General features: G+C 37.7%; 6 protein-coding genes and 1 long non-coding RNA gene across 10 annotated transcripts; 4 read left to right on the forward strand and 3 right to left on the reverse strand.

Moving 5' to 3' along the window:
• Positions 1–61: 61 nt before the first annotated feature.
• LOC307000548 (sialoadhesin-like) lies at positions 62–10,115 on the forward strand (the record flags this gene model as incomplete). The annotated part of the gene is made up of 7 exons (XM_079616190.1): positions 62–414; positions 726–788; positions 962–1,297; positions 4,924–5,175; positions 7,970–8,026; positions 9,719–9,903; positions 10,056–10,115. Exons 2-7 carry the CDS (start codon positions 734–736, stop codon positions 10,113–10,115), a joined length of 945 nt encoding a protein of 314 aa, XP_079472316.1. The 5' UTR covers positions 62–414; positions 726–733.
• Positions 10,115–10,828, forward strand: LOC307001194. Its single transcript, XR_013798190.1, has 4 exons — positions 10,115–10,140; positions 10,292–10,340; positions 10,463–10,543; positions 10,628–10,828. It is a non-coding gene; the product is annotated as an uncharacterized lncRNA (long non-coding RNA).
• Positions 10,829–13,808: 2,980 nt separating this feature from the next.
• Positions 13,809–16,901, forward strand: LOC307000270 (uncharacterized protein). 3 transcript variants are annotated; one of them, XM_079615706.1, is made up of 4 exons: positions 13,809–13,969; positions 14,104–14,395; positions 15,849–16,099; positions 16,186–16,897. In XM_079615706.1, exons 1-4 carry the CDS (start codon positions 13,966–13,968, stop codon positions 16,224–16,226), a joined length of 588 nt encoding a protein of 195 aa, XP_079471832.1. In that variant the 5' UTR covers positions 13,809–13,965; the 3' UTR covers positions 16,227–16,897. The 3 variants fall into 3 exon arrangements, 2 of the variants coding, with proteins under 2 accessions (XP_079471832.1, XP_079471831.1); XR_013798001.1 differs by adding an exon at positions 14,754–14,940 and having other exon boundaries at positions 13,809–14,395; positions 15,849–16,901; XM_079615705.1 differs by having other exon boundaries at positions 15,849–16,897.
• A 4,836-nt stretch (positions 16,902–21,737) lies between these two features.
• Positions 21,738–28,040, forward strand: LOC307001192 (B-cell receptor CD22-like). Its single transcript, XM_079617407.1, has 8 exons — positions 21,738–21,775; positions 24,053–24,123; positions 24,543–24,875; positions 24,964–25,197; positions 25,338–25,601; positions 25,851–25,953; positions 27,463–27,538; positions 27,830–28,040. Exons 2-8 carry the CDS (start codon positions 24,069–24,071, stop codon positions 28,022–28,024), a joined length of 1,260 nt encoding a protein of 419 aa, XP_079473533.1. The 5' UTR covers positions 21,738–21,775; positions 24,053–24,068; the 3' UTR covers positions 28,025–28,040.
• A 72-nt stretch (positions 28,041–28,112) lies between these two features.
• On the reverse strand, positions 28,113–34,957 carry LOC307001193 (CMRF35-like molecule 9). 2 transcript variants are annotated; one of them, XM_079617408.1, is made up of 7 exons: positions 34,776–34,957; positions 33,720–34,025; positions 31,207–31,362; positions 30,451–30,489; positions 30,133–30,240; positions 29,989–30,035; positions 28,113–29,870 (listed from the first exon to the last, which is right to left on the reverse strand). In XM_079617408.1, exons 1-7 carry the CDS (start codon positions 34,816–34,818, stop codon positions 29,715–29,717), a joined length of 855 nt encoding a protein of 284 aa, XP_079473534.1. In that variant the 5' UTR covers positions 34,819–34,957; the 3' UTR covers positions 28,113–29,714. The 2 variants fall into 2 exon arrangements, with proteins under 2 accessions (XP_079473534.1, XP_079473535.1); XM_079617409.1 differs by lacking the exon at positions 30,451–30,489.
• A 1,142-nt stretch (positions 34,958–36,099) lies between these two features.
• Positions 36,100–44,030, reverse strand: LOC307000549 (uncharacterized protein). The gene is made up of 6 exons (XM_079616191.1): positions 43,936–44,030; positions 40,313–40,624; positions 38,813–38,962; positions 37,477–37,602; positions 37,307–37,374; positions 36,100–37,222 (listed from the first exon to the last, which is right to left on the reverse strand). Exons 1-6 carry the CDS (start codon positions 43,982–43,984, stop codon positions 37,064–37,066), a joined length of 864 nt encoding a protein of 287 aa, XP_079472317.1. The 5' UTR covers positions 43,985–44,030; the 3' UTR covers positions 36,100–37,063.
• Positions 44,031–44,267: 237 nt separating this feature from the next.
• Positions 44,268–52,784, reverse strand: LOC307000550 (uncharacterized protein; the record flags this gene model as incomplete). Its single annotated transcript, XM_079616192.1, has 8 exons — positions 44,268–44,657; positions 47,139–47,176; positions 47,262–47,366; positions 48,772–48,828; positions 48,915–49,007; positions 51,678–51,713; positions 51,839–52,150; positions 52,742–52,784. The coding sequence occupies 8 exons, from the start codon at positions 52,782–52,784 to the stop codon at positions 44,421–44,423; spliced, it is 921 nt and encodes a 306-aa protein (XP_079472318.1). The 3' UTR covers positions 44,268–44,420.
• Between the last annotated feature and the right edge of the window lie 16,923 nt (positions 52,785–69,707).

Here is a 69,707-nt window from a genome sequence, read left to right on the forward strand (position 1 = left end):
TCTCTCTCTGTGTGTGTGTGTGTGTTGCTTCATGTGTTAAACACAGAGTGTGTGTCAGAAAGAGGAAGAGAAACTAAGAGCTGTAAAGATGCTGCTCAGACGCTCTTGCAGACATGATGAGCATCTTTACTCTGTTCTTTCTCAAAGCAAACATCTTTCACATATTCTCTCACAAACATCTGACAATAGTGACTCTACAGAGATAAAGCTTATGTGTGTTTGACATCTGAGACGTTAACTTTCTTCTCCAGTTGTTCTTGTGTAGTTGAGATGATGGTCACTCGTAACCAGGAAGAGGAAGACCAACATTTAGCTGAACTTTATAAAGTGTGAAAACTGCAGCGTTTGACGTCTTAAACTGCGGATGTTTCTGTCATTTGGCCGTCGACACTGAAACATTCACACTTCAGAGCGGTAAGAGCATTTACTGTTATTTAAAATAGTTCAGTAGAGCTACGATTGATGTTTGTAAAACTGTTTTTGGTGAATGTGGATTGGATGAAGTGTTTTAAACTCCAGAAGCTCAATATCTGTTGTAGATTCATGTGTAAATATTGTGTGAAGCTCTTTAGACACACGAGGCCGACATGAGAAACATCATCAGTTCACGTCAAGCCTTCAATGAGCCGTGAATTATTAATCATCATGTGCTTTATCAATAGAGTTTGTGATGTTGTATATAGATGATGCTCATAATATCATAATTGTCAGTTTTATGATTGCAGAAGTCACTATGGTGTCGTCTCTCATAAAGTCTCTTCCTCTGATCGTAGTGATCATGACTGCGGGTGAGTCTTCAGTTTCACTCACACATATTTTAACAAAAGATGATTGAGTTCTTTACACTTATAAACAGACATGAGTGTTTAACTGTCAGCTAACATACAAATGGTCAAAAGTGAAAAGATATTTTTTGTATATACTTCTGAAAGCCTCTTCATTTCTCATTTCTGTGTTTCAGGGGCTGATGGTCAGCAGGATTGGGGAGTGAATTACAGCCCTTCATATGTTTGTGCATTAAAGGGATCAACAGTGACAATATCCTGTACTGTAAAATATCCTGATGGTCATGAGATCAGAACAGTTCTCTGGACCAAAACAAGATATCCACCTGATCTGTGTTCAGACCCAGAGAAGAGAAGTGGGATTCAGTGTGACCGTGAAGATAAAGACACTTCCAGCATCACTTTGACGGCTGTAACAGAAGCTGATACACACGTCTACTACTGCAAATTTACTACAGATAAAGATGATGGAAAATGGACGAGGATTCCTGGAGTTCAGATTGACGTCACAGGTAAAACTACTGAACTCTCAGAAATAATCACAGAAAACACACACACACACACACACACACACACACACACACACACACACACACACACACACACACACACACACACACACACACACACACACACACACACACACACACACACACACACACACTAGGGCTGGGCGATATATCGCATGACATTGTTAGGCGCATCTCGTCCAACGCTATCTCACGACCAATTCGTACGAATTTGTACGAGTGATTAAAAGGTGGCTAATTCGTACGAATTTGTACGACCTCACTCGTACGAATTTGTACGATTTGTCTAAACCCACGTGACGGTTGGGTTTAGGGGCGGGGTCAGGGGTAGGTCATTCGTATGAATTCATACGATTTTGGCAAATCGTAAAATATGTACGATTTAGCAAAAAACGTACAAATTCGTACGAGTGAGGTCGTATGAATTGGTACGAATTAGCCACCTCGTAAAATTCGTACGAATTGCCGTGAGATCGGGTTGTCTCGTCAGTAAAGCCGGTTTGATTAATGTTGGATCTAAACTCTGCAGGAAAGTGGATCTCGTGGTCCAGAGTTGAGGACTCCTGGTGTAGTAAATGCCGCTACATCTGAAAGCAGGTGATGGAGATTTACTACTAATCAAGGAACCGGCTTTACTGATGAGATGCGCCTAACAATGTCATGCGATATATCGCCCAGCCCTAAACACACACACACACACATTTAAATTCTTTATTTGGATTAAAAGATAAACATATATCATGGCATAATCCAAATTTGGCAGAAAGGTGTACAACAGCAGCCAATATCTCAGTCCATTATGCACATTAAGGGTAAAGGTGGCACCTACGCCTCCATATATAGAGGCTACCAATCACTGCTGATACAGAACAATTTATGCACATGGCCTAAACTATCAAAAATGAGGGCAATAACTTTACAGGAGTAGCCAAAGTTATTGAAAATATTATACCATGGTTGATATTTCAACAGTTTTGAAGCATAGCAGGTGTCCATGTAAGCATCAAAAAAGCAACCAATCTCTATTATTGTAACGGCTTTGGGTGTGTTCATTAATTACAACTATGTCCGGTGTATTTGGTAAGTGATTTATGGCAATTTCCAATGTAGCGCACTGTTCGTGTGGGAGGGAGAACCAGTCTGTCTTGATTTTTTCATTAAAATGGATTGTGGTAAGGTTGACATTGTCTTGAGCTCCTTCACTAAGAGTGCAACAATACGGTCGTGGCGCGCGATGTACAGTCCTTTGTAGGCAGAGCAGCCGTTAAGGATGTGCGCCATCGTCTCTCTTTGCTAGCTTTAATTGTGAATCTGTGGATGTCGTCTTGTAGGGCTGTGTTCTTCAGAACTGTGTGTGATGCGTTATGGTCGGCACAGGGCAGGCAGGCCAGTTGTCCCTGCAGGCGTAGGCCTGTCCAGTGCTGTATCATACGCAAGTGGAAGTGGTCGATTATTGTCCTTCTGATGTTTTGAGTGTCAAGGAGTTGGATGTTGTCGCCAGTTGTGATGATTGCCTCTGCCGTGATAGTTGAATCTGTGACAATGTTCTTGTTAGCTTCCGCCGACTGTCCTGCTGTGTTCCTCCAGCGCAGTTGGATATTAGCGCGGTTGCAGAGGTCATTCAGGTCCAGCCAGTCTGAGCGCACGCCAAAGCCTGGTGTGTTGGTGTCCAATTTTCCATTGGGTTTTCTTCTGAACAAGAGGAAGCTGGCATCATCTGATGTAGAAAGAGGGACCTTGCGTTTCCCCAGATGTAGTAGTAGTGAGGCTCGGGCCAGCTCCCGCACGGCTGCGTCATCATTATTTAACATCCTTAACAGGTTTCTTATTCTAGCGGCAACATACACCCACTCTATATGAGGGACGCCCAGCCCTCCCTTTCTGGACCTGTGGAACAGGAAATCTCTTGTTGAGTGTGTATTTAGTCCTATCCAGCATCTTGCCAGGCCTAGTCTTATTGTTCAGCTCATTTAAGATGCATTTAGGGAAATGTATGTTTGCAAAGAGATGCTGTATTTTAGAAAGGGCAATCTCTCTTATGGCCTGTAGTTTCATTACGACAGGAAGGGGGGATGAGTCCACCATGTCCACACACACACACACACACACACACACACACACACACACACACACACACACACACACACACACACACACACACACACACACACACACACACACACACACACACACACACACACACACACATCAAGCACTTCTTATGTTACTGAATCTGCCTGATGACCTTCTTTATTAGTTGGAACACAAAAGGAGATATTTTATTAAATGTCCTGATGGCTCTTGATCATATACTGACAGTCGGCTCCTTCTTCAAGCTTTAATTGTCTTAATATTGTGTGACTTTTGACTGATGATAAGTGTTGTGAAGCTGTGCAATAGAGTTCATCAAGAAACAAAGTAACAAAACAAACTGTAATGTCTTATTTAGCAGAAATCTCCACTGCTGTTCTCAAACACTCTCATACATGCAAGATCAAGATTTGTACTCAATAATTGTTGGATCCATTATATTGAGTTTTTCTGTTTTTGTTTGTGACACTAGAGGGCGTATGACTATTTGTAGTGCATTTCAGACCATTCATTTTTTTCTTTTACTCATTGTTTGCAATGCCAATGCACAATAAAAAGATTGGCATATCCGACTTTATCTCGAAGGTATGGACAATGTGTTTATTTTATTCAAGACAGAAGCTCGTGTCAAAACCAGACTTCTAAAAACTGATAATGATAATGTCCGTCGTCAATGGCAACACTGTAATAGACTTACGCTAATATTGTTGAAGTGATTGTCTTGTTGTTAGAATGATTGCCTTGTTCACTGTAATGTGTTATAAGATAATAATCAGGTATGATTTTAAACGGTTTCTTAAATCAATATTTCACGTCTCCATCTTTATTAATGTGGTGAAAAGCTGTGTAAAAAGTGATATGACTGATATGATACATTAGGCTACCTTTAAATGTCCACCTAAATGTTTGAACTTGTTTGTTGGTCTCGGCTCAAAGCTGATTCTAGGAACTTTTTCTTCACGGAAGCTTTGCATTTAATGAGCTTATAAAATATTTAAAATCAAATCAATATTTAATGTCTAATTATTTATTTATGTGGCAAGTATTAGTGTAATAAGTGGGATAATGTACATCACGCTGGTTGTTATCTCAGAATAAACTCTGACCGGTTCACAAATCCTGATCTCCATGTTGGGGTTTATTTTAAAACAACAACCGGCTGGATGTACATTATCTTTACATTATGTTACTGCCAGAAGAAGATATACGATTAAAATAAATGTGTTGCTTTCATGCGAGATTCCCTGTTCATCACGGCCCAGTGACATTGTATCAAAACATTAATTTGCTGTAAAGCTGCTTTGAAACATTATCAGTGAAAACATGTGATCATTATAAAACATGAATTTTACGATTGCGAACAGGATGTTTTTTTCTTTTTGTGTTCTGAAAAAGAAAGAAAGTCATGCAGCTTTAGAACAAAATAAATATTGATATAAAATTATTAAAAATATATATTTTTGGGTGAGTTGATGTTGTTGTTGTTGATGATGTTGTTGTTGTTGTTGTTGTGTCAGACCTGCAGGTGGAGAAACAGCAGAGAGTGACAGAGGGAGGTTCAGTCACTCTGACATGTAAAAGCAGCTGCTCTCTGCCTGAACACACAACATTCCTCTGGTACAGAGACACACAGATAATAACTAGAGGAATTGTGGAAGTGAATCGGCTTCATCTGTGGTCAGTCAGTCGTTCTGATGAAGGATACTATCGATGCGCTGTAAGAGGACATGAACGTCTGCGCTCTCCTGCTGTTAATCTTCATGTTGACTGTGAGTACAAACTGATTTATTAATAGTAAATAAATATTTCACACTTTTCATTTTTTTTTAAACCCAACAAGTTAAGATAACTCATTTTAATTGAGTAAGCTATTGCCTCGATCCCTTTTAAGTAACAGAAAGGTATAACTTATTTCATTTGAATTCAGTATAAAAAGTATTTTACCTAATATAAAATTAATCTCCATTCAAATACTTTCAATCACTGAAACGTCACTGTAATAATTAAAGCCAGTCAATTTAAAAGATGAACTCTGCCCTGTTAACCCTCTGGGGTCTGAGGGGTTTTCTGGGTCCTGGAGGTGCTCTGACATGCTCTAACATTTGTGCTTATTTCTGTTACTTGTGACATTTTCATGGCTAAAGTCTTATTACACAGTATTCAGCACAAACTCTGCTACAATAATATGTCAGCAGCATGTATGTAAAAGTTTGTAGTTTTGAGATAATAACATTTATGCATGGTTTGTGAAAATGACAAAAAAAAGTCACTGAAATGAGGTTATGAAACCCAAACTGATTATTTATTCATAAGACTTTTTGAAAATTGTATCACGTAGCCTAGAATATTTGCTCCAAAACTATGTGAAAATCACCTTGACTACTCATTCAGTTAAGACAATATATTGATTTAAAATTTGTAAGACATGTCTTGTGTAAGAAAGCTTTATGCGAGGAGGCGTTAACCACCATGAATATTGAGTGTTTCACACCTGAGAGAGACAAAGAGCCTCCCATAATGGCCCTATTAGGAGCTCTCAGGCCTATCATTATGAGGAACCTTGCACAAAGAATGAGGAGATTTAAAAAAGAATGGCTTTTTGATTGTTTGGATTTATTTACAACACAACATAATCCAAAGATACACAACAAATGGCAAAAAAGCACATTATTTAACACACTGAACTAAAGACAGAGACTTAACCAGTCACACACATTTGTGCCATTCCTGAAACATAGCATACCTGTCATTTCCCAGGTGTTTGATTTTTCACTTTACCTCCCCACTAAGCAAAATGATGTCCAAAAGACGTCTTTTCAACGTCTTTGTCACAAAAGTCGGACGTTGATAAGATGTCCACTGAGGAGCCAGAATGAAAGTTTTTATGATGTCTTTTTTTGACGTGTTCTGCACGTCCGATTTAGACGTTCATGGACCCTTCGTACAAGATTAAAAACTAGTTCAAATGTGGACATTGTGGACATATTTTCAACATCATGTATGGTCTCATTTAGACATAATCACTTTGACTATTGCTGTCAGATGATCTTAGTGAGAATTAACAGAGGTTTAGATGTTGATATTTGTTTCATTTGATGATCATTTGGTGATCAGTGTTTGCTTTAGTTGGGGTCTTGGTCCCCTTTCTTTTACTTTAACTTTTCTCTGGCTGCTGTACCTGTGTGTTTTGAACTCAAAGTTTTTGTTTTTCTTTAACACGAGAATTGTAAAATACGTATATTTTTTAATGCGATTTTAAACATGATGTAGTTTTAATATTATGATGTGTTTGAAACCGATTTTAAAAATATGTAAAATATAACAGTTTTACAAATACTACTTGAAAGTTAAATGTCTGAGGATCAAATGTATCTTTTTGTAATGAAAAACTCTCTTAACCTGTTTTAAAAATGTTCTTTTGTAAGGTCTTAAAATGTTAGAAAACAGGACTGTACTTGTCTGATGTCATTTTAACACTAACACATTTTTGATAGCTTTTTTCATTGTTGTTTTAACATTTTTTAACATTTTACAAATGTATGAACGCTAAAAGATGTGTATTTTATTGTTTGACTTTTATACATTGTTTTAAAAAGTGATTTTGAACTCTAAAAGACGTGTAAAAGTACAGCTCTCTTTATTTTGGGTATTTTTTATGGGGGCAATAAAACTGTCAGTTAGACGAGTGCCGCCCATATACTCTCTCTGATGTTGTCATCTTTATAGTGTGTTATGAAAAGTGCAGAAAGAAAACGAAATATTTCTGTGTTTGTTGCTGAAAGTCTTTCATTATTTTCCTAATTTCTGTGTTTCAGGGGTTGATGGTCTGTGGGATGGCGGAGTGAATTACAGCCCTTCATATGTTTGTGCATTAAAGGGATCAACAGTGAATATATCCTGTACTTTAACATATCCTCAGAGTGATAAACTCGTAAAAGGTTTCTGGACTAAACCTGATGGAGAATCACATGACCTGTGTTCAGATCCAGAGAAGAAAGAAAGAGTTCAGTGTTTGAGTGAAAATATAAACACTTACAGCATCACTTTGATGAATGTAACAGAAGCTGATAAACACGTCTACTACTGCAGAATTACATATGCACAGCAGACAAAAAGATGGACGGGGATTCCTGGATCTTGGCTTGATGTCACAGGTAAAACAACTGAACTCTCAGAAATAAAAAAAAAGAAATATTTTATTATCTTTGGAATAAACTATCATCTCTGCCACAGAAACATCATGTTTATATATAACTGCTTCAGTTTAGTGTTTTAATATTATTGTTGTATTATCACCATGATGCTGATGATGTGATGACAGTGAATCTGTTGATGTTGATAATGATGATGATGTTGATAATGATGATGTTGTTGTTGTTGTTGATGATGATGATGTTGATGTTTTTGTTGATGATGTGTTTGTTGTTGTTGTTGTTGTTGTTGATGTTGTTGTTGTTGATGATGTTGTTGTTGATGTTGTTGTTGTTGTTGTTGTTGATGATGATGTTGTTGTTGATGTTGTTGTTGTTGATGGTGTTGTTGATGATGTTGTTGTTGTGTCAGATCTGCAGGTGGAGACACAGCAGAGAGTGACAGAGGGAGATTCAGTCACTCTGAGATGTAAAAGCAGCTGCTCTCTGCCTGAACACACAACATTCCTCTGGTACAGAAACACACAGAGATTAACTGATCGAACAGTGAATCTGCTTCAGCTGCGGTCAGTCAGTCGCTCTGATGAAGGAAACTATCAATGTGAAATAAGAGGAAATAATCATCATCTGATCTCTCCTGCTGTTCATCTTTATGTTGAATGTGAGTACATATTAATAACATGAATTAATATGAGTAAAATAGTTCACAGATTATTCAGATTTGTGGGGGCAGTTGCTGTCTGTAGTGACTCTTTGAAGAGTGAATGGAGAACAGGAGAGAGCTCCAGGGCTCAGTTCTTAAGCAGCTTCCCAGTGATCCCATCAGGGCCTTGCCAGTATAGCACCTCCTGAGCTGCTGGTGGACGTCTCCCACCGTTAGAGGGACGATGTTCGGCTGTTCAGGGGTGGGTAGGCTCCTGAGCAGTCTTTCACATTCAGTGGTGCAGTTCAGTGTCAAATCTGGCATTACATTTGTTCAGGTCTTTGGTGAGCGAGCTGAAACCAGTAGATGTAGGAATGCTGGCTTTTCGAAGTGGTTCCAGTGAGCGTTTTCACTTTCTGAAAAGCCTGTCTGGTGTTCATACTGAAGTCCTTTTCTAATTTGTCCTTATATGCAAGTTTTGCCTTTTTGATTTACTTTTTCACAGGGCGGTTAATGTCTCTGAGTGAAAGCCAGTCTTTGTGATTAAATACTTGTTGTTTCTTCCTGAGATTGAGCTTTTTTTGGTGGGTCATCCATGATGGAGTTGAGATATTTTCTAACAGTTTTGGTTTTAATGGTGGTTGCCATACACAACTTGATGTAATCAGTTATTATCTCCGGTTTTATATCAAAAATACTCTCGGCTGTACATGAAAATTACCCCTGGAGTTGTGCAGTTGCGTCCTCTGACCACTGGGTGATGCTGTAGGAGGCTGGCTTTCCCCTCTTCAGCATTTGTCTATATAGGCTCTATGCACGAACGCTGCTGACGTATTTCCAGTAGAATCTCAGCCAGCGTCTTTACTTCCGCATTGCGCGTTCTATAGCGAAGTGTACTAGCGGCAAAACTTTAATAAAATTCATTTTCTCAGAAACGGAGACAACGATTTTAGAAACCGATTCGCTAGTCGGATTTCGCATGATATGAGAGAAATATAAAATTTAAAGCCCTTCTCTTTCTTACTCTTAGGAGTGACAGCTGCCTCACAATATTGTTAACATCATTCACGTTAACCGCTGGAAGTTCTTGTAAACAGCGAGTGTAATTTGTCATTATCTCCACCTAATGAAAAAACGGCTTCCGACGCAGCACCGGATGTAACTGGGCGGACTGAGACAAAACGCAGAAGCGATCGTATTAATGCCGAGAGTGACGGAGCCCTGGAGAGAGAAGAGATGTTGACGGGAATTGGTGATTTTGTTGCTGTTATACATCCGGGTGAAACGCTGCACACCTGAAATCGCGAGTGATCAGTCAAAAGATCGCCATGATCCCCAGGATTTTTCCAATGTAGATCATGTTAGCCATAGTGTTCATTTGTAGACTCACACACAGTAGACAAACTTAGACGAAAAAAAATAAAAACATTTACAGACTGTGTTGTCGCAGCAGAGCATGTGACACACTTGTGAAATAAATATAATTATTTTCATGTTTTATATTTATATTTCATGTAGATCCTCCACAGAACGTCTCAGTGTCGGTCAGTGGGTCTGGTGTAATAGTGGAGGGAGATTCAGTGACTCTGAACTGCATCAGTGACTCAAACCCTCCGGCTCTGAACTTCAGCTGGTTTAAGGAGAATGAAACCTCAGCTGTTGGATCTGGACAGAGTTTCAGCATCTCCAGCTTTAACTCCAGTGTCAGTGGACGCTTCTACTGTGAGGCTCAGAATAAACATGGATCTCGGAGATCAGCGTCTGTGTCACTCACTGTTAAAGGTATTTTCTATAAACACTCTTTCAGTTTCTTCTGTCTCACGTGTGAAATGATCTTCATGATCATCTTGTTTAGGGGTTCAGAGAGATGCTCTGCTCACAGTTTCTGGGGTCGTGGCGGGATGTGGAGGATTGATCTTCATCATCATTGTGTTCATAAAGTGAGTGAAGTTTATCTGCACACTAAATCTAAGTCTATTCACTTAAAAAAGCGACCAAAATCAATCTCACATATGAAGCAAATTATAAAGTATAATATATAAATATAAAAATAAAGCCATTTCTAGTTCATAGTTTTCTGTCTGTTTTCAGGAGGAAGAAGAGGAGAGAAGGTGGAACTGAAGACGGGAATCAAAAGCAGGCGAGTCGGCAAACACACACCTCCATCTACAACTGCAATACAGTGTGATTGTATCATTGCATTGAACTATGAATACAACAGTGTATATGAAGCAATATAAGTGTATAAATCTTTCTCTATAGGCGGCTGACGCGAGTGATGATACATACACAGCTCTGGATCCAGCGGCCAGAACATCTGCTGACGTTTACAGCACAATCACAGTCAGTAAATGTCTCAAACACACTTTTACACTCAGATTCAGCAGATCCACACATAAACAGCTGTTGTTGATCTGTCTCTCACAGTCGGTTCAGTCCAGAGCTCCTGATGACACCTACACGGCTCTTGAGCTTCAGTCCAGATCTTCTGAATATGAGACTCTAGCAGTGACTTCAGCAGATCCACATTAAACCGTATTACTGCTAATATACATCTGATGCTCCTCACAAACTGATAATCCATCATTATGAGCTCATAAACATCTTTTCATTATCAATAACATTCTGATTTCTGTATATATTGCAATTGAGCTTATAAGAGTGTTTTTGTATAGTCTTGCAAATCTATTTTTATGCCTGCATATTTATGTTTGTGCTGCAAATGCAAATTAATTTTAGCAGAAAACGTGTGCAATTCAAATATTTAAAGTAACATCGCAACAACATGTCTGCTTCACTGAAATATAAATAATTAATTTTTTTGCTTGTTTATTGCACAAACAGTATTTTAATGTTAAACTCAGTAACATCTGTATCTGAATGTATTAAAGTCTCTAGTTTCTCTGTCTGACTGCTCTGCTGACTGGATTTTGTTCTACTGAATATTTAATGGAGGAATCTAATACTTTTTGTAGTGTTTAAAAGACCAGCATCTCAAATAAACATGATCTCGTCGTCGTAGCTGATGTGTATTTTAGCATTATAACTGATATTTCATGTTTGTCCAGACTGCCATCTAGAGGATACTAGTCACACTAATAAACGTTGCCTATAGGTTTTTATTACAGTTTTTTCCAACTGCTTACACACGTTTTCAAAACTATGTCTCCTTTTTTCAAAACTCTACACACAATTCCCAGAACTGCACACACAAAATGCAAATTGCCTAACATCTCCTTCAAAATGTAACACTGCATTCAAAATGCCATAAACACAAGTCAGAATGAAGCATTTGCATCAAATGGCAAACACTTCTTTCATAATAGTACATTTTTGGGTAACACTTTACAATAAGGTTCATTTATTAAACATTAGTTAATGTATTAACTAACATGAACTAACAATGAGCGATACATTTGTTACAGTATTTATTAATCTTTGTTAATGTTAGTTAATATGAATAAAGCTGTTCATTGTTAGTTCATGTTAGTTCACAGTGCATTAACTCATGTTAACAAGATTTTAATAAAGTATTAGTAAATGTTGAAATTAACATTAACAAAGATTAATAAATGCTGTATAAGTGCAGTTCATTATTTGTTAATGTTAACTAATGTAGTTAAATAATGTTAACTAATGAACCTTATTGTAAAGTGTTACCCATTTTTGGATATATCATGCAAACACTGTTGTTCTAAATAAATCTAAAGCTCTTTAGTCTTTCATAGGCTTATATCTACATTTCAATGTAACGTTCTACAGTGAAAGTAATCTGCTGAGAGGGGTAACAAGTACACTGTAAACCTTATGAATTATCTACACTGGAAACACCAATGCTATGTAGAAACAGAAAATATTTAACATTACTGTTGTTTACAGTAGCATACAACAAAACCATAAACATATGTAAACCAAAAAAAATATTCTAGAATACAGTAAAGAACACAATTGTTGTGTGTGTGGTCCTGGGGGGTCCCGAGTCCATTGTTCAAAACAGGTAATCTTACCTGTGACCTACTGTATTCATAGGCCTAATGTATACTACAGTAAAGCAGTGATTGTGTGATCAGAAATTACTGTAGTGTTTGCACATGTGAGGAGTGTGTGTGTGGCCTGGTGAATAAGTGTAGCATTTTGATTGGTTGTGTTTGGAAAAGGAAAGCAAGTCACTTCCCATTAGATTTTTGTGTTTTAGGTCGAGAATTGTGTGTAGTGTTTTGAAAAAAGTGTTTTATGCAATTGAAAACTGAGTCAAAGGCTGAGAAATAGCTTATGGTTTTGGAGATTTGGTGTGTAGGTTTGCATTTTGAGTGAGAGCAGGTTTCAAAAATCGTGTGACATGAAAAGATTTTGTGTGTAAGCAGTTGGTAAAAACTGTAAATGAATAAATAAAAGTAGAAATAAATAAATAAATGCATAAATAATAGTGAAAATAAATACATTTTGGTAATATAAATGGCTATTTCTGTATTTTTGCATGTATTTATTCATTTATTTATGCATTTCTATATGTATTTATTTATGTATTTATACATTTATTTATATATTTATTTATTTCTACTTTTATTTATTTATTTATTTTTACTTCTGTCATTTTTAGTCCTTCATACTGATAGGGGTAACAAGTACACTGTAAACCTTGTGTATCTACACTGGAAACACCAATACAATGTAGAAACAGAAAATATTTAACATTACTGTTGTTTACAGTAGCATACAACAAAACCATAAACATATGTAAACCAAAAAAATATTATTTAGAAGGAATCTATTGTTCAAATCAGGTAATCTGACCTTTTACCTGTTTATAGGCCTATACTACAGTAAAGCAGATTGGTTAGTGATCAGCAATTACTGTAGTGTTAATCTAAAACACTGTTAGATTTTTGTGTTTTAGTAAGATAATTGTGTGTAGTGTTTTGAAAAAAGTGTTTTATGCAATTGAAAACTGAGTCAAAGGCTGTGAAATAGCTTATGGTTTTGGAGATTTGATGTGTAGTTTTGCACTTTGAGTGAGAGGTTTCAAAAATCGTGTGACATGAAAAGATTTTGAGTGTAAGCAGTTGGAAAAAACTGTAAGTATTGGCCTACTGTATAAGTAGCCTAATGAAAGGCTAGAAGTGAAGTGGTTTGAAAACTGAGATTGGACAAAATAAACACAGGCACAGCTAACCAGAATAGTTCATTTTAATAGTTAATACTATATATTTTTTAAATCATTGTGCGTAGTGGTGCAAAAAAAATCAAACAGGATTAATGAGCAGGAGTCTAAACACCAATCAGATTAACTGTGACATGTCGCCGTTGCTCCGCCCACAGCGCGGGAATATTTGAGTCCTCATGAATGTCCAGAGCAAACGCAATTTACACACGGTGAGTGTATTTCTCTGCTGTCAACTTTAAATGACCGTGTCATCTTTGGACCCTGCACATTTCCTAACACATTTTGTACCTATGAAACTTATTTAAACACAACATGATAAAATGTGTGAAATATATTACGAACATAACACATACTTGCCAACCTTGAGACCTCAGAATTATGCTGCGTTCACACCGGACGCGAATAGCGCGTCAGGCGCGAGCGATTTCAATGTTAACGCCGGTTTCACACTGCATGCGCTAGAAGAGCGTCAGCAGCGCATGAGCAGTGCGTACAGTGAGCGGAAGCAGGACACGCGCGTTTTGCTTCCACACTGGCAGCGTTTGACACGCGAAACTGAACCGCGGCGTGTGTAGCTACAGACAGAGTGACCTACTCTATAATGGGTAAGTTGGCATTGCTTTATTTTGTTTTCAAATATATTTAAGAGAAAAGACTTGTCAAGAAGCTTATTTTATTAATATATTATAGCTTAACTTTTGGTTCATCTTTGTTTTTGTTGACTTTCTTTACCGTGTAGTGCGAGTTGTTGATAGAAGGAAGGCCATTGCGCTGTATTTGCTATTAAGAAGACTACGGAAAAGACGCAGACTTTGGGTTCACTCCATGAACCGACGAAGGAGAGAATATGGTGCATATTACCATCTTGTCGCTGAACTCCGCCTTGACCGTGACCGCCACCTAAACTACTTCAGGATGAATGCAGAGCAAATTGATCACATTCTTTCCCTGATTGGAGGCCAACTAACAAGGCAAACAACAAACTACAGGCAGTCTATTGAACCCAAGCAGCGACTTGCAGTTACACTGAGGTAAATATTAGGCCATTGTATGTATTTTTAAATATTCATGAATAAATGTATTTTGCTTCAATTAAGTTAAAATATGTATTGCACTAGTTTCATGCTTCAAATAAATATATTTGACTTGGGTAAATCAACTAAAAAAGGTTTATGAAGTATATTGAACCAATATCTCAACAAAGTCATGCATAAAATTATTATGAACATAGGCTACATGCTTAACAACATGAACAATACAAAAAATAATAATTGAAACCGCTAAACTATTTACAACAAATGGTTGGATTAAGTAAAAAAAAAAAAAAAAACCTTTTGGAATGCTAAACAATCTACTACAGTCGATGGTAAGTGCTGGAATGTTTTTCAGGCATGGTGGACATTGGCAGAGGAGTGACTTGGTGGGGGTGATGGTGGGTTAGTTCCTCATGGTAGGGTGTGGGGTGAATAGGCTGAAATCCAGATTGTGGGTGCTGGCTTCCTCTGCTAGGGAACACTGTGTGTGATGCTGTCGCTTGTTGCCTCTGAACCTCATCTTCTAACTCCAGGTCAGCCAGGTAGGTCATTATGTGTATTTGTGCCCTGGAACGGTTTCTGGGAAGCAACCGATTCAGTTTCGGAATTAAACTGAGGGCAAAATAATACATTTCATCCTCCTGTGTGGGGACATTTGGTGGTACAGGTGTAGTGGGTTGTGTTATTATGTCCAATAACTGTTGCTCTGTTGTATTTGGGGAAACCGTTCTTCTCCGCTTCTGTCTGTATTGTTGAAGGGTGGGGGTAGGGGTGTCAGCTCTGTGAGTTGTTATTTGTGGTGTGGAGGTGCTAGGCAGTGGTGTGGGGGTAACCGATCTTTCGTCTTCCAGTAAGGGTGCTGCAGGCCTCTGTATGGCAGGAAGGGGACTGAAAGGTGTAGTGAGTTGGGAAAATTCTGCCTCCACTTCCTCCTCTGCAACGGTCATGTCCAGAGGTTCCAGCTCACTCTGCAAAGTGTGTCTGGAACTGCAATTCAATTAACTAATATATTATATAAATATATGTCCCCAACACACAAGTATTGTTGTACATTACACACAATTAAAAATATTCTTATATTATACTCATGCTCAGTGAAATACTATTTAGTACTAATTGTCTATAAAAGAAAATAAGACACTAAATAGCAAGGTAAAACATAAGGTCAACAACAATGGCATAGTAACCTTCTAGGCTGCATGTGTGGCAACAGAAATGACATTACTCTGTCGTACTTCCATTCCCTGACTGTGCCACCTGCAGAACCACTGGGCAGAACTTTTTTTTGCTTCTTGTTTCTGACAAAAGCATCTCTTAACAACTTCCATCTTCGCCTGCATCCACTCACTGTAAAATACATTAAAATATGTATTATTATGTAAATGTAGCCATATATATATATATAATGCAGAAACAATAAAACAATGTTATATTTCTTTGGTTTTAACAGATTTCTGGGAACTGGAGAGAGCTTCACCAGCCTGGCCTTCCAGTACCGTCTAGGCATAAGCACTGTTGCTGAGTCTGTCCACATGACCTGTCGAGCAATTGAGCAGCAGATGATGGGATCACAGTTCCCTAGACCAACAGAGGACATGTGGAGAGCCATAGCGTCCACATTTTGGGCAAAATGGAACTTCCCAAACTGCCTGGGTGCTATTGATGGGAAACATGTTACCATTGTGTCACCTGCACATTCTGGTAGCTTGTTTTTTAATTACAAGAAGACTTTTTCTATAGTTCTTCTAGCACTAGCAGATGCAGACTACAGATTTACGTTTGTCCAGGTCGGAGACTTCGGCAGAACAAGCGATGGTGGAGTGTTTAGTAGTTCTGCTCTTGGAAGAGCCATGGAGGCCAAAGGTTTGTCTGTCCCTGCAGACTTCCCTTTACCAGGATCTGGTGTACAGGGCCCAATGCCATACACCATGGTGGGTGATTCTGCATTCCCACTAAAAACATATTTGATGAGACCTTTTCCAGGGAACAGAATCCCACGATGGAGACAAATGTTCAATTACAGACTGTCCCGGGCAAGGATGGTGGTGGAATGTGCTTTTGGCATTCTGTCATCCAGGTGGAGGGTACTCCATACAAGGATTAATGTGAAGCCAGAGAATGCAGACTCTATAGTCACGGCAGCCTGCATCCTTCACAACTACCTGACAAACCCATCAGAAAATCAGAGGTGGGTGGAAGAGGCAGAAGAAAGGGGGGAAGTCCTACCACCTGTTAGAAACATGGGTGGAAATAGGGGATGCAGAGAAGCTTATGATGTGCGTGAAAAGCTTTGCACATTTTTCTGCTCAATTGAGGGTAGAGTGTCCTGGCAAGACAACATGGTCTAGGGTTTAAGACAAAAAATTCATCACTGTAAAAATTCTAGATATTGAAAAAGTTAATAGCCTAACTTACTGCTCAACTTGAAAACTGCAGTTACTTGCATTAACATCTGCTTCTCTTGCTTATGTGTGCTTACTGTGTGCAAATTGTAAATAAATGCTTCATTGAATAAATGTGTTGTTTCTTGGAGAAAGGTTTTCTTCATTTAAACTTGTCAAAAAAACTTCAAAACTTACCATCTGCACCAAGAGCCACTGCAACTTCCTCCCATGCCTTTTCCTTTGCCTGTGAGTCTTTATAAAGTGTGTTTCTTGGATCATAAATAATTGAATGTTTCTCAACCTCCACAATGAGAAGAGTGTCGTCCATAGTTATATTTTCAGGTGCACTCGACCACACCTGTGACACCATGTGCTTTTATTTGATTGTCAGCATGACATCAGCATGACATCCCTATGGTTATATATATATATATATAATATGTGTGTGTGTGTGTATACATAAATATATTAAATTAATCTGTAAACTGGCAGTATACATCGATTAAACTTGTTTTTGTAGTTTGGCCAACAATTTTGTTTTGGACATTTAATTTTAAATTGATGAAGGTAATTTGATTGACTGTTTAAAACACAAGAGATCTCATCAATGTGCTTTTGGGGTGAAACTGCTGTGTGTTTTGGCCATGAAAAATGCATGGTCACTTTAATTCAGCGTAAGCGGCGCGTTAAAAATAGACTGGGCGCCGAAACTATCGCGGCACTGCTGTTCCTGCTCTGCTCCTGCTACGCGCTGCCGCGCCGCTTCTGCGTGCGGTGTGAAATAGGGCTGGGCGATATATCGCATGACATTGTTAGGCGCATCTCATCAGTAAAGCCGGTTCCTTGATTAGTAGTAAATCGCCATCACCTGCTTTCAGATGTAGCGGCATTTACTACACCAGGGGTCCTCAACTCTGGAGCACGAGATCCACTTTCCTGCAGAGTTTAGCTCCAACCCTAATCAAACACACCTGAACAAGCTAATCAAGCTCTTAATGATTAATACAACTTACAGGTACACAACAAAATCCCGAGTGTTAAATCAACATTGCTCAAGAACATATTGTCCCAATCTATAGAGTGTTAAAAGTGTTAAAGTTATGGAGATAATTATATGATTAATTAAGAGATGATTGAGCATTAGTGATGAACACCTAATGTTAACAACTCCACAAACAGCATTACCAGCTTCACTTATTACTAACCAGATTGACTTTATTTCTGTCAGAAGTCTACGGAATTGATTGTTGAGAGTTGATATTTAAGTGATCAAAAAAGTATGCTACCATTATGGTGGTCAATGTTTGCTTTAGTTGGTCTCGTGACCCATTTAATTTCTAAAGTATCCAAATATGCTTTTATGCTTGCAAGACTTTTAAAAGAAACTCATAAAGAGTTATTTGTTACAAGTCAATTGTCACATATTTATTATTTTTTTTAGTTATTGATTCAGGTACAGTAAATGTGTAAAAAAACGTTATATTAAACTATAAAAGTCAGTGCTAAAATTTCTTCTGAAAATATACACTTAGACATCAACTCTTACCATACAATCCTCAACAGTGGTGACAATAATTATCCATACTGCAGTGCATGCTGGGATTTTTGTCAAATTGTGATACCCAACATGCATTGCAGCATGAAACTTTTTGTTTATTGTCACCATTGTTGAGATTCATATGCTGATTTTTGCTGTATGTGAGTTTGGTAAATACTGCAGAATAATATATTGTATGCACTTATCAGTTTTAAAATTCCACACGATAAATGATGCCAAACTTATTTCCTATGCTGTAGTTTCACAGGGTAGACAATGCAAACTCTTCAAATGTATTAATAACAATATTAATTGATATTAATTAGTGACTTTACATTCAATAAGTTCAGATTCCAATGTAATACTATCATAGTCTGATTTTACTGCTTTTAAAACATTACATTCGTTATTGCAGAATAAAATCTATCAAAAAAAGTGACGGGTCAAAAGCCCAACTAAATCAAACACTGATCTCTATAATGGTGGCATTATATTTTTACTAAAAAAACATCAACATTTAAACCTCTGTTAATTCTCAAAAATAACTTCTGTAGAAGCATGGCAGAAATCAAATCAATCTGGTTAGTAATAAGTGAAGCTGGTAATGCTGTTTGTGGAGTTGTTAACATCAGGTGTTCATCACTAATGCTCAATCATCTCTTAATTCATCACTTAATTATCTCATTAACTTTAACACTTTTAACACTCTGTAGAATGGGACAATATCTACTTGAGCAATGTTGATTTAACACTGGGGATTTTGTTGTGTACCTGTAATGTTGTAGTAATCATGAAGAGCTTGATTAGCTTGTTCAGGTGTGTTTGATTAGGGTTGGAGCTAAACTCTGCAGGAAAGTGGATCTCGCGGTCTAGAGTTGAGGACCCCTGTACAACACAGAGCCGTAGTTAACTGACAAGCTGAGCCATATCGCATTAATTATCGCAGGCGATACGTCCACGATAATTATGCGATGTTGCTCAGCTTGTCAGTTAACTACGGCTCTGTGTAGTAAATGGCGCTACATCTGAAAGCAGGTGATGGTGATTTACTACTAATCAAGGAACCGGCTTTACCTACGAGATGCGCCTAACAATCTCATGCAATATATCGCCCAGCCCTACTGCTAATATACATCTGATGCTCCTCACAAACTGATAATCCATCATTATGAGCTCATAAACATCATTTCATCAGCAATAACATTCTGAATAATTGAGTTTATAAGAGTGTTTTTGTTGTATTAGTCTTGCAAATCTGTATTTAGCCTTTATTTAAAAAATTTTTTTGTTTGTGCTGCATATGCAAATGCATTTGAGGATACAACGTGTGCAATTTAAATATTTAAAGTAACATCGCAATAGCATAGTCGATACTTTATGAAGCACCTTCCAGTGTATGAGTGACGTGCAGGAAGAGACGAGGAGTAAACACTGTTCAAAACTGCTTTCCATGTCTCCTCATTAAAGTCATTACCAATGTCTGGACCAGACGATGCATAGATCGTGTTACATACGGTGTATTTTATATTTTTGAACATCATGTGTGTCCGGCCACTAGGTGGCAGTAGTGGTCGTTTCTCTGCCTTCTTCTTCTGTGCGGGTAAAGTCAGGTGAGGGCGCTCACCTCTGCTGATGGTCTTCAAGGGAAAAGATCTCCTCTGCTTGTTTTCTGCTGGTTTGGTTTGTTGTTGTTGATGTGCATTGCTGCGGCTGATTGGTTGTGGATCATTACAAAGCTGATTTTACTAATCCCGTCAGTTGCTAAACTGTTGTGAGTTATTACAAAACTTGCCCATTTTATTTATTTTGTTGTTAAAACCTTGTGTAAATAGTGTTACATTGATGTAGACACTTTTTATTTGCTGAACCCAACTGTTAAACTGTTGATCTGATGTTTCTCTTGTAAATATTGTATAAAGACCAAACTTGGATGTTCTGGGGAGTGGGTGCCATTTTTATTTTTGTAATACTAAGCTTTTCTCCTGTTTAAAGTAGAGAGGGAAAGAAACAACAAAATAGTTCCCTGACTCCCTTTCTTTCCTTAGGTAAGTGTAGATTGGGTCTTTTTCTTTTTGAGTTTTTTCTTTTTGGCTTTTCCCACTCCTGAAGTTATTTAACACTTCCTATACTTGAGTGACTCAAATAAACCTTGTTCTAACACATTTCTGTTGTTTTTGGTATTTAACTTTTGGAGCCAAACCTTTGTTTTATGTTAATACTTTAGTTATCATTAACTGTAATGTTGCTTAACAATTGTCAGAAGATGAAACAAGCAAGTTAACAATTATATTCACTAATTCAGAAATTGACCCTTTAACACAAAGATCCACACACACACACACACAAAATTGAGTCCAGATCCGAAGGGAGGCGCACATTTGGAAAGTTGATAGGCTAAATGCTTTAATGGACAACATCTCTAATTTGTGAATATCTGAAAAAAACATTTGCTGTCCAATAATATATTTGTAAATTAGGAAAAGCCAGACGACTTATTCAGAATACCTTATTATTCCAAAGAAGATTAGAACTCCGCTCCGCGTCACAACGCCCCTTAGCTGTTCTAAATCCACTGTAAAACACGGCTCTGCGGGGCTTACTGCTTTATTCTTGGACGCCTTATCCAAGTTGATCATTTCACACAATCATTATCATTTCAGTGTTTTTGATGTTTATCTTCATGTCCAATCTGATTTAATTCCTGAATGAGCAGGATCTTTATTTTGTGTACTTGGTGACGTTACAAAAGCTGAAACTGCAACTGAAGATTTCTATTCAAAACTCGATGTAAATCCGATCCTTCGGTTTAGACCTTCATGACACTTCAATGAGGAAAAGGATGGAGACAGTTTCTTCTTCTGTGGTGTCGTCTTTATTGTCACTGATTAGTTGAACAATGTTTCTTTCTATTTTGCATGTAGTGAGTCTTGACATAAAATTAAGAAAATCAGGTCATATTTCTATCAGTGAAACTCTTATCCTCTCCTTTTGGCCTCTGAGTAAATGTCGCCGCTATCTTACGACCTCACTCGTATTCGTACTATTTGTCCAAACCCATGTGATGTGTAGGTTTAGGGGCGGGGTCAGGGGTAGGTCACTCGTACAAATTCATTCGAATTAGGCAACTGGTAAAATATGTACGATTTAGCAAAAACCGTACGAGTGAGGTCGTATGAATTTGTACGAATTAGCCACCTTGCAAAGTTCGTACGATTGCCGTGAGATCTGGTTGCTATGAGTTCAGAAATAATTGGTGCAATTTTTATATTCAAAGGCAGTAAAGGTCATTTTCTGAAGATAATTTTTTTTGCTCTTTTAAGTTGAGAGTCATTTGCATAGGAACAGGAAGTGTTGTTGTAACCATTGCCAGTTCAGCTTAACACTTCGGTTTAGTCTTCAAACTCACCACTTGCTCGTTGAGTACCAGTGAAGAAAGCTGCGGCCAGCAAGAACAAGGTAAGGGAGTGTTATATGTTATTTGATAAATATTTTGTAAAATGTACAGGTGTCAAATAGAGGAAATTAATATTAACTTTTGAATTTGTTTTTGGGTAGGTTATACAGGACCTTAGTGAACACCCATTTAACATCTTTACTGTTTGTCATGACAAACAAACAAACAAAAAACTACAGAGCCCCTAAAGGAACATTTGCAAAACTAAAATAATACAGACTTTCGCATGTTTGCAAGAAACTTTTCAAGTGCACACAGATTTTTTTTTAACGCTCACCCGTTAAAATATCCTATTTACGTATACTTTAACCTACAGGTGAAACTCGAAAAATGAGAATATCGTGCACAATAATTAAATATGAAAACCCCAAATTAAAAATCTCAGAAATGTTTTAGGTTTTTATAAGCTGTTAGCCATTATCATTAAAATTATAACAAATAAAGGCTTGAAATATCTCACTTTGCATGTAATGAGTCTATATTTCACCTTTTAAGTTGAATTACTGAAATAAATTAACTTTTGCACGATATTCTAATTTATGTATTTCATTATATTTCATTTGTGCGTCACTGCCATTTTACTATGAAGAAAAACCAGAGTATGCACATGAATTAATAAAGCTGCTTTCTGAATAAATAAGGCGTTCATTAGGGCTGTATAATATGTCTGCTTTAACGCATTTATTAGTTTGTCATTTTTGAAGCGTGAGCCTCCCCTTTATATCTAAAGCCATTTATGCCTATGGCTCTGCTCACAATAAGCACTATAAGAATTGAATTAGGAAAATCAGCATATTTCCGTAAGGATGCCTGAAATCCGACAAAGTGGTAAAATAAAGGAGGTTTTGATCATGTGAAATTTGAAATCTTAGTACATTTTACTGTTCCAATCATTTTTATTTGGGATAATGTAAATATACAGCCCAAAAGAAATTCAAATTGTATAATTTTTTACAACATTTAAACTTGTCACATGACAATGCACACTGAAGCTATTTCACAGCGCTGTTTCTCAGCCGCCACAGAGCTAAATTCATTAAATTGGACATAAGGCCTTGAAATATGACGTACTGTGCTAACAAAAGACACATTTGAGCACCTTTACTGTATCAGCCTTTTTATGGACCCTGAACTTGGCAATAGGAAAATGCAATAAACCTCTAACATCACAGCCGTATGTCCGCTTTAAAGCGTTCTCTGTGGCGGCCGAGAAACCGTGCCGTGAAATGGACTGACGGCTCAATACGGCTGTGATGTTAGAGGTGTACTGCCCTAATGAAAGCTATAGAGCAAATAGGTTTTTATTAAGTCATGTGCATCCACACTCTCATTTTCTTCATGGTAGGCAGTGAGGCACAAAGGAAATATGTTATAGACATACATAAAACAGAACTTGTGAACACGCAAAAAAAAAAAAAAAAAGTTGTGCACGCAATAGTTTCTTGAGCGCATGCAAAAGTCTGTATATATATATTTTTGCAAATGTCCCTTTAGTGGCTCCGTACCGACTATCAAATCAGTAAAATGATATGATACAATCATATTTTTTCCTTATAAATGCCATGATGAAAAGAATGATCCAGAACGTAAAACCTCTGATCACGTGATGGTCAGAACAAATTTACAGTAAAGTTTAGGACTAACTTTTAGGATCATGTTCATTTACTCTGAGTGGTTTGAGAAGGTTTGTAACAGTGGCATCTGTGTACAAATGATGATGCTGTCACTTTAAGTCCAGGAGACACAGAACCGTTTAATTATGCAAACATGTCGAGATTTAATATGAGGATGAATATGGTTTGGTGGCAGGTCAGCTGGACATGGTAAGAAACTGAAAAGCTCTCATTATTTGAGTCCTGTTGACTTTTACCATTAGAACGTTACAATGAAAAAAGAGAAATGGAGGGAAATGTAAAGTCCAGAGGAAAAGGCTTAAGCTTGCATGAGACGGACTCGCCACAGTCTAGCAGTTTAACTAGTAGAAACCACTCTTCATCTCCTCAGGCGTTCGGGTGTTAGTGAGTCAGCAAGACAGTTTCTGAGCAGCGTTTGTAAAGAATTATTCCTTTCTAACAACCAAAGACAATAACAAACCTTTTTAGTAGCTTTATTGCTCTTCTACAACACCAGCAAGAGTCACAGGGTTAATATGATCTGATCTCTTGATCACGAAGAGATGTGCATTTTTATGTTTTCTGACACATGGTCTAATATGGTATAATGTTATACTATCAGTGATTGTTACACACACTGATCTGAACTGTAATGTTCTCTGTTAGGTTTGTGATTGTTATAATGGCGATGAAGTTCAGAATGACTCTTCCTCTCATCTTTCTGCTCATGACTTCTGGTGAGTCACTGTCATTACTGTCATTTTAAGAGTGCTATAAGTGACGCTTTTTGTGTCTTTAAATCATGAATTAATTTAATAAAATATATTTTGAATAAAGTATCCACGGTCCACCAATCAGAAACACTTTCAGCCTGTCAGTTATTTTGCATGTTAACTAAATGACTGAAATCGCTTACAGCCGTTAAATGGTTGATCTGGGTTTTTCTTCTTCACAGTTCTGTGTCAGCGTGATCTTTTCTGCTTACTACAAAAGCAACACCTTCAGTGTGTGTGTGTGTGCGTGTGTCTGTGTGTGTGTGTGTGTGTGTGTGTGTGTCATCTCTCCAGCAGCAAATTGTTCATGTCATTAAGTTTCATTTACAAATAACTCAAGCTTTGCTACTTATAGGTTTGCTATATTTTATTTTGTGTTGCAGGAGTTTTTGGACAAGGCTGGAATGTGATTTATGAAACTAAATCAATATGTGCTCTCAAAGGATCCTCAGTAAACATGTCATGCACATATACATTCCCCCAGTACCATACACTCAACGATACATTTTGGATCAAGAAACTAGATGTAAATAAAAGTTTAATAGATTATCACGAGTATAAAGACAGGGTTGAATACATTGAAGACAGACAAAACAAAACTGCCGTCCTCAGACTGAACAACGTCTCTGAGAACGATGAGATAGTGTATCATTTCAGATTAATAACTGATGAAAACAGATGGTTTGGTGACCCAGGAATTCAACTTAATGTTTCTGGTAATCCACTTCCGTCCTTCATTTCCATTATTTATTCAACACAAAGCTGTTAGTTTCAGGAGATGTTATAAAGATGTGTTTCCTCCAGATCTTCAGGTTCAGGCTCCTCAGCTGGTGCTGGAGAAAGAAACGTTCAATCTGACGTGCAGAACCTCCTGCAATCTGACAGACAGATTCATCTGGTACAAAAATGGACAGGCTTTAAACTTCACCAGAGACATCCTTCAGTTTCAGTCAGTCCGCAGTGACTCTGGCAGATACAGCTGTGCCGTCAGAGGACACGAACATCTGCCTTCTCCTGCGGTCAGCATCAGTGTCGAGTGTGAGTAGATGTTCATCAGACAACAGATTACAAATATCATAGATGAAGTACTTATCACAAATACATTCATTATATATCAAGCAGTAGCCGGTCTCCACAAAATGACATGTATAAAGAGAACATGTGTTTTTCCCCTTCAGATCCTCCACAGAACGTCTCAGTGTCGGTCAGTGTGTCTGGTGTAATAGTGGAGGGAGATTCAGTGACTCTGAACTGCATCAGTGACTCAAACCCTCCGGCTCTGAACTTCAGCTGGTTTAAGGAGAATGAAACCTCAGCTGTTGGATCTGGACAGAGTTTCAGCATCTCCAGCTTTATCTTCAGTGTCAGTGAACGCTTCTACTGTGAGGCTCAGAATAAACATGGATCTCGGAGATCAGCGTCTGTGTCACTCACTGTTAAAGGTAGTGCAGCTCATACTTGCTCTTTCTAAAATGATGCAGATATTTTGCCTTACCTGGGCCAACACCATGTTGCTGTCTGGAAATTTAATATTTGGTGATAATATAGCAAGTGATTTACATGCAATTTTTAAACGGCCGGTCATTTTTGACCGGGAACACAAAAGGTATGTCAGGGCTTTCAACACAGCACAAAGGTTAAAGACTTTAATGGAAATAAATGATGCAAAAATTCCCTTTTTCTTACGTTAGATGTCTGGAGAATCTGGTATTTTATTGTTTTGTGTGTCAGTACTGCAACTGTGGCTTTATTTGGCTTCTTCCTCCTCCTCATCATCATCATTGTATGCAGAAGGTAAGTGAGCACTGTAAAAAATAAAACATAGATTTTATTTATATTTAATTAATAAAAATGAGGCAACAGATTACAAGCAATATTATTAATTAAATTTAACAAATTAGAATTGAGTAATAATGAATCAAATTAATTCCTTAAATGTTAACCATTTAAAATGAGTAAAATTTACAAAATATATGTTATTGCCAACATTGAAGACACCTGATGTTAACAAGCAGAATCACAGAAGGAGAAAACCATAATTAAAGTCTCCATTATGGAGATGAGTGTGTGTTTTAGTTGGGCTCTTCACCCTTAAATTATTAACTTTAAGTTTTGTTTGGCTGCTGTACATAAGTTATAACAGCCAGATGAACAAAGAGAAAAGGTGATCTGATGGTGTTGGTTTTGTTTTAACATAATCATTATTTCACAATCATTTGACCTGAATCACTGAACCCAAATGGAGTCCAGTTTATGAGTTAAGTTAACTTTATTAACTACAGAAGTACTGGCCTTTTACACCGTAATATTTTTAACTTTTACAATGTAATCAAAATAATTTCTAAAAATATTTTCTTATACATAAAAAATAAAAAAAGACACAGACATCATGTATCAGCCTGTGCACCTCAACAATGGTGACATTTATAAAGCATGTTGCAGTGCATTCTGGGTTGAACCAATCAAAACTCATTCATGGCTCCCATCATGCATTGCTGCATGAATAAATAATGAGCTTATGATCAGAGGTTGTCACCATTGCTGAGATTCATACGCGGAATCTTGATGTATGTGTGCGCCTAAAAAAAACACAGATATATTTTTTATTATTATTGATTTGATCATTTGGATTTAATTGAAAAGGCTAATCATATTATGCAGCTAGAATTAATAACATAAATCTAACTCATAAATTGGACTCTGCATGAGATCAGTGATTCAAGTCAATGATTGTGAAATTGTTAAACACAACCAACACCATCAGATCAACGTTTCTATTTGTTCATCTGGCTGTTATAACTTATGTACAGCAGTCAAACAAAACTTAAACTTATTAATTTAAGGGTCAAGAGCCCAACTAAAACACACACTTATCTCCATAATGGTGACTTTAATTATGGTTTTCTCCTTCAGTGATTCTGCTTGTTAACATCAGGTGTCTTCAATGTTGGCAATAACATATATTTTGTAAATTTTACTCATTTTAAATGGTTAACATTTAAGGAATTAATTTGATTAATTATTACTCAATTCTAATTTGTTAAATTTAATTAATAATATTGCTTGTAATCTGTTGCCTCATTTTAATTAATTAAATATAAATAAAATCTATGTTTTATTTTTTACAGTGTAGTATACTGTATATAATTCATAATCTGACTTTTGATCAATTCAAATTCTACCTGATTTTTTAAATGTTTTTAGTTCTGAGAATTTTGTTTATGTAACATTGGGTTAACCAATTGCAGAGACACTTTTTTTGCAGTTTAAACTTTTATATATGCATTTATACTTTAATAAAAGGAAGAAGATGAGAAAAAATGACCATCAGGACAGTGACAACCATTCAAATGACACTCAGGAAATTGAGCAAAAAAAGGTAGTTCAAAGTTATAATTCACGTCATATTTCATAGATATGCATCTAAATAGCAGAACACAAAGATATATTTTTTGGGAAAAAAGTTCTAAGATATTTAAGCTTTAAACAGAGTTAAAACATTGATAACTGCATGAATGGCAGACATCGTGAAATGTCATGAATCATGATGAGGTTTTGTTGTTAATCTTTACTCATTTCATGCATCTTCGTATGAAAAACATTTGATGTATTGCTGTAAATTCACAAAATATATTAATATAAAGGTTATGCTTCATTGATTCTGTTGCAGACATCTGTAGTAGAGGCCTCTGAATCTGGAGGTGAAGAGATGGTCCTCTATGCTTCTGTCAAACCTCACAGAAATAAAGCTGCAAAGAATCCTGAAGAGGATGAGATCCAGTACGCCAGCATTACAGTTCACCGTCCTGCTGCTGAGACCAGGTCAGACATTATTACTTCTACTTTTACATTTACCACCTTATGACATTTATATCAAATACGTTTCTGGTTCTTCATAAAAGCCAATCCTTGTGTAGCAGTACGAGTAACTGTCAGCATATGTCTTTTTTTTACAGATCTACTGCGGATCAAGAGCAGGATTTGTCTGTGATTTACAGCGGCATCAAATGATCTAGATTTTCATTTTGACCTCCTGAAAGTCTAAACATTAAAACGAGCAGATTTTTTCCATTTCAGTTCATTTGTATTATGTTTACTTTTTGAGTGTGCATTCCAAGTATCTTCACTTGTGTTTAATCCCAAAAGTGTGAAAACTCTGATGGATGTTTCTTAAGCTTTGCAATGCTGAGTAATTTGAATGTTATATTGAGTGTTAAATGTTGCTGTAAGCTGATCATCTGTCAGGACAAATCAACATGCCGCTTTTTTGTATTTTAATTCAGTCATAAAAATTAATAAATTGAAAAATATATATTTTAAGTGAACTCCTTTTTGTCATAGAAGATTTTTTCAAGACAGACTTTTTTAAAATGAAATTTAGAGGCCTCAATTATGGGAGTAAAAGTTTAGAGACACGACATACATTAATAAAACATCTACAGTTGCGGTAACAATTAGAGATTTATATTGGGAATTATTTCAGTAATCTCTATTTGAGGTGGTCAAGGACTTTCATTCATTATCAAGGAGAACCGTGACGAGATAGACGACAACCATATGCAAAAATCACAAGCTTTTATTGAAAATTCATGAAATGTTGTTTGATTGCTGCCAATCTCCATTAGTGTGAACGCCTTAGGTAATTCTTAAAACTCTTATGCCTTAAAACCATTTCTCATGGCTGTAAAGAGGAAAAAGTTTTTATAAAAAGTATATACATTTCTCTGGTTTGCCATGACATGTAAAAAAATACAAATATATAGTCACATAGTTGAAATGTGTCACATAATGTGTCATTGTTTTCTTGAAATTCTCAGAATTGCTGATAAGTTGAGTAAGCATGTTTTTATTGTATGTATTTGTGATTTCATGTCCTACATCTCAGTTTATATTTGAAATTGACTGTTTTTTTCATATGTTTCTATCAGAGGTTGTGAATTTAACTTGCTCAAAATTGGGATATCACATAATTTGTGAATAAAGCAGCTTTTATCTCATGTGTTCAAGAGAACAGAATCATCACTTCCTGGGAAACTGGCACAAAATATCTGTAATAAAATTGGAAGTTGCTGCAATCATTAAAGAAACTGTGGCTCTTTTTTCCTCCAACATAAATGAGTTCAGAGTAACCGACACAACACAATAAACTCTGTCATGGTCTCTTGCGTTCAGATGCTGGTGTTTGTGAACAATCATGTGAGACGCTTCTGGAGGAAATTTAACCAAATCATCCTGATCACAGACTTTGACTCGGGCGTTTAAAAAGCATCAAACCAACATCAGAGATGCTGTGATGCGATTGGTCCGCTAGTTAGTCCAGTCATCCAATCACATCCTCTTTTGAGGCAAAGTCAGATGGATTTTGTTGCTCCTCAAGGGATTTATTCAACAAACGTGTTTAGTTTAAAAGTAGGTTATGCATATGTCTTACTATCAGATAAAACTGTTCAGAAATGGTGTTAATGTCCATAAAAATTGTCCTGCCACACTTCTTTCAGGCTTGTAATGTAGAACATGTTGAGTGTTCGAGGTTGAGGATAGGGGAGTGCATTTTTTTATATATTGGCATAAATAGCATCTCCTTGGCTAGTGTTGAAGTGTATGTTCTGATAGATTGGATCTGATTGGCTCTTGTCATTTGACTTGATACTGGATTTCTTAATAGCGGTGTAGGGTCTGTCATCAGGAGCGTTCGCATGAACACCGATGGCCTGCATCACAAACACAAACTGTTATTCAATTGCTAATCTTCCGTTGAAATGGTTTATAAAGTAAGCAGAAGTTGTGTGTTTGTGTTCGGATCTTATGATGTTCCCGTGTGCCACTCACCTCCTCGCTGTGACGCTCATTGTATGTAGATCTAGCTGTAAAAAATCCTGAAATAAAGCAAATAATATGGATTTTTTTTTTGTGAAATTAACTTCCAAAATATATTTAGTTTTTTTTGTATGTCATATTTAAATATTAACACACTTGATTGCTTGACTCTCTTTCTCCACTGACAAGTGACCAGCCCGACTGAAGATATGATCAACATAACAAGCAGTCCAGCAGCAGCATAGAGGATAAGATACACAGGCACTGGGGATATATGGACAGAGGTGCAATTAAATGTAAAAGTTACATTTTCATGACATGACATGACAATCACAGTTTTCAGCACCTGTATATCAGGACTTTTTGGTCATAACATTTGTATTTACATATAGAGTGACGAAAGAAAATAGGAACAGTTTGCATAACCTATAGACATGTAAAATGTCAATGTATCTATAAAGGGGCTGCAACTACCTGCGTTTTTGCCAGCTGGACCAGATGATTTGTCAAAACCTTTAAAAGGAGGAGACGGCAAAATCTGTTAAGCCTTAAAGTGGACCTATTATGCAAAATTCACCTTTATATGGTGTTTGAACATATAAACAACCACCCTATAATAGTACAAAATCCACCCGCTCCTTTCCTTTAAATCCCCATAAATCAGTGTCTCAAAAGCTGTTCCAGTTTTCTGGCTACTGTGATGTCGCAGTAGGACAAGCTTCACCCATGATTGGTGACGGTCTCTTCCCTATTAGCATAGATCCCGCCCTGAGTGAGCCCCACACAGTCCGCCATGTTTATATCAAAGTCAATAACATTGCAAGATTTGGTTAGATTCAAAAGACACTGGAAAATTAGGTCAGTTCATGAAGATTATAAAACCATCAATAGGTAACCATCGTCACCTGATCTCCTGTCACTTTAGCTTTAACTACAAACGTGTTTGACACACACACACTGTCACAGAAACCTAAATCAGTGGATTTAATATAAGACTGTGACTGAAGTCAGTTGTCAGTATTTTGTTCCAATCACCTGGATTTGCTAATTATCAGGTTTTCAGTAGAAGATAGAAATCAGCTGACTGAGTTTATGGGTGGAATAAACATATGGCAGGACTTTTACTTTCTGACCCCTGGACTACACACCTCTGATTTTGAGCTGACACTTCACAGACACATTCTGTGGACAAATGAGAGATTGAGGTAAGGCATTGAAATGTTTGTCTACCTGTTGATGTCAGTGAGCGTGCGCTGTCCTTAGTGGTTGAAGATATGGAAACTGAGTGTCTCGGTGTAGTCGGTTTTATTTCAGAACTTATCCATGGATTTGTTTGTGTTTCCGTCGTCTTAAGATGAGTCACTTCTTCCAAGTTCTTTGTGTTGTCTGTTTTAGAGAAATGTCAAAGACACATCTGCATTTCTGGGATCATCCTAAAGAACTGTTATGTTGCCTAAATAGCTTCAGCCATTTAATATGAAACAAACAGTAGTACTGCTAACCTTCATTGCTGCACTGTTAGACCTTACCGGGTTTTTTTACAGTAAAATACTGGCAACACTGTTGCCAGTAATTTACTGTTATTTGTACAGTTATTTACTGTATTATACAGTTTCTTACTGTAAAATGCACTAAATTAAAATTTGACTTAAAACTAATTTCTCTTGCAGAAACCGACTGCCTTAAATTGACCAACTGTAATTTAAATGTGTAAAACTAAAATGAGTAATGCATTAATAATGTGAGAAAAGAGTTAAGAACTTCCATTAGAAACCATTAAAAAACTTAAGTACATAAAAAGATTTCCACTGAACCAGCAATTACACTCTGTTAAATAAAGCAACATGCAGCATATCATCGATGTGTCTAGATCTTCTCCTGGACTGAAGCACAGGCTCTACTCTTCAGCACAATGGTGACCCAAAAAACAAAATGTTACAGTAAACTACTGGCAACAGTGTTGCCAGTATAAACCTGTTTTATAACTTACAGTTTATTACTGTTAAAATACATTTTGTGGGTGTGTCTTTTTATCTTACACTGTTAACCCTTTCAACCCCACAGGAACATCCACACTACAAAGAGTAAAAGTAACATTGACGCAGTGTTGCAGTGAGATAATTAAGTGAATATGTAAGTGATTGTTGAGCATTAGTGATGAACACCTGCTGTTAACAAGCAGAATCACTGAAGGAAAGAGGAACACAAGAACAGAAAATAGAGAAACACAAGAACTACAACTGACTTCCAGCCATAACACATTATTACACGTATTATTAACCAGTTTGACTTTATTTCTGTCATATATCTACTGAAGTTGTTATTGAGATGTTTAATTGAAAATGTTTGATTTGAAGTTACCATTATAGAGATCAGTGTTTGCTTTAGTTGGGTCGCTGATGCCAACACATTATTTTTTCTCTTACTGCTTGAGCTGTGTTTTTGCAAGTCACACTTGTGCACACACACAGTTCGTGAATGATTGTGGTTATATTCACTATCATGACAAAATCATTATGTGGCCTGTCCATTCACTTAGAAATTAGTTCTCACTCATTCAGAGTTTAATTCTCAATCAAAAGTGTTACATTACCACCACTGTGTAACAACAGCAACAATGACTAATTTATTTAACACATGCATAACCAAAAATAAAAGAGCTACACTGTCTTGTAGAAACACAGAAATATCACATATTAGAACATGCATCTCAACAATGGTAGGACTATATATATTTTTAATTATTATTCATGCAGCAGAGCATGCTGGGAGTTTTATACTATCCTGGTACCCAGCATGCATTGCGACATGAAACTTCTGATCATCACCATTGTTGAGATTCATATGATGATTGTTGATGTCTGTGTGTGTCAGAGTCAAACAGGAGTTAATTCAATTTTAATGCACTATATGATTTCAAAAATTTTCAGTTGACCTGATTTCAGAAATATTGCTGTATTTCATGTTGTAGATTATCAGATATATGGTATTAAACCAGAAATTCACAGCTCACATAAATTAAAAAGTAATAAATCATGTATAATTTTGAAATCACAAAACCAAAAACTCCTGATCAACTTCCCCTTGACTTTTTCTTGCTGTAACAAATGTGCTTTATAAACTCAATGTTACAACAGCCAGAGAGAGAAGAATGTAAGAAGTTTTGAAGTCAAGGTACAAGAGACCAACTAAAGCAAATACGGATCTCCATCATGGTGACAACAAACTTTATTATTAACTAAATCCCTGTTCATTCTCAACAAGAACTTGAAATAAATAATGTTAAACTGGTTTCACACTCAGTGTGGCTGGAAGTCAGTTGAAGTTCTTGTGTTTCTCTTTTTTCTGTTATTTCTCTGTCCTTCAGTGATTCTGCTTATCAGGAGTTCATCAGTGTCTCAATTCACTCACTTATTTTCATTCACTCAGTCAAGTGGACTATATTAGTGAACTAGTGTAGGGAATAGTGAATGAGGGTATAGGGTGTGATTGGGAACACAGCCTCTGAGTGTCGACTTTGAGCGCTGTTAATTCACAGTATATTCCTGTAGGTATATTCCTGTATATTACTGTTTTAATGGAAAATGGTATGATATTGTAAGAATGTGGGCTTTTTCTACAGTAAGGGCTAACAGTGTGTCTCACAAAGGCAAAATTAGGATTAAGGATAAGATGTGAGTATGTGGCAGCCATTGATAGCTTGGTAATGTAATATAATGCATAATGTTGCCTGTCATTATTACCTTTAGATACTGTTAGATGGACTTTCTGATACGTGTCTAGAATAGTTCTCTCCACTCCACACCAGTAAATCCCAGAGTCGGACTCCTGTAGATCAGTGATGTTCACTGTGAACGTTCCTGTCCCAGAATCCTCTAGTGTGTATCTCCCTTCAGGTGACCGGTCAGATTTAACTAAAATATCTCTGTCTTTACATGGATCTCTGCAGAAATACTTTATGTTGTTTGAAGCCCATTTATGAGAACAAGAAATGATGACGTGTCCTCCGATATATCCAGAAATTTCACCAGTATTTGAAGTCTTAAATTCTGTTTAAGGAAAAAAGGGTTTTGATCAGTTCCTCTTCGAGACTCTTCGGTTTCAGTTGTTCAATTGCAAATGTAACTTACGGTTCCACTTATTGTCTATTACTGTACTTATCGTTAACATTAATAGGAAGTGTGATTGCTTAACAAACACTGCATTTATTTACTGTAAATGTATTACATTTACAGCACAAATGCAAACATTTATCATAATAGATGGAGAAATGATTTGTTCAGAGAGATCTGACTAAACACATACTTATATTTATGACTCTTCATTTTTTAACATTAGGTATTGTTTGGGCTGCTGTAACTGAGTTGCAACAACCAACCAAACAAGCAAAGAGAACAGTTGATCAGGTGTTGGATGTGTTTTAACATTATCATCCTTTGACCTGAATCACGAGCTCATTTATTGCCTAATCTCTGAGTTACCTTATTGATTACAGCAGCCTTGTGATTCTATAGCATTAGATCCAGCATTTTCAATATAATCCAAGGGATTTCTTAAAAGTTGTTTAAAAAAACTCCCAGGAGAATGAATTTAACACTGGATTTTTTTGCTGAGTTAAGCGATATTAGCTGCGCATACAAACAATGTCTGGCGAGTTTGCGTCATCTGACCGGCCTTTAGCCTGTATTGGCTGACACCAATCGGCGCCTGATCAATCGAAACACCCTTACTCTTATTCTCAGCAAACTGAAGGATTCCCACAGACAGCAGTTTCTATCTCACATCTATTGAGAACTTACCTGACAGAAACATCCAGAGCCAGAGAACACCGAAGACCTTCATTGTGAGTATCCTATTATGGATGGTTTAGTCCAGTTTTAGCTTTCTAAGCATTAATATTGGCGTTAGGAGCTCTTTTAGCATCAAGAGCAGTAAATATGTATCTCTGTGTCCTCCTGTGGACTCACATTCTCACATGTACAATGGTTTCAAGACACCCACACACTCCTACCCAGAACCTGACCACTTCCTCTTGATTACCTTTTGGTTTGAATGGACATTCCCCTTGTACGCAGGACAGGGTCAGGTCTCAGAAAGCAAGAAACTATCAAAACAATGTTAAATCAATGTTAATTTATTTAGGTAAACACTGTTACAAAGACCACAAACTCACAAAAAAAAGTCAAGAGTCAAACTGCACAACTAAAGCAAACATGTTCAATAAATCATCAACATCTAAACCTCTGTTAATTCTCCATAAAACTTCTGTAGACGTCTGTCAGAAATAAAGTCAACCTGGTTAGTAATAAGTGAAGCTGGTAATGCTGTTGTTTAATCCTCATTTTAGGACATTTAGATGTCAAACATGCAGCATATTTTGCATATGACATATTTTTTTTTGCATCAAATAAATCACGGAAACATTGATATGTTTTGATACGTTTTACTTAAGTCCAGATGATATAAAAAGTGACATATAATGATTTTTTGATGATCATTTTCCACACTTGCAAAGTGACAGAATTGACACAAGATTAATGGACACACATTTTTGTTAAGATAAAAGTTATTTTAAACTATTCAATGTTGTAGAATTAAGAAAATGACTATTTAGGGCTTTTATAAATAAAATAAATGAAATATTACCAAAAGAAAACAAAAATAAAATATTTAGATTATACAATGATACCATATGGAAGAAAAAAAAAAACACATACTAATTCAACACTTTTTACAGAAAATATTATATGATATAAGTGTAAGAAATGCATAGCATAGCCTGACAGTGGAGACACACACAGTGGTGACAGCACTGTCTGGGTTTACTGGTTACAGAATCCCCAAGGATCATTCTGCCAGTTTCCCTTAAATACCCAGACCAGAACGAGAGAGTTGTAAATATTTACTTACTACACACATATTTTTTAGATTTGCTGGGCCTACTCTTGTGCCCCAAAGGGTCACTCCTGGTCTTACCTGATATTGACCTCACAAGAAGATGTTGCTTTATTGCTAAGACCTGAGAAAGAGCTCTGGAAGAAGAGATAAGAATGGGCCAGAGGGATTCGATTCAAATTAGCAAGCTTTACTGTTTTATTACAGGTTAGAAACACATCCTTACAATTTCATTGGCATATTGGCAATGTTTGCATATTGACAGAAGTTGAACTGATGTCTAAGAGTGGTGACGTTGTCCAAGATACAAGAAAAAATATTTTAGAATAGCGCAAAATATGATTATACAAACTATAAACAAAAAGCTAAAGCAAAATGAATATAAAAGGAGATAAACAAAATCCAACCTGGCACCCCTTGTGGTCATATGAGGAAGTTACAAATAGTTGTCACCTACATGCATGTATTCATACATATTTTTTTAATGAACATCTTATTTTTTATCTTCCTGAATTCCTTGGGCCTTTGATTTTGATCTTATATATATCAGGTTTTCACTGTTTGTCTGAATATCCTTGCTTAAAGAAATCTCATGAATTGAGAAATCAAAATTTCCCTGATCTTTTGACATATAAGAGGTCATTTAAAACATCCTATACATTTTTATTGAAACTAAGCTCAGAAAACGACTCGTTTTGGAATTTGTGACATGATGATGTAATAGTGCGACGAAAGACCGCCTCTGCGGGAGAAAATCAACTCCTACTTCTACATCATCGCCTCTTTAGCTCCGCCCACCGATTCACACACGTCATGTAGTAAATTCGAGAGATGTTAACACCGGATTACTCGCCTCTGAGGAGTATACAAGACAGTCTGCATTGCCAAGTTGTGGAAAAACAGTCTTTGCATTGCCATCCTTGTGATCCTAAACTTAAGTAAGTGTAGGTTAACTTTATTTGTAACTAAATATTTGTAGTATTTACAAATTTAGCGGGGATGTTGAAAGATATTTTACCCAATTGACTCTAACATATCAACTGAGAGTTTCAAAGAGAAGGTCAAAATCAGTATAGAAAATAGATTATACTTCTACATTAGGATGTTTTGTGATGTAAAAGTCTTGATAACATTATAAGGGGACTTCAGAGAACATTAAAAAATGCAGTTCATGAGCCCTTTAATACTAGGATCAGATATTCCCATAGAGTTCCTGTGACTGGTCCACACTGAGCTGTACATTCCCATAGACTGCATGTACTTGTCTCTTTGGGACTTCAGGTCTGTTGATGGGTTTCATCGGAGTGCTCTTGTCTGTGTTAGGAATGTCATTCCCATACACACTCTCTTCCTGCATCAAGAAACAAAAGTGCACTAGTAAAATGTCTGCTGGGTCATTGCAAACGTAATTTTTTAAGGTCAGTGAGCGACTTACACAATCTTTGGCATCACTCTTCTGTTCATCTCTGCTTTCATTAAGCTTGTTGACAGGCGTCACACTGCCTATGGAAATAACAAAAAAAAAAAAGGTTTAAAAAATATATTGGTCAAATCTTTCTATTGTTTTAATTATGCTGATAGTAGACGTGGCTTGTTTATTTGTACCTGTACTTGCTGACGTCTTGACTTTTTTCCTGTACTGATGAACAGCGATCAATCCAGCTACAAGTATGATCCCTGCTATGACCACACCACCAACAGCATATAGTGTGTATCCTGTGTTCCAGGATGCTGAGGAAGAGATAGAATTATATTTTTGTATCATTAAAGTCATAGATAGTCGTCATCTGCATAATTTCCCTATAATTAAAGGAGCATTGCCTTTTACTTATGTACTGTAAAAGATTGCCAGGATTTTACAGTATTAAAGAGTATTATTTTACAAAAAAATAATGTAGTCAGAAATGTATTGTGAAATTGAAGCATGCTGCGTCATTTTCTTACGAACTACTGTTAATCAACAGCGCAATGATGCTGACATCACAGTAATTTACTGCTCTTGTTTTACTGGGAATTCACATTATAATAATATCTTTAACCAAGAAACTGTACGAAATTATATTGTTTAGTGCTGTTATTGTTTTGAAGTCACCATAATGGTGATTCATGTTCCTTCTGCTTTGGATCTTGAACCTTGTATGTACATATTCACATTTGTGATGTAGCCAAGTCATAATTGTGACAAATGTAACACTTAGAAAAAAAAATGACAAGTTAAAATATGAAATAAGCTAATTGGATTATTATAAGTTTGCCAAGCTATACTGTCATTATCATTATTGCAGCATTTAGATTCACCAATATTTTATTTCAGTCTAATAACTATGGATTCATATTTCACAGTAGTAAAGCAGTTACATTAAAAAATATGTACCTAATGATGCTCAGACGCCAATACTCAACATACAAAACACAATAATGGTGACACTCAGCAAAAAAATAATAATAAAAAAGATAAATTCTCAGATTACATTACAATAATAAACAAACAACACAAACTGCTAAAAATAAAACAACAATAAGTTCCGCAGCACAGATAAAACCAACAAGTATAACAAAATCTCCACAGCATAATCTATTCATGCCGCACTGCATGCTGGGTAACTTCATAGTATGCACTGTAGAAATACGGTGTGATATTGTTTACAGTACTTTTTGTTTTACAATACTGTACACTCATAGTAAAGCCTTTTTTTTACAGTAAAATTTTACAAACTTGCAAAAGTGGCATAGTAGTAAAGTACTGTAGATTTTACAAGAAATTTCCAAGAGTGCAGATAGATAGAAGAGAAGTCCTGTGGAATTACTGTGAAAGTAATGCTATTATTAACCTGGAATAATTTCACACCAACATTTTTGAACAAGTAAAGTAGATCTGTGAATGTGTCTTATTTCAGGCTGACGTTTGTGAATAGAAATAAACCTCTAATGAGGTTATTACCTGTTGCTGAGGGCGAGAGTGTGAGGGCATCAGGGCTTGCTGTGGTGGATGGACTTTCTGAAAGTGCTGTTGGTGTAGTTGTGTGTAAATCTGTGGAAGTATGTATGTCTTTGTGTGGTTGTGTGGATGTGGTGATGCTTTCGTTTGGATCTGTGTGTGAAAAAAACACACATTAACATTGGGAAAAAGAGAGATACTGCAAAAAAACATAATTTTGACATCCCATATCCAGCCCACATGTGGAAAGAGGATCCGACCCACATCTGGCACATGTGGAAAGATCTGCACTCCACATCTAGCACATGTGGAAAGATGATCTGGCCCACATCTGGCACATGTAGAACGACGACTGCTCTCATGTCTTACCGCAGGACAGCAAATGTGAGTAAATTCTGTCATCTTTGCAGGATGGTGATATGAAGAGTGTGTAAAGTCACATATTTTAGCTACTGTGTTAAAATGAACAGCACATAACAGGCACAATACCGTAATAAACATGAATATATTTTGCCACAATATGCGTCACATGACTAAACTTACGTCATCGTTTTCAATTACCTCCGGTTTCACAGTCCACAATGCAAAGACGGCATTTTCAAAAACCTTTTTTTATGTATTTATAAAAATGCTGTCTCAGAAATAAAAGTTCACACGTGGCCGGCTATTTTCATAAACGGACATTTCACCCTCTTCGTTTTCAAAAATAACATTGTGCACACCTGTCAGTTTTCAGAAAAGTGTTTGTTTACACGAACCCGTGTATATGTCGTCAAGAGCATGCCAAACCTGTAGGTGGCAGTGTAACGAGAAGCTCAAGCCCACGTTAGCCAATCAGAATCCTGAAAATAACAACAACAGCAACTAATCACTTCCTCTTACTGTGACGTCGGCTGCCTAATAGGGCGCTCATGACGTCAAGCATTTTCTGGCCCATAATGAGACGTTTGATAATCTAAAACGCCACTTCTCCCGGTTGAAACGGCAACACATAACCAGCGTTATCAGAAATCTCCACTTATGTTTTTAGAAATAAGAGTTTTCTGGGATAAAAACTGGGTTTTCGTGTAAATGAGAGGCCAAACCGCAGGGAAATATCTGCGTCTTCCCTATCTTGAAAGATGCGTTTTCAAACGAGAACGTATTATTGTGCAGAAGGCCAAAGACTGCATTTGGATCCTCAACCTTCGTGTCTCGGAGCGGAATATAATACCCCCTCATTACTGTGTGAATTTTCTATTTTTTAGGACCACACTACCTTTTTGAATCATGCAAATCTTTTTTGTGTGTGTTCATATATAGCAAGTGCCATAAAAGTCACCAAGTGTTATACCATTCTGATGAAGTAAAAACATTTTAAAGATCAAAATGTAACATGATTGGTTAAAAGTGCCCAAAAAGCACCAGGGGGTTAAGATCGTGTCTGTTTGCTTTGTTGCGTGTTTGAGTATAATATTAACATGTCGATGAGGATTTTTCAACTTCATTCAAATGAAACCATACCTTTAGATACTGTTAGATGGACTTTCTGAAATGTGTCTGGTCCAGTTCTCTGCACTCCACACCAGTAAATCCCAGAGTCGGACTCCTGTAGATCAGTGATGTTCACGGTGAAGGTTCCTGTCCCAGAATCCTCTAGTGTGTATCTCCCTTCAGGTGATCGGTCAGATTTAACTAAAATATCTCTGTCTTCACATGGATCTCTGCAGAAATACTTTATGTTGTTTGAAGCCCATTTATGAGAACAAGAAATGATGATGTGTTTCCCACTGTGTCCATGTAACTCAGTTCCATCCGTTGCTGAATCCCTAAATCCTGATAAATGAAATAAAATGTCATTAGGTCTCTAAAAAAATCTAACATATTGTGTGATTTAAGAGTCTACCTGGAAAACATGGGTTTTAAATATCTGTTGTCTAATATCTATGTAAATATCAAATTTTTAAGATCTAAAACAAGGAAATGTTATGTTGTAAAAATAATCAAAAATATATCAGATTTTGCACTATTTCTTGGTGACTAATCGAATGTTGGTACATGAGTGCCATTTATGTGAATCTTTGTACAAATGGTAAAATTGTCTTCCACTGAAGCTTTTTGGCACATCTAAGATCATGCTCGAGAACATCAGGAGGTTTTGTTCATGTAATCTCCAGTGCTGTTGCCATCAAAGTAAAAAGAGAATTCATACGGGAATTCATACGAGAGTCCCTGGAGACGAAAAAGGTGATTGTCGCGTTTGCAAGGCGCCCTTATACTTCCGGGTTGCACGTTAATGAAGTCATGGGCTGTCGCCGGTCAACAGGATTGCTGTGATTGATGATTTCAGACTCCTGTCATGCCTGAGGTGTTCCCCAAATCCGTAAGTCGACGCAGTGCGAGTTCCCTTTCGAAAGGGAACACTATTGTGCCTCAAATAACGTATTATCTTCATCTGTCGTCTCTGTTACCCCTTTTCAACCAAGGCAGTGCTGGTTCAGATGGACCCAGAGCCTAGTTTCAAATCACTTCTTTGGCTTTCGACACCCAAAGCACCAGCTCCGAACCAGAAAAGTGGTAGGGATCCCCCGGTATGAAGACATGTATAGCTTCATATAACGTAAATTATGTCTCTTATTTAAATATGTAGTAGAAAACCCATGAAAATGTATGTTAATTTAAAAAATCAACATAGTTTTTGGACTATGGGGGGTGCCATTTGTTATGTACACACAGTACATTCTGCGTCGATGACGACAAATGGTTGCACTCGGTGAGCTACTGGCGCTTATTTCTATAGTATTTGGCTTTTTACTGCAACAAAATACACAACTCAGAAAATAAAATACTGATACGATACCACATTGTGTGGCTTTTGGTTGTCATTTTCAGTCAAAAGGCAATAGAAGCAATGTAAGAGTACTTTCCTAGCAATAATAGGATGAGAAAAGCATGAAGATACCTGTGGACGATTTTTTTTTAAATAAAAACCCGCTTCTTTTTTCTCTCCACTTTTGCCTTGATGTCTTTGAGTCTTTTAGTAGACCACAGCTACTCGAATAGCTTACAAACGGCTGAAACAAGAAACGTTAGATGCCATCAGTTAGGATGTCGACATGCCGACGCTAATCATGACTCGCGGCCGCTAGAGAAGTTCCTTAGCGCGGATTTCCCTCGATATCTGGGGCGTTTACACTCCTTGTGTGGAAAAAGTCATGGTACAGCATTTGGTTTAAACCTATCCATCGCCACCTGTAAGCTCTTTCAGTAGCTGTGGTCTCATGTCAGTATTTTATTTTCAGAGTTGTCTAATTCGAGATGTATTGTGGTAAAAATAGCAACAGATAGCGCTAGTAGCTCACGGTGTGCAACCATTTTACGTCATCAGAATAATGGCGCCTCTTATAGTTCAAAATAAAACGATGTGATTTTTTTCTACTACATATTTCAGTAAGAGGCATAATTTTTGTTATTTTAAGCCATGCATGACTTAATACCCAGGGATCCCTTTAAGTAGCACCAAAACATTGCTAGGCTAGAAGTAAGAACCGCTTGCGTCTGGGGTTACCACCAACAAGAGGAACAGAAACTTGTGGCCGACATTTTTTAAATAGCAGTTAATCGAGTTAATAGCAGCTCGATTGAAATATCTGTCTATGCAAGTTACGGCGAGCTGCACGAACATGTTGGATTCGTCGTGTTTGGATGCCGATGTAGGTTCGCGAAGCCATGAGCATCAATAGTAACGCAACGACCGCCATTGTTGATGGAAGGCTTGTTCGAGATGCACCGGAGCAGCGGGGACCGACCGGAGCTGCGGGAGTGTTTGGAGAACATACGACTGCTTGTGCTTTTGGATCGCTTTCGCAGTGTCATTTTGAAGTCATGCGGCGAGAAGCCGAACCATTTTGAACAAACCTGGTGTGTTTGGCACTGCCACGCTAGCGTTGCTCGGCAACATGAGATACAGTGACGTAGTACCTGGCTCGGTTGTGGCTCTCTACTCTAGCCTGTGGAAAGGCAAACCGATTCTTAGAAAGCTCGTCAGTTGAACCAACTCTGAACCGGTAATAGCTCTATCTCTGAACAAACACCTGGTTCCTGCTGGTGGAAAAGGGGTATGTGTGTGGAGGAGCTATCTGAGTCCTTTTGCCTCTGACAGAGAGCAGACGAGATGACAAGAGATTATTATGTAAATCGTGTGTCAAAAATAAGCGAAGTTCTGCCCATATATCGTGATAAGTCGATATAGCATTTATCACGACAGGCCTACATGTAATGAGAAGCATTGACACTGGCTGCATTGAAGTCCAATTTTGTATGCCCTGGATCTGCAAAATTCCCTTTCACTTGGAAATACGTCACAACACTGGAGAAAAGTCGTTTGTAACTTAGGGCAGTTTCCCACATAGCAACATTTTGACATCCCAGATCCGGCCCACATCTGCAGCGTGGAATGGCGGCACTCGGGCGGCTCACTCACAGTGTCTTGCTGTGTAGCCCCGCCAGTGACTTCCGTGACTTCGCACTAGTCCTGATTCACAGCTATATATTAAATCGCAAATATGTTCTGATTTGTTGGGGTTTACTTTATTGCATTATGCAATGTGGATAGACAAAATAAGTGAAGTACTTACTAATGTTCTAGTCAAATTTATGCTCTTTTAATCTTTTATGCACTTTAGACACTGAGAGAATGATCGCTGCTTCCTCTGTTTTTCACACTTGCCACGTGTGTATTCATTACCCTTGAACATAGAGATCGGTTTTGTGTTTGCTGTTAGTGAGAATGTTCAGAATTTGTGCTGAAAAGCTGAATCCAGATCAGTATTTTAAACTGGACCATTCGTGTTGATATAATACACGGTTTGCATGCACTTTAAAAGTTTGATTTCAGTCAAACAAAAACTAAATTTTTTTTTTTTTTTTTTTTTTTTATAAAATAAAATGCGATGGCAGTTCAATTTTTGGATTACAGACCTAATTGATGTGATCTGTTCAGCATGTATAGTACTAAATATGTGCACTTACTTGCTCTGAAATACAGGTGATTTGCAATGAGTTTAAACTTAGAACTGTGCATTTCCTTATTGTGCAACTTTGACCGAACTCTAGAACGAAAGTCAAAATATGAAACAAAAACTGACCTGACAGAAAGATCCAGATCCACAGCACATGAAAGGTCTTCATTGTCATCAGTGCTCTCGAGTCTCCAGGCTATACTGTGAAGTGCAGCTGATTCTTTATTCGTCATGACTCAAATACTGCATCCTAAAATGTCAGAGATGCTTTAAATAGAGACATGTCTTCCTCTTGTTTTCACACTTCATGTGTGCATGTTAACCATTTTGCACACAGGTTCATTATGTCTTGGTGCTTGCTTTGTAATTTAAAAAAGTTTTTTTGGATATTGGGAACGCCTGAAGAGCGTACACGAGTACATACTAATCCTTATTGTTTGAATAAGACATTCAGCAGTCCAACAACCCAAAGGTATATTTTATTACACAATGACAAAACCATGTTAAGACATGAAACTTCAACTTTTTACAGCAAACACACATTTAACAGTCTATGATGCTGATATGAGCATGTTGAAGAGTAGGTTTTGGAAAATTCACCGTGTCATAGGTTACTTTGTTTCTGGCCCAATAGTTGTGCGTGATCCGCAATCTTTAGCATGTATGCTAATGGCTGCATATGAAACTGACTCTACCCAATCAGAACTGGGCTTTGGGGTTTGTTTGCAGCTGGTCTCTGTGGTGATGGTGGAGTATAGGGGAGGATCTTGGATTTGATTGGCTGCAGGAATTTGATTGACAGTAGAAGAAATGGTGATGTTTGTGATCTCCTCATAATCACCAGCAGTCTGTGGATTCAGTGATGATTTATTATAATGTGAATAAAGAAACAAACATATTACTTTTTTTGTATTACAGATATGAGAATATCGGGACATTTCATTGTACATTAATTTAATACATTAATTTAAACACTGTACAGTCAAATGACACAACGAGTGATATTTTTTTAACTATTTAAATATATTAAGTCAGTACACCACAGTATATATCAGTAAATAAATATGATACACAAATGTCCACTAGAGGGCAGTATCTGTATATTCCCTCATTACATTGAGATCATGTGTTCCTTTCAATTTGGAGTTGCTTGTACACTGGAAAAAGTGCACATGCGTGTCATTAGTAGGGTGACCACCATCAAACAAACCAAATGTGGGACGATTACTAAGTTTGTGTGGGACAATGTGGGACATGTTACCAACACTAAAAAATAACCTGAAACTGTTATATAATGTCTATCTAACTTAATAAAAAACATTTTTATTCTGCCTTTCAGCTGATTAAAATACTTTGTTCTTTAGTCCCTTCCAGAAAACACCATTACATTACAATGTAGCCTAACATAACACTTTATTTTACATGTCATTTAAGTTCAACATCACTGAGCCCAAAGGCAGCAGGCATCATGCAGATAATTATTTTTGAAACAGTTCTGACCAAGTCCAACTAAAATCCAACAAAATAAATAAAGATCAAATAAAATAAAAAACAACATAAAATTTGTTAATTGACAGTCTTATATATTAAGAATCTATTAAACCAAAAACTTTTATATTTTTAGAAAGGATGTGAATTAGAACAACCACAACAGGCAATAAGTTCTAGTTCTAAATGTTAAATTCACATTTTAATTTACCGAATTATCCATTTGTTTTCTGACAAGGGAACACATGGAACGAATCACCGCTCCACATTTTGATTGACAGCCGACACAACCTACTAGTGACCATGTTTACTCCTTTCATTTCAACCATTGGATAGGATTTTAAAAACGGCTGTTGTATAGAGAGCCTAAGTCCCTCCCCTTCCGGTCGACCACCATGGGACCTTATTTCGGAAAAATATTGTATGGTAGTCAATGGCGAGAGACAACAAATATTTTGATCTCGTTTGAATTGTGCCCTGAATTACACATATGATGTTTGTCAATTTAAAAGATACATTTTAAAGTCAAGAAAGTCGCAGTTTGATGTAAAACTGTTGAGGTATAAGACTGTGAAAATACGTAATTACAAAGACTACAAACCCAGAAGGCGCACATGCGACGTCATACCTTTTCTCTCAATGAATGAAGCTAACTTTACTGAAGCTAACGTCTGTCATTTTTTCTATAGTCTTACATTATAATCCTAACGTTACGCCGTCATGCCTGACTCGTGTTTTGAGCCAGAATACACACATACGAGCAACGGATCTTGTGACGTAGGCTACATAGTGCGAGACGAGAGATGTAGTTCATCGAGCGATTTTCACATACAACTAAACGTTACTCTTCTGTTTTATGACAAACTGCGACTTTCTTGACTTTCATATTTACCTTTTAAATTGACAAACATCATATGTGTAGTTCAGGGGACAGTTCAGACGGAATAAAAAGATAAGTTATCTCTCGCCATTGACTTCCATACATATTTTTTCCGAAATAAGGTCCCATGAGCCGGAAGCGGAGGGGCGGGACTTAGGCTCTCTATTTGCACTTCTGACGAAGCGCTGTTAAATATAGGTGAAAAACTACGGCACAAAAAGAATAAATAAAATGCTTTCTTAAAAAGGCAAAAGATCGCATGCACGTTTTCTTAATATGATCATTAAAAACCAACAGACTGATGGAAATGCGGGACATTTTCTCAATATGCGACGTGCGGGACAAGGGGTGAAAATGCTGTGCGGTACAACGCAAAGCGGGACGGGTGGTCACCCTAGTCATTAGTTTAAATAACTTTTTATACTTGATCTGACTTAATAAATTCAATTTTCTGGCTTGTCGCTGGTCTAAATTGTGCAATAGAATTGAACGATACTTCAAGTTGGATTTCCAACTTGGAAACTAGTGAAAATCCAACTCTTTTTGCCCAAATGTGTGAATCACATGAACATGACAGAACTCATGCAAGGAGTTAATTTGTAACACTGTTGGTAAACATTCACTTTTATTCAAATAAAATGCAACAATGAATCAACACTTCCACATTGCATGATGAAAAACTTGTTTGCAAGGATGGGTTTGCTAGCATTACATAGAATTGTTGACAGCCAATTAAAAAGCTGATGGTTGCACTGCTATTTTGATTTCTCGTGCTATATTTAATTTTCTGAGCTTTGTGCAATGGAATGCCTTTACGGTGTTTGGATGAAGCACATCATTTCAAAATGAGAGAATTTCTAAGTGCGTGTGCTTTTCAAAGAATCATATAAGAAAAGAAAAGAAAAAAACACCCAAACTATTGTAAATGCACATAAAAGCTATAAACATGTTTCTGCCTTACCTCTGTGGGACATGGGGTGCCTTGGATTTTAGCATCAACTTAAATTGGAAACAGGGAAACACTTTAGTAGATAGATAATAGGCTAGATTGTGTTTAAGAAAAATTCAGTTTATTTGTACTTACCATTGGAACTGTGTGACTTTCTTATGTGCTTTTTCCATATACAGAGAACCACCCCAGATATAATCACCATCACAGACAGAGTGACGGCTGTGAACATCAGAGAACCTAAAACACAGAGACAGTGTGTGTAAACTGAGCCAGACGTGTCCAATACTGCTCCTTGAGGGTCACTATCCTGCAGAGTTTCCAATTAAACACACCTGAACCAGCTAGCAGGTTCTTAGCAGAGCCCGTCTACGGAGAGCCTGGCCACTCCCTATTAAGTCCTATTGTACCGAATTTTGGTTGTAGTTCCACCAGAGTGCAAAATTAATGGGAGTCTATGGAGCTAAACGACTAAATTTGTCTCTTTCACCCGATTGCCATTGAGAAATCTCAGATTTGATTGTAGGTTTTGCAAGTTCAACATGGGTTATAGGTTCGAAAGTTGCATGAACAATGTCCTTTCGATTTCTTACAGGTTGAGTTGTTGTTGCCCATAACACGCTAGCTTTCTGCTAATGAACGCTGATTGGTCAGTGAACGACTGATTACGACCAGAGATACCGCTTGATGGCATCGTGGCATCCGAAGCGGGACCAGAATGTCTCAAGCAAAAACTCTTCTAGCACGTGTGTTTACCTGTGTCAGTGTGTTGTGTGTTTACCTGTGTCCGCTGTGTTGTGTTTAGCTGTGTCAGCGGTGTTGTCGATGCCTCGAGAGAAAAGAAAGCGCAGAGTGCAGATACCAAATTAAGTGACTGAAGGATTGCCGTAAAGCAGTATCTCTGGTCGTACGATGTGTATGACGTCATTGACATTTTAAAGCAAATAGGTGACTCTAAAAAAATCTAACACCCATCAATGTGTAATTTCTTTGCATCTCCTTTCAAATACAACATTCAAATTACTAGGCAAAAAAATTATATCCTGAGAAAAGTGGATTTTGAGGGGTATAGCTCCATAGACCTCCATTCATTCTGCACTTGTCCTGTGAGCGCCCTCATATGGAACCAGAGTGGAACTGCAACCAGTTCAGAAGCCGGAAGTTTACTGAGAGTGGCAGTTCTCCCCATATTAGACATTCTCTGGTCTCATGCTACGGTTCCAGACAACTTGCATTTCTGATTTTTCCCATCTCCTACTTCGATATAACGCCCGAAATGCCACTTGAAGTCAGACATTCGACCTGTGAACTCAGGGCAAATCGATCAACTCCAATCTCAGCGACCTCGTTCCTTTTATGTGTCATTGCATTGATTGAATCATTACAGATTAACATTGTTTATGCCACTAGCCGTGTTTCCACTGTCGTGATCGGAAGGTGTGTTGAGGAAAGTTGCCGCTGAACTCTGCAGGACAGTGGCCAATCAGGAGCAGGAATGAACACGCCTGCTTTAACGTCACGTGATTGTCGAAACAAAACCTGTGTATATGGTTTTGTGTGTTAAATGCTGGGTTTTGTGTGTATTCTGGGGTAGACATGATTGTCTTGTCAAGCACATTGTATAGTAAATAAGAGAGTGACTCACCAGATTGTGTGCTTGCATAAACTGCTGGTGTAGATGAAACAACAGGACTTTGAAATTCTTTAAATGTAAAAAGAGGAACAACATCATACCCCGATATGTTCAGATAAATCGATAAATACACATCGTGATTATCTCAGTGTTACCTGTTGAAGATGTGTTGGTCATGATGTCATCAGGGGATTGAGATGTCAGGAATGAACTCATTGTTACGGTGGATTGAGAATCCAAACTTGCCTCTGGTTTAGGAGATACAGTGCTATGCATAAGTTTAGACACCAATGCTAAAGTTGACTAAAAAGAGGAATAAAAAATCATATTTTGGAAATTGAACTTAATGCCTTAATTTAAAAAAATAGGAAAAATTCAACCTTTAAGGACACCAATTTTCTTTGTGAATGAATAATGTATCGTAAATAAATAAATGTTCTTCCTTAAAATACAGGGTGCATAAGTTTGGACACCCCTATGTTAAATTCCCATAGAGGCAGGCAGATTTATATTTTTAAAGGCCAGTTACTTCATGGATCCAGGATACTCTGCATCCTGATAAAGTTCCCTTGGCCTTTGGGATTAAAATGGCCCCACATCATCACATAGCCTTCACCATATCTAGAGATTGGCATGGAGTACTTTCCATAAGATCATCTCTCAATGCAAATCAAACCAGCTATTAGGCTAACTGAAATAAAACCATGCAAATCTCTAGGTATGGTGAAGGCTATGTGATGATGTGGGGATATTTTAATCCCAAAGGCCAAGGGAACTTTATCAGGATGCAGAGTATCCTGGATCCATGAAGTAACTGGCCTTTAAAAATATAAATCTGCCTGCCTCTATGGCAGTGGTTCTCAATTCCAGTCCTCGCGCCCCACTGCTCTGAACATTTTGTATGTCTCCCTTATTTAACACACCTGAATCAGATCATCAGCTCGTTGGAGAGACTCCACGCAGCAAAATCCCCAGAGTTAAATTAACTCTGCTCAGATAACATTTGGTCCCTCTCTACAGAGAGTTAAAATAACTCTGAATCAGAGTTAAAGTTAATGAGATACTTAAGTGATTAATTAAGTGATGATTGGGCATTAATGATGAACACCTGCTGTCAACAAGCAGAATCACTGAAGGAAAGAGACACTCAAGAACTACAACTGACTTCCAGCCACAGCAAGATCTCAGGAGAGGAGGATTAAATAACTCCACAAACAGCATTACCAACCTCACTTATTACTAACCAGACTGACTTTATTTCTGTCATACGTCTACAGAAGGAATTAACAGAGGTGTAGATGTTGAGGATTTATTGAATTTTTTTGGTTACCATTCTGGAGACCAGTGTTTCCTTTAGTTGGGCAGTTTTACTCTTTATTTTTTTTGTGTGAGTTTGTGGTTTTTGTAACTGGTTTTACCAAAACATGTAAATTGTTACAAAGAAAGCCAGAAACAAAGATGATCAGGTGATATAGTTTTCAATTGTAAAAAGTAGAGTTATGCACTTCTCTCATCACTGTCCAAAAGTGTTTTTCGGATATTAGTAGATTATTTTCAGAATGAAACTCGCTGCAGATTAGATGATCTGAATTTAGAATTTTTAAAACACTTCTTAGGGATTTTTTTTTCTTGTAAGACACAGATGTCAAGAATCAGCATATGAATCTCAACAATGGTGACATGTTTCATGCTGCAATGCATCCTGGGAGCCGTGAGTTTTATACTATTGTGGCTCCCAGCATGCACTGCGGAATGAAACATGCCACCATTGCTGAGATTCATATGCTGATTCTTGATGTCTGTCTAAAAAAAAAAAATAATCCCTTAATGCATTTTAAAACTCTAAATTCAGATTGTCCGAGCTGTGGTAAGGGAGTATTGTTAGTGAATATAATCTATTAACATCAAATAACCACTGTTGGACAGTGATGAGATAAACACATTCTACTTTTTGTTGTTGAAAACTTTTTGCCTTTGTTCCTGGCATTCTTTGTAACAATTTACATGTTTTGGTAAAACCAGTTACAAAAACCACAAACTCACACAAAATAAATAAAGAGTAAAACTGCCCAACTAAAGGAAACACTGGTCTCCAGAATGGTAACCAAAAAAATTCAATAAATCCTCAACATCTACACCTCTGTTAATTCTCACTAAGACCTTCTGTAGACGTCTGACAGAAATAAAGTCAGTCTGGTTAGTAATAAGTGAGGTTGGTAATGCTGTTTGTGGAGTTGTTTAATCCTCCTCTCCTGAGATCTTGCTGTGGCTGGAAGTCAGTTGTAGTTCTTGAGTTTCTCTTTCCTTCAGTGATTCTGCTTGTTGACAGCAGGTGTTCATCATTAATGCCCAATCATCACTTAATTAATCACTTAAGTATCTCATTAACTTTAACTCTGATTCAGAGTTATTTTAACTCTGTAAAGAGGGACCAAATGTTATCTGAGCAGAGTTAATTTAACTCTGGGGATTTTGCTGCGTGGAGTCTCTCCAACGAGCTGATGATCTGATTCAGGTGTGTTAAATAAGGGAGACATACAAAATGTTCAGAGCAGTGGGGCGCGAGGACTGGAATTGAGAACCACTGCTCTATGGGAATTTAACATAGCGGTGTCCAAACTTATGCACCCTGTATTTTAAGGAAGAACATTTATTTATTTAGGATACATTATTCATTCACAAAGAAAATTGGTGTCCTTAAAGGTTGGATTTTTCCTATTTTTTTAAATTAAGGCATTAAGTTCAATTTCCAAAATATGATTTTTTATTCCTCTTTTTAGTCAACTTTAGCATGGGTGTCTAAACTTATGCATAGCACTGTATTATGTTAGTTTGCTTATGTTTGTGTATGTGTACAAGTTATTTACGTGTAGATGAGTATTTTTCACTTCAGTAAATTTACACCACATCATTCTAACCTGTAGGTATGGTGGTTTCAGAATCCAAACTTGCCCCTGGTTTAGGAGACATGTTTCAGTTTTTCCGGGTTTTTTTTGTGAAAGTGTGTGATAGTTATTAGTTATTAATAGTTATTTTACACTTCAGTAAATCTACACAAAATACAATACATAATTTTAACCTTTAGATACTGTTAGATGGACTTTCTGAAATGTGTCTGGTCCAGTTCTCTGCACTCCACACCAGTAAATCCCAGAGTCGGACTCCTGTAGATCAGTGATGGTCACGGTGAACGTTCCTGTCCCAGAATCCTCTAGTGTGTATCTCCCTTTAGGTGATCGGTCAGATTTAACTAAAATATCTCTGTCTTTACATGGATCTCTGCAGAAATACTTTTTGTTGTTTGAAGCCCATGTATGAGAACAAGAAATGATGATGTGTTTCCCACTGTGTCCATGTAACTCAGTTCCATCTGTTGGTGAAATCCCAATTCCTGCTGAATGCAATAAACCACATAACATGCCATACACCAGGGAGATGTCATTCTCAGTTTTATGCCTGATATTTTAATACTGAATTATTTTGATGAAGATCAGTGCATATAACATGTGGCATATGTGTGCTGTTGTAGGGACACAATATAGAGATAAAAAATAATTATTCTGATCTTTGATAAAACTGTCACATTTGATAGTTATTTGTACAAATACTTTATTTTGTCGACTCATTGACTTTCTAGCATTGCACTAGCGCCTATCATTAAACAAAATAATGTGTATTCATTTTTTTTTTACAAGCAATTGCATTTGCAGTGGAATCAATGAAATATGACAAAAATGACCAAATCACATTATCTATCAGAACAGCTTATAAGAAATCCTTTAGATTACACTGAAAATGTTGATAATCGTACACTATAAAAAATTGCGCTGTAAAATAACAGTAATCTACTGGCAGCTGTGGCAACTACCGTTATTATACAGCTCTCCTTTTTTACAGTTTGTTACTATAAAAATACAATGGAAGGTAACTCGTTTTTTTTGGGAAACCGATTGCTTCAAACAGTTCATAATATCAGTGTTACTCTGCTCATCTTTGACTGAATCACAGGCTTTACTCTCCAGCATAATGGTGACCCACAAAACTCATTAATTAAACTAAAAGATCTCTCCTGTATCATCTTGTGCAAAACACATAAACACTTCAGTTTAATATTTACTCTCTTTATCAGTTATTGACTTCGCATAACTTTTTTCTGTGAACTTGTACTAGTATTTCAGTGAAATTAACTTCTTTTGTATTGTAAATCTGACATAATATTGCTGTTTTTCCTTGATTTTACGGTAATCTACTGGCAGCTGGGATGCCAGTAAAATGCTGTTTTTCTACAGTTTTATGCCGTAAATTAATTTACAATTGATTACCGTTAAATTACACTTCACTCTGTTTTTTTTTAATTGACACATTTAAACCTTTAAACCCCACTGCAAGATCTTCAGTTTTAAATGAAAACTTGTGTGTCCACACTACAAGGTGTTGGAGTAACACTGAAGCAGTGTTGAAGTTAATTATATAATTCAGTGATTAATTAACTGATGATTGAGCATTAGTGATGAACACCTGACAAGGACAGAGGAACAACAAGAAGATAAAAAAAGTGAAACACAAGAACTACAACTTACTTCAGACACAGAAGACATTAAATCTCTGAAGATCTCAGCAGAGAAGGATTAAACAACTCTAAAAAATAGCATTACCAGCTTCACTTATTATTAACCAGATTGACTTAATTTATTTTTTCATACGTCTACTGAAATTCCTATTGAGAATTAACAGATGTTTAGATGTTGTTTTGTTTCATTACCATTATGGAGTTCAGTGTTTGCTTTAGTTGGGCTCCTGACCCTTGACTTTAACATTAGTTTTTATGTGGCTGCTTTAACTGTATAGAAGACACCATTGTTGTGACAGAAGCAAAGCCAACAAAAAAGAGATCAGGTGTTGCTGGTTGAATATTATGTCATCACTTAATGTTTGTGTCACTGATCTCAATCAGTTGATAATCACATATCAAAAATGTGTCTTTTTTTAATAAGCTGTAATTTTAGATTACTACACTGTGAAACTACAGAAGACCAAGCAGTGCTACGCTATCGGTTATGAAAGATTTTTAAACTCATCATTCATTAAAAAAGGTTTAACTATGGTTTCAGTTAGACACACACAGACATCAAGAATCAGCCAATGAATCTCAACAATGGTGACAATCAACAAAAAAGATAACATAAAATCTGAACATCACAGAATACGCTACTAAAAGTCAACACAAAACCAACAGCAAAAATAAAAGCAAAAATTACAAATTAAAGAAAATAACCAGACAATTCAGCTGGATAATTTATTCATGCTGCAATGCATGCTGGGAGTCATGGCTGATTTTTTTTGTACTATACTGGTACCCAACATGCATTGCAGCATAAAACGTATGATTGTCACCATTGTTGAGATTCATACTCCGATTTTTGATGTCTGTGTGTGTGTCAAGCTGATCTGGAAATTCAAAATGTTCTTAGTATAAACTCTTTTAAAATACTTCATATTTTGTAAACAGTAAATATCTGAAAAATCTCATTCTGTAAAATTACAATAACACCAAAATCAAAAATACAAAACATCAATAATAACATTTGACAACAAATTAAATCAGTTAATTGGGCCACTATTTGATGATTGAGACCATTAACAAACAGCCATAGTCATCTGATCCTGTATTCTTTCAGCTTTTTTGCCATAGCAAAAGTATTTTTACTACACAGCTACCGCAGCCAAAGAAAAACTAATGTTTAAAGGTCAATGGTCAAGAGCCCAACTAAAGCAAACACTAATCACCATCATGGTAACATCAAATGAAAATAAAATTACATCTAAACCTCTGCCAATCCTTCTCTGCTGAGATCTTCAGAGATTTCATGTCTTCTGTGGCTGAAGTAAGTTGTAGTTCTTGTGTTTCGCTTTTTTATCTTCTTGTTGTTCCTCTGTCCTTGTCAGGTGTTCATCACTAATGCTCAATCATCAGTTAATTAATCACTGAATTATATAATTAGCTTCAACACTGCTTTAGTGTTACTCCAACACCCTGTAGTGTGGACACACAAGTGTTCATTTAAAACTGAAGATTTTGCAGTGGGGTTTAAAGGGAAAAAAGTGTCAAAAAAGTGTCAAAAAAAAAAAACAGAGTGAAGTGTAATTTAACGGTAATCACCTGTAAATTAATTTACGACATAAAACTGTAGAAAAACAGCATTTTACTGGCAACTCAGCTGCCAGTAGATTACCGTAAAATCAAAGAAAAACAGCAATATTCTGTAAAATTTAACAGTCAGATTTACTATACAAAAGAAGTTAATTTCACTGAAATATTAGAAAAAGTTCATAGAAAAAAGTTATGCGAAGTCAATAACTGATTAAGAGAGTAAATATTAAACTGAAGTGTTTTATGTGTTTTGCACAAGATGATACAGGAGAGATGTTAGTTGAATTAATTAGTTTTGTGGGTCACCATTGTGCTGGAGAGTAGAGCCTGTGCTTCAGTCAAAGATGAGCAGAGTCAGTGTTGCAAGATTGGAAATGTCCAAGTATCGTACCAGAAGCTCAAAATTATCGTATTTTGAAGAAAATGAATGTACACAAGGAAAACATGAGCAGAACTCTGAATAATTTGCTTGGTTGGGTCCTTACCATAGACTGTAAAAAAAATAGGTCCTTACATGCGCTTCGTGAGGCACACACGCACACTAGCACACACGCAAGGTCTCTCGCTCTCGCTCCCTTTCTCTGCTGTGCGCGCGCTACACATGCGCGCTCTTGCTTGCTCGATCTAGATTTCGGGAGATTTTAACTAATTTGCGGGCAATTCTGAAATTATCGTACATTATGGGATTTTTTAAATTATTGATCGTACATCGTACAGAGGTCAAAATTATCGTACAAATACGATAATTATCGTACGTCTGGCAACACTGAGCAGAGTTAAACTGATGTTATGCTGCCGGTTGCTTTATTTAAAAGCAGTAACTGTAATTGCTGATGCAGTGACAATCTCCTTGCTAAGTACTTTAGCACATACATGTGTGCTACTGTTCGCTAACTGCGAACTACAAAGATTCTATTTAATGTCATGTTTTTAATTCCTTCACGATTACACATTAGGTGTTTGCAGTTTTACATTAAGAGAAATTAATTTTCAGTGGACTCAAAGTAAGTTCACTATACTATCAGTATAAATACTTGTTTTTAAACTTGAACCGTTTGAAGCAATTGGTTTCCCAGATGATATGAGTTACCTTCCATTGTATTTTTACAGTAACATACTGTAAAAAGGAGAGCTGTATATTAACAGTACTTTGCTGGCAACCACAGCTGCCAGTAGATTACTGTTATTTTACAGCGCAATTTTTTACAGTGATCAATAATGTTTCACTTTGTTCTCCTCTTTGTCCACTTAAAGGAGTCTTGAGTTCAGTTCTTTTAAAGAGGACTCGTGTGTGAAAACACCCTCTGTTTATTGTCACACTGTGCTTCACATCCGTTATATCTCACATAGCCTCATCACTTTGTTCATCCTGGTGCACTAGAACAACTTCACTAAAACACTCAAACATCTTTCCTCCCTTTTGTTTTGTTTTCAAAGTTTGCACAATTCGGAGGCTGCATCCTTCAAATTACACTTTTAAAACGTAAATATTCGGTTTCAACTTACTCAAATATCTAATGATACGAAATATACTCAAATATCTAATGAGTCGTTCAAATATTGAGACTTTCTCTTTATATGCCACAATATATATTTATATTCCTTATTATATATAGAAATGGACCACAGGGAACATATTTAGACAGTTTGTGAACCCTGTTTTGTTTTCAGACAATTTATTTTAACTTTCAAAAAAAGTCAAGTAGAAAGGTTACTGTCACTCAACAATGGCAGCTGTCACAGTTGCTAGGCAACAAGAACAATCCTCATAGGCTAGACCGTCCCATCTAACAACGTTCAGTCTGACCTTCACAGCCTTTGAAGGATGCAGCCTCTGAATTGGGACACAGCTTAAATCTCCTTTTAGAAATTTATTTCGGAGCTTAGAACAAGTTAATATTTCTATCATTAATGATTTATCTCATCTACCCGCGACCTAGTTTGGCTTCGGCCTACGCTCATTCTCGTGTGCTCTGTCTTGTCGTGTCAGCGTGCGGTTTCGAGTTCGCTCTGGCCACACGCTCTTCTGTCCCCGTGTGTTGTTGTGTCCTGTGTAGCACGCGGTTTTTGTTTACATCGGCCGCATGCTTTCATGTCATGTTTTGTTTTTACAAAAACAAAACATGACATGAATGACATGACATGAATGACATGAATGACATGAATGACATGACATGAATGACATGAATGACATGAATGACATGAATGACATGAATGACATGAATGACATGAATGACATGAATGACATCTTGTGTTGTGTAGCACGCAGCTTGTTTTTTCTGTGTGCTTTCTTGTTGTCATGTTCTGTGTGAACACACGGCTTATGAGTGCTCATGTCTCGTTTTGTGTGAGCACATGGCTGGTGATTTGTTTTACTGGCCATGTGCTTGTGTTTTAGGGTGCTTTCACACTGGCAGTTTAGTTCGGAATGGGCCACGGTTCGCATAAAAAATCGCTAATGTGAACGCTGTCATGCGGAGCCGGGTGCACACTTGGGTACCGAACACGAGACTACCTATAGGTGGCGCTCTGAGTTCGGTTGCTCCCAAACCGTGCCGTGGTCCGCGTGAATGTGAAAGCAACACGGACTTGAAAGCATAGCGCATGGAATCAGGGCAACACATTTGGAAATCCACTGTCTCCTCAAAAGAGTTTGTTTGCAAGCAGCAGAACCACCTTATGCGACACACACACAGTAAACCTCCCAGATAGCAAACAAACTCCAGAACGGATCCGCCGTGGAGGTACCACAGACTCCGGGGCGGATCCTCAAAACGAGTCCGGAACGGAGTCCACTTGCACAGCGCAACGAATCTGGAACAGATAAGGATTGCGGATCCAGACCAGATCCCTACCTGTATCTGCTGATAAAGCAGCTTATCCGCCGTGGATCCGATCTGGACCCGTTTATGAAGCAGCGCGGATCCGCCGCGGACCCGATCTGGACCAGTTTATTTAGTGGGTCATTTGGTCTGGAAACCTTTCAGATCTCTCATTCAAAACAAGCAATCTGGCCAAAACTAGCTACAGAAATATTTCAAATCTGACCCTGATAGCAATAGACTCCGGGGCGGATCCGCCCTCAAGCCGCCAGGTCCGCTGTTCTCTCAGACTCAATTCGGCGATGAGCACAGAATATGCCCCGCCTTCGGACAGCGCACTGTCAACCCGCGGACTCGCAACAGACGCTGGGCGGATTCGCTGACCGAACGCGCCTATTTTCAACTGTCGCCATCACTGAATCATTCTCCGCACGGACCGCAGCAAACGAGCCCAGTGTGAAAGCCCCCTTAGTCATATTTGTTGTAAATTACACGGCTTATCATGTGTGTTTCCTTGTGCCGTGTGCTCTCCTGTCGATTGTCTAGCTCTGCACATCTTGTTACCTGATTATTTTTTAATTTGCCCAACCTGTCCTCCCTCATTACCTGCCTTGTTTGCTCCCTATTTATTATCTTTTTATTTGCAGTCCTGTGCTGGATCTCATATGTTTCCCTGCAGTGTGGTTCAGTCCAAGTCAAGTCAAGTCAAGTCAAGTCAATTTTATTATCATTTAAAGCCCATCAAGTCTGCACCTGAGTCCTCGCTCCTTCCATCACACCCAAACCTGGCAGTTAGCTTATAAAAATACATCTGTTCATCGTTAGTTCAGGTCCATGGCTTTAAAGTCAGCATGAAATCAAAATTGACCCTATTTACTTTGTTAGCGGATATTACTTATATTAGTGTTGTGGTCAACAATTAATCCATGCAAGTTAATACACAGAAAAAGATTGTTTGCTGTGGTTATCTTTAATCAAAGTCTGAAAAGTTACTTTCGGGTCTGGAATTGTTCTTTTTCTGATGACGTAGGTTTGATGGCTTGGGTTGCTTAAACGCTTAACCCTCAAACCGTTACTCTGCTATGAGCGAGAGATGGAGAGGAGGAGCGCTAAAGTAAAACCCTATTCAATGTTCTGTTTCACTCGGAAATGCGTCACCACACTTGAGAAAAGTCGTTTGCAACTTCCGGTTCACGTGGACTTTAAATTTAGTATCAGTTATTTCATCTCATGATGTCTTTTGAGAAATGTACATTCTGATTGATTGTGTCTATTGACTATACATGAACACTCATGAAGCATAAAGGTGATGATACAGAGGGCAACTTTTTGAGCAATGTTGCCATCAATGGGCAACCAGATGATACACAGCGCCCACAACCGATCTAAATTATCCAGAAATGTAATGCCCATTTTCAATGGGAAAGTGCCCAAGTAACAATTGCTCGGCAAGGTTGCCCAACAACATTGCTCAAAAAGTTGCCCTGTATATCATCACATTAAGGGTAACAATCCAGCAACTGTTTTTAGAAACCATCCTAAAGACAATGTGACAAAACAACAATGTCTATATAGAGAAAACTCACCTGACAGACAGATCCAGATCCCAAGAACATAGAAGGACTTCATTTTTAAAGTTTAACCCTGTTATATTTCAGCAAGACCTTGTTCAAGTCACTCTTAGCAGGCTTGAGGGCTCTTACTGGTGTCGTTGGAAAAATGCTTGCCTAAATGTAGTTTTTTTTTAAAGCACCCCAGTTACAAGAATCTACTTCCTCTTTTTTTTGAACACTTGTTTGTGTAGACAAATATTTTCACACAGTTCTGAGCTCAGTTTCTGCTTCTGGTCATGATTGTTTGTGAATGAGATTTGAGCTGGGCAATCTGATCCAAGATCAGTGTAAAATAGCAAGACGTGCATTAATGTCAGCACGTCCGTGGACCACAGAAGAGTGCTTGGCGTAAAAATAGCGTTAGCTTGGTCTCTTTTGTCTTTGCTGGTGGCTTCCTTAACTACAGCATCTGACTGCAAATAGCATTATTTCTCTATTGACAGCCATTCAAAAATATCTGCATTTTTGCAAACATTTAGTTTCATTATAGTAGATGTTTTGAAGGCTTATAAAGGTTAGGAATGGACTTATTTTCTTCCCTGTCTGTTGCATTTGATATCTTTGGACACAAGGGTTTGTGTTCTTGCAATGCCATCAGTCAGTGTTGTCATTTTCATGCGGCTCTATAGCCATTAGTCATGTGACTTAGTTCTGTTTTTTGTCATTTTGAGAAACTCTAATTTAAAAGTAAGTGTGTGTGTGTGTGTGTGTGTGTGTGTGTGTGTGTGTGTGTGTGTGTGTGTGATCTAAACCCTTGAGCATGTTCATACTGATGGTAAACATAATGGCTACTTCTATTTTGTTCCTGTAAGAGCATGTTGGCAGTATTAACACTCTCACAGATAAGATATCAGTTTGTGGTGGTTGGCAGTTGTTGTGGATTACATTTTGAGTGGTTTTGAAAAAAAAAACTTTTTTCCCCCTCATATACTGTTCAGAAATGGTGTTAATGTCCAGAAAAATTGTCCTGCCACACTTGTTTCAGGCTTGTAATGTAGAACATGTTGAGTGTTCGAGGTTGAGGATAGGGGAGTGCATTTTTTTTATATATTTCCATGGATAGCATCTCCCTGGCTAGTGTTGAAGTACAGGTTCTGATAGACTGGATCTGATTGGCTCTTGTCATTTGACTTGATACTGGATTTATAAATAGCGGCGTAGGGTCTGTCATCAGGAGCGTTCGCATGAACACCGATGGCCTGCATCACAAACACAAACTGTTATTCAATTGCTAATCATCCGTTGAAATGGTTTATAAAGTAAGCAGAAGTTGTGTGTTTGTGTTCGGATCTTATGATGTTCCCGTGTGCCACTTTCCTCCTCGCTGTGACGCTCATTGTATATAGATCTAGCTGTAAAAAACACGGACAATCCCAGTTTTCAGCACCTGTGTATCATAGAGGACTTTTTGGTCATAACATTTTTATTTACATATAGAATAACAAAGAAAATGGGAACAGTTTGCATAACCTATAGACAAACACTCTCCAAGCTCCTCTCCCCAGCTTTTAAAAGCAGTTTTTAATAAGCAGGAAAAATTTCCGACTATAAATAAATACCCATTTAAATGCTTATGATGTTTGCATTGTAAGAATGTACAGGGAGACTTTAGATTTAAAAGCGGTGTCTCGTTAGGCAATGTTTTCTCAGTCAAATCTTAAAAAATCCTCTTGATTCAATAGAATGCGTGAGCTCACTAGGGAATACCAATGTGGCGGCGCAGTGGCTTCACTGTTTATGACGTCATGAGCTTTCCAGTCATTATATAGATCAGTGGTCACATGTTCGTCATCCACCTTAATATCCAGAACATGTAAGTATCAGACTTTATATTCTGGGAATGTTTGCAAATTGCCTTTCTGAATGTGCTTGTTAGCACGCTGTATGGCTAATGTGGCTAAAGTTACCATTGTCTCTGACTGTATTCACAGAGACATGTCGTGATTTTTAACCCGAAAACGCTCACCATCTGTATAATTCATAAACGCACATTTATAAATGCACAATGATGTCAGGTGATTGACTTTTTAAACTACACTGCAAAAACTCCAGTGTTAAATTAACTCTCCTGGGAGTTTATTTGGCTCCAGCCTTAAGAGTGTAAAGTGTTAAAATATGAGTGTTAAAGTTAACAAGCTAATTTCCTTTTCCTAATTGAATATTATTTTGTCACCATTGTTGACATTCATACACTGACTCCTGATGTTTTATCAGAACCATTTATAAGAAAGCCTTTGGATTAATGTATATTGTCACTGGATCTTATGATGTAGATTCACTGTGATGCTATAATAAATAATCTGCTTTTTAATCAGAGATTAGGCTCTAAATGAGTTCAGTGTTTCCGGTCAAATGATGATTTCTATTCACCTTTCATTTTTGTTCAGCTGTCTGTTATAATTCTATCTGAATTCTATCAACAGCAAAACAAAATCTATTAATATATATGTAAGAGTCAACTGGCCAACTAAAGCAAACACTGATCTCCATAATGGCGACTTAAAAAATAGATTTTCTCCTTCAGTGATTCTGCTTGTTAACATCAGGTGTCTTCAATAATGCTCAATCATCACACAAGAATTAACAACATAATTATCTAATTAACCTTAACACTCTTGAGTGTTAATTTAACATTCATATTTTAACACTTTACACTCTTGAGGCAGGAGCCAAATAAACTCCCAGGAGAGTAGACGTCTGACATAAATAAAGTCAATCTGGTTATAAGTGAAGCTGGTAATGCTGTTGTTTAATCCTCATATGCTGAGATCTTGAGAGATTTAATGTCTTCTTTCCTCTTCAGTTTATTTAATCTAAGACACTGGCAAGGCCAGTGACCTCAAGGGCTAGAGTTATAAGGAATATAAGAAATGTATGTGCCTCAATTTTAGGACATTTAGACATGTCGTACATGCAGCATATTTTGCATTTGACATCTTTTTTTTTGCGTAAAATAAATCATGGAAACATTGATGACTTGGGACTTTTTGGGGATATTTATTCCCTAGGGCAACATATCCTGGGATATACAACTCATAAATTCCAAACTACGTTTTGATACGTTTTATTTAAGTCCAGATGATATAAAAAGTGACATATAATGATTTTTTTTATGATCATTTTCCAATAATGGTTGAAGGCAAAGTGTGGTACAGTGACAGAATTGACACAAGATTAATTGACACACATTTTCTTAAGGTAAAAGTTATTTTTTAAACAATTTAATGTTGTAGAATTAAGAAAATCACTATTTAGGGCTTTTATAAATAAAATAAATAAAATATTACCAAAAGAAAAGTCAAAATAAAATATTTTGATTATACAATGACACACGATGGAAAAAAGAATACTAATTCGACACTTTTTACAGAAAATATTATATTGTGATATAAGTGTAAGAAATGCATAGCATACATGACAGTGGAGACACACTCAGTGGTGACAGCACTGTCTGGGTTTACTGTTACAGAATCCGTTACAGTCATTCTGCCAGTTTCCCTTAAATACCCAGACCAGAACGAGAGGGTTGTAAATATTTACTTACTACACACATATTTTTTAGATTTGTTGGGCCTACTCTTGTGCCCCAAAGGGTCACTCCTGGTTTTGCCTGATATTGACCACACAAGAAGAAGTTTTATTGCTAAGACCTGAGAAAGAGCTCGGGAAGAAGAGACAAGAATGGGCCAGAGGGATTAGATTCAAATTAGCAAGCTTTACTGTTTTATTACAGGTTAGAAACACATCCTTACAATTTCAGTTGCATATTGGCAATGTTTGCATATTGACAGAAGTTGAACTAATGTCTAGGAGTGGTGATATTGTCCGAGACACAATACAAAATATTTTAGAATAGCCATGCAAAATATGATTATACAAACTATAAACAAAAAGCTAAAGCAAAATTAATATAAAAGAAGATAAACAAAATCCAACCTGACACCTCTTGTGGTCATATGAGGAAGTTACAAATAAAAATTACAATACGTTTTGCATTGTCAAATTGTGGAAAAACAGTCTTTGCATTGCCATCCTTGTGATCCTAAAATTAAGTAAGCGTAGATTAACTTCATTTTTAATTAAATATTTGTAGTTTTTACACATTTAGCGGGATGATGAAAAATATTGGAATATGCAAAATTGTTGCCCAATCATAGCGGGGGGCGTTTACTTCTACAATAGAATGTTTTGTGATGTAAAAATCTTGATAACATTATAAGTGGACCTCAAGAGAACACTGTAAAAATTAAAAAAAATGTTTTACTCCTTTAATACTAGGATCAGAGATTTCCATAGAGTTCATGTGACTGGCCCACACTGAGCTGTACATTCCCATAGACTGCATGTACTTGTCTCTTTGGGACTTCAGGTCTGTTGATGGGTTTCATCGGAGTGCTCTTGTCTGTGTTAGGAATGTCATTCCCATACACACTCTCTTCCTGTATCAAGAGACAAAAGTGCACTAGTAAAATGTCTGCTCGTCGTTGTATATGTTACCGGCCTCAGACCTAGGGGAAATCTGGGCTGGCAGCAAGGGTACACAGGCAGTGAAGCACTGTGCACCTGTGAACCACTGTGAAATAATAACGAGACAGACAGGGTAAGCGTCTTTTCTCTTGGCGCGTCAGCTTTACTTCTGAGATCGCACAATATTAACTGTAAACATTTCTTGAATTACATACAGAAAAATAACTTCATCTGCACATTAGCTGATATGTAATATGACTCATACATACTCTCAGTATATGAATACACACCTGTAATCCATCACCAGTTTCACAAATGTAATATATGAGCTACATATTATGTGCATAGAAGAATAAGTACAAAATAAACCAAGATAGATTCACATAAATGTCACTTTTAGGTTACACACATAAGCAAAATATTCCCACACACAAATGTGTATAGCTTAAATGTCCAGTATGACAAATACATAAATCAAGAATACCTCTGAACCCCGAACGCCATGTTCTATACACCATTTCACTCTCATTACCTCGTGTCACACATTTACACGACACGTGTACCCGTAAAACACTCAAAATGGCGATCGAATTAAAACTGCGTCACATGTACTTAACTACTCAGTTTAAACCCAAATATAACAAATACCCTCGCATTACTAATGCGATTCAACATTACAACAATGTCATCTGTCTTGTAACACTTTTAAATGCATTGAATAACTGATTAATCTGTTTATATCTATAACCGTCGAGTTAATGAAATCTATATAAACATATTAAACACGAAAAATGTACTTCAAACACTTCACAGTTACTTCCTCAAACCTTCTCGTTATCTCATGAACAGTTAGAAGTATGTCTAAAGTGTATTTTATTTACCTGTGAAATAATAACGAGACAGACAGGGTAAGCGTCTTTTCTCTTGGCGCGTCAGCTTTACTTCTGAGATCGCACCCGAGAGGAAGCTAGTCTCAATCATATACTTCACAGGAGCGCTCCAGCACCATCTGCTGGTGTGTCGGCGAACTGATTCCTAACTGTTAGTGTTCTTATTAAAAAAAATAGGGGGGGGTGGCGTTTTCCATGAATTATATGGTAACATCATAAATGGTAACATCTTTTATCACACCCGTTACACTCTCCCCTGCTTTAAGGGATGCCTCCAGGTATCCAGAACTAATCCAACAGCATAGAATAAAGTTGTTCTGTAGCGAAAATAACTATCCGTCTGATGCAGAGACAGGTGAGTATTTAAATTTAAACAGTCCTATATCGCTTGTGCTGTTCTGATCTAATTCTAATATGTCCACACAGGTGGTGAAGGATAGTGGCGATGATCAGGTACGACAGGGTAAGTATGAATAGGATAAAGTACGCAGGTATGTATTGCGTTCACTCCTGGTCCCCAAGGTTGGTATGTGGGTTGTCCCATTCGATCATATGTGAACACTTCCTTTGGCTTTACTGCACGTGCAGATCTTCGCAAGGTACTGTCTTCTCCATTCATTAACTGAGCAACCGGTTCCACGTCCACGTCAGTATCTCCATAACTACTTCTAGCTATGCAGTCCTCAACTTGTTCCTGATGTTCTGGAGATGGCAACGGATCAGGTAGTGTTTGCATAGGTTCTGATGTCACAACTCGAGGTTGTTGTTCCTGTGATAGATGAGTTTGTATAGTTCTGTGGTGTTCTGGTTGAAACTCTTGTGCAGCTACTCGAAGATCACTGTTTAAGTCATGACGTGACTGTTCTCGAGTCACTTTTTCTCTTTCATATACTGGAACTGATCTGGGGTTACACGCATATTCTTCCTCGTTCCCAGAGTCACTGGAGTCAAGTTCCAAGATATTAAATCTGCGACGTCGGCTGTTCTTGTGGAGTTGTTTCTGTGTCCGATTATCCTGTCCATTATATTCAAGTGGCAAATCATTCACAGGCAACAGAAGATTACGGTGTAGAACACGAAGAGTGCGATCACCGGCTTCTGCTTGAATTTGATATACTGGACCATCTCCCATTCTCTCGACAACACGGTGAACCTTGTTCTCCCAGTAAGCACGGAGTTTGCCGGGCCCACCTCTCTCGGATAGGTTACGAACAAGCACACGATCACCGGGCTGGAGCACAATCCCTCTGACTCCACGATCATAGTTTCTTTTTCCTTTTGCAGAACTCTTTTTACTGTTTTCAGATGGAATTTTGTACGCTTCCTGCATCCGAGAAGCCCACTTCTGCGCATACTCCTGCCGGGTTTCAGTCTGTGGCTCAGGTTCCAGCCCAAAGAGTAAGTCGATAGGCAATTGCGGGGCTCTTCCAAAGAGGAGAAAGAATGGTGAATACCCCGTGGCTTCATGCCTCGAACAATTGTATGCGTGCACTATGTGTGGTAAGTGGTCTTTCCATGTAGATTTCTTGTCCTCTGACAAAGTTCGTAGCATCTGGAGAAGGGTTCTATTCAAGCGCTCAACGGGGTTCCCCTGTGGATGGTAAGGAGTCGTTCGAGAATGAGCAATGCCAGCCAGTTGCTGAAGCCGTTGGAATAAGTTATTCTCGAATTCGCGGCCCTGATCATGGTGTAACTTCTGTGGGTACCCAAAGCGTGGTATAAAGTCATAGAAAATCTTCTCCGCAGCCGTTTTTCCAGATTTGTTCCGTGTTGGGTAAGCTTGAGCGAATCGAGTAAAATGATCTACTAGAACCAGGATATACTCATAGCCACCCTTACTCGGTTCAAGATGCAGATAGTCAACTGACAATAGTTCAAATGGTGCACTGGTTGTAATGGAGCCCATTGGTGCCTTCTCGGGAACGGTAGGTCGCTTCTGCTTAATACATGGACACTGGCGGATGACATAATTTTCTATGTCACGCTGCATGAAAGGCCAATAAAATCTCTGCCTCGCTAGGTGAGTAACTTTGTCCGCTCCGACATGTCCCATGTCGTCGTGAAGGTGTTTGAGCACTAGAGACTTTAAGGAATCAGGTAGAACCAGTTGTCTGCGTTGTCCTGTCTGTCTGTATAGAATTCCTTGGTCAAGTCGCAGTTTGTTCCATTCATGAATTAACCGTCGTGTAGTGACCATCATTTGTCTCTTGTCTTTGTCATTAGGATTCCATCCTCTCTCTTTCAATGCAATTACCTCGCCGATGGAAGTATCCCCTTTCTGAGCAGTACGGATGTCTTCTGGAGGAAACAAAGGTGTACTGACCGGAAGCAAACTATCCTCACTGGAGCTTAGCTGAAGAGCCGCAACCCATGGTAATTCTCCTTCCCTCTTGGCTTTGTCTCCCTGCCATATGGCAGCCACCACATCTGGAGGTAAAACCTCAGAGTACTCTTGGATGTGGTTGAGAAGCTGAACTGGAAACCGTGATAGAGTGTCAGCGTCAATGTTTGTTTTGTCTGGTCTATACTTTATGGTGAAATGAAAGTCGGCCAGTTCACCCACCCACCGGTGCCCAACCGCACTCAACTTGGCGGTACTCAAGATATATGTGAGGGGATTGTTATCGGTGAATACAGTGAACGTGGGTGCATAGTAAAGGTAGTCTCGAAATTTATCACAGATGGCCCACTTCAAGGCAAGGAACTCAAGCTTGTTCGAATGGAGGTGGTAGTTTTTCTCAGCTGGTGTGAGTGTCCTTGAACCATAAGCGATAACACGTAGCTTACCCCCTTGTTCTTGATAAAGTACGGCTCCCAGACCTTCCTTGGACGCGTCGGTGTGAAGGACGAAAGGTAAGTTAAAGTCTGGGTAGGCCAAGATCGGAAAAGTGGTCAACATATCAACAAGGCAAGCAACCACATCACTGTGTTCAGAAGTCCACTCAACTGGGGTCTTTGATGGCAGCTGACCCTTTTTCACGCTTTGCGTAGTCATTCTCATTTACAGGTTTCTCTCCAGATTTATTCGGACTCTCCTGAAGCTTAAACAATGGTCGGGCGATTCTGGAAAAATCCTGAATGAAGGACCGATAATAGCCCAAGAATCCCAAAAGAGCTCTTACTTCTCCAACATTCTTCGGTTCCCGCTCCTTCCACTGCATCACTGCTTCCAAGTCTTTGGGATCGACTTGAATGCCCTCACTTGTCACTAAGCGTCCGACATACCTCACTTGGCGCTTAAATAGTTCACACTTCTTTGGTCTTAGTTTCACACCATGCTCCCGCAAACGGCAAAACACTCTCTTCAAATCTTTGACGTGATCTTGGAATGTTTTGGAGAAACAAAGAACATCGTCTAAGTAAGGAAAGCAGCATTCATCCCTTAGACCACTCAACACACCTTCCATACACCTCTGGAAAGCCGCCGGTGCGTTGGAAAGGCCAAAAGGAAGACGGATCCATTCGTACAATCCCCACGGCGTACTGAAAGCTGTCAGGTGCCTAGAGTTCTCTTCAACAAAACCCTGGTGATATGCACTGCCCTGATCAAGGATAGAAAACCATGAGTAACCTCCCAGGCTATCTAATAAGTCCTGAATACGTGGAAGGGGATGACGATCGGGAATGGTTTTGCTGTTTAGTCCACGAAAGTCCACACAAAGACGTAAGCTCATATCCTTTTTCCTTACGCAGACCACAGGGGAGGAATAAGGTGATACGGACTTCCTAATCCATCCATGGTCTAGCAGCTTTTGAACATACTCCTTAACCTCTCTATACAAGGGCTTTGGAACTGCGTTGTAGGACTTTTGGACTGGGGTGTCATCTTTTAAGTAGATTTTGAGTTGTAAGTCAGAAATGCAACCAATATCGGTGTCCTCTTCAGCAAAGACATCTGAGTGGTCATATAACATACACTTCGCAATCTCCTGCTCTTCCTCAGCTAGATGAGACAGATCGACAGGAGGATGCCATTTGTCTTTGGCCTTGTGGGTGGTTTTATGCGTTTCCCTACTTGTTCTCAAAGTCTGCTCACAAGTACACAATTGAGCTGAACACAAGTGTGCTGTATTCTGAGATGTTGGCTCACAGTTTATGGATGAATGTTTGATTGGTTTTAGATCAAGTATCTCTTCAAGAGTACCAAGAACGGTTTTCTTTGCCAGATAGATGCCATGTTTTGTCGAGTTCTGAATCGGGACTTTGATGCGCTTAGATGATCCAACAGGGACATCAACTAAAGCTGGGAACACTTCAAGACCCTCCAGGCAATGATTCTCAGGGCGAGGCTGAAACATCATCGTACCTCCACTGTGCCACCCTCGAACTCTACACTGCACTTCACGAATCTTGCCTGCGGGGATATTTATACCTTTCTTGCCGAGGCGTACAATACACTCTGGCATTTCTGCTGGCCTAATAGTCTGAAGTGTAGAGACTAATGCTTCCACGGCGCTATCACTGACACTCAAAGCTTCTTTTAGTATTTTAGTTACGTCAACGTTATCATGCTGATCGAGATTTGCTTTGATCATTTCCGAAATTACATTACTACCTAAGAGAGGGTAGTTACAGTCACGACTGATAAGTAGTGGTACTCGGATTGTCACATGCCCATGTTGCTGGCTACATATTTGAAGATCGATCTCTGCCCATCCATCAAGCGGGACCTGAGTATTGTTGGCAGCGGCAATCTCAAGCGAATGGTTAACAAACAACAATCCAAGCGGCTGTATTTTCAGATAGGGTAGTGCTTGCTCAATCCACGATTTGCTCACCATGGTCACTTGTGCCCCTGAATCAAGCAGCATCTGAAGAGGTACCCCATTAATGGAACATGAGACCATGCATCGCTTACCAATGAGTTGGGCTACTCTTTTCTTTGGATTTGACTGGTACGGTGGATATGACTGCAAACGTTTTGGTGTATTTACTTCTCGGGGCTCTTCACTGCTTAGGATCGCTGACTGCCCCTCTCCAGCGACCTCTTCCCGTTTCCCGACAA

Source organism: Phoxinus phoxinus (genome assembly GCF_949152265.1).
Source record: "Phoxinus phoxinus genome assembly, chromosome: 6".
Classification (NCBI taxonomy): domain Eukaryota; kingdom Metazoa; phylum Chordata; class Actinopteri; order Cypriniformes; family Leuciscidae; genus Phoxinus; species Phoxinus phoxinus.

Coding starts and splice junctions, on each gene's coding strand:
- LOC307000549 (XM_079616191.1), bottom strand. CDS start 43,984: ATGACAATGAAGACCTTTCATGTGCTGTGGATCTGGATCTTTCTGTCA. Junction 40,625..43,935: donor GATCTGGATCTTTCTGTCAG/GTCAGTTTTTGT, acceptor TTCATTTATCAG/GATTTAGGGATTCAGCAACG. Junction 38,963..40,312: donor CCATCTAACAGTATCTAAAG/GTATGGTTTCAT, acceptor TTTCACACACAG/ATCCAAACGAAAGCATCACC.
- LOC307001192 (XM_079617407.1), top strand. CDS start 24,069: ATGGCGATGAAGTTCAGAATGACTCTTCCTCTCATCTTTCTGCTCATG. Junction 25,954..27,462: donor ATCATCATTGTATGCAGAAG/GTAAGTGAGCAC, acceptor CTTTAATAAAAG/GAAGAAGATGAGAAAAAATG. Junction 27,539..27,829: donor AGGAAATTGAGCAAAAAAAG/GTAGTTCAAAGT, acceptor ATTCTGTTGCAG/ACATCTGTAGTAGAGGCCTC.
- LOC307000270 (XM_079615705.1), top strand. Junction 14,396..15,848: donor CGACTTGCAGTTACACTGAG/GTAAATATTAGG, acceptor TGGTTTTAACAG/ATTTCTGGGAACTGGAGAGA.
- LOC307001193 (XM_079617408.1), bottom strand. CDS start 34,818: ATGAAGGTCTTCGGTGTTCTCTGGCTCTGGATGTTTCTGTCAG. Junction 34,026..34,775: donor GCTCTGGATGTTTCTGTCAG/GTAAGTTCTCAA, acceptor TTCCTTAAACAG/AATTTAAGACTTCAAATACT. Junction 30,490..31,206: donor ACGCTCACTGACATCAACAG/GTAGACAAACAT, acceptor CTCCTTTTAAAG/GTTTTGACAAATCATCTGGT.